This window comes from Pleurodeles waltl, chromosome 9, assembly GCF_031143425.1.
Source record: "Pleurodeles waltl isolate 20211129_DDA chromosome 9, aPleWal1.hap1.20221129, whole genome shotgun sequence".
NCBI classification, from domain to species: Eukaryota; Metazoa; Chordata; class Amphibia; order Caudata; family Salamandridae; genus Pleurodeles; species Pleurodeles waltl.
In genome coordinates, this window is record NC_090448.1 from 357,068,735 (window position 1) to 357,140,823 (window position 72,089).

A 72,089-nucleotide genomic window follows, 5' to 3' on the forward strand; every position below is an offset into this window, starting at 1 on the left:
TCAGTCTTAGCTCAGAAGCCAAGACTATCCTTTTCTCTTCTAAGGCCATCCTCAGCTTCTCTAACTCCAACTGGTGAGCCCTCTCCTCCTGTCTGTCCTGCAACTCTTCAGGAGTCAGAACTCTGGAAGACACACTGCCACCTATCCTGGAGAGCCTCCCTCCAGGCGTAACAGGTACATCCACTATGTCCTTATGGACCTTTCTGCACCTCCTCACCCTCATCCACCTCCTATGTGTGCCCTCCAGCCTCCTTGGCTGCCTTTTGCAGTTCCTCCTTCCCGGTGGAGTTCCTGTGGGGCAGGCAAGATCCTTACAAAACCGTTTCAGTTGAGCAACTGTGTAACTCTCCAGCTTCTCCAAATCAAAAACATCCTTTGTAGACACAGATGCTGCATCCCCAGATTGAGGTATGTTGGTAATGTTTCACTTCAAATGCAAAGTTCCAAAATCAAAAGAGGTCTCCAAAAATATGGAAGCAGGAAAAAGTCCAAAAAGAGAAAAAGCAAAATCACAAAGACAGGTAGTATGTGGTCACATAATGGTCTGCACTGAAAACAGTAGCGCACACTTAATCACTGTATGTCAACTGCAAATACAAGTCCAATCGCCAACCGCTGATCACCAATATTAGAAATGGGGTCTTTGGTTTGCAGTCAGGTTTTTCCCTGTCCAAGCAAGGACCATCACTCTGGTCAGGGTAAAGGAGAATCACCCTCAGCTAACCCCCGCTCACCCCCATGGTAGCTTGGCACGAGCAGGCAGGCTTAACTTCAGAGTGCCAGGTGTAAATTATTTGTATCAAAACACACTGGGGGTCATTCCGACTCCCGCCGGCGGCGGTAACTGCACGCCCGGCGGGAGCCGCCGAATGACCGCACCGCGGTCAAATGACCGCGGCGGCCATTCTGGCTTTCCCGCTGGGCTGGCGGGCGACCGCCAGAACGCCGCCCGCCGGCCCAGCGGGAAAGCGCCTTCAACGAGGAAGCTGGCTCCGAATGGAGCCGGCGGAGTTGAAGGCGTGCGACGGGTGCAGTGGCACCCGTCGCGATTTTCAGTGTCTGCTTGGCAGACACTGAAAATCAATGTGGGGCCCTGTTAGGGGGCCCCTGCAGTGCCCATGCCATTGGCATGGGCACTGCAGGGGCCCCCAGGGGCCCCACAACACCCGTTACCGCCATCCTGTTCCTGGCAGTGAAAACCGCCAGGAACAGGATGGCGGTAAGGGGGTCGGAATCCCCATGGCAGCGCTGCAAGCAGCGCCGCCGTGGAGGATTCCCTGGGGCAGCGGGAAACTGGCGGGACACCGCCGGTTTCCCGTTTCTGACCGCGGCGGTGAATGCCCATGGAAGCACCGCCAGCCTGTTGGCGGTGCTTCCGCGGTCGTTGGCCCTGGCGGTCGGTGACCGCCAGGGTCAGAATGACCCCCACAGTATCTTAATGAAAACACTACGAAATGACACAACACAAGTTTAGAAAAATAGAAAATATGTATCTAAACAAAGCAAGACCAAAACAACAAAAATGCAACATACACAAGTCAAGTTATTAATTAAAAAGCAAAAACAGTCTTAAATCCTTGAGAAAACAGGTAAAACACGGTTAACATTGAAAAGAACCTGGGTAGTGACAAAATAACACGCACAGGTGAAGTTGCTTTAAAAAAGATAAGCGTTGCGATGATTTCTCACCCGAAAGCGAGAACGTGCGTCATTTCTCCTTTTACGGTCGGGTCAGCGTGCATTGTTTTTCCTCCCGGCAGGGGAGCGATACGTGGATCAGGGCAGCACTCGGGTCCAGGCAGGCATTGCATCATTTTTCCAAGCCCAGCAAGGTTTGCGTCAAAAATCCTGCTGCACGGTATCATTTAAATCGCGCAATATGGGTTGCAACTTTAACACCCTCTGTCAGCTGGTGGTGCACGTCGTTCTTCCAGCTCCGTGCATTAATTTTCCAGCCGCGATGCCTGTGGAGCGTCGATTTTTGCCACAAAGCTGGCGGCGTGTAATTTTCAGCCATGTCTCGGAAGGTGCATTGATATTTCACCCGCACGTGGTCTGTGCGTGGATTTTCAGTCTTGGTCTGACATCTTCACCTTCCAAGGCCCCAGGAACTCGATAGGGTACCACTTGGCAGGGCAGAAGTCTCAGCAGAGAGTCCAGGTGCTGATAGGGGAAGTCTTTGATGGCCCTGAGACTTCAACAACATGAGGCAAGCTCAGGACTAGACTTTAGAGATTTCTTTACAAGCAGAAAGGCACACAAAGTGCAGACTTTGTCCTCTTGCACAGGCAGAAGCAGCAACTGCAGGATAACTCCACAAAGCACAGTCTCCGGCAGGGCAGCACTTATCCTCAACTCTTCAGCTCTTCTCCAGGCAGAGTTTCATCTTGATGTCCAGAAGTGATCTAAAGTCTGTGGTTTTGGGTGCTCTTCTTATGCCCATTTTGGACTTCGAAGTAGGCTTACTTCAAAGGAAAGTCTCTCTTGTTTTTGAAATCCTGCCTTGCCCAGGCCAGGTCCCAGACACACACCAGGGGGTTGAAGACAGCATTGTGTGAGGACAGGCACAACCTTTTCAGTTGTTAGTGACCACTCCTCTCCTCCCTCCTAGCACAGATGGCTCATCAGGATATGCAGGCAATCTTAAAACCAACTTTATTAAAAAATTTATTTTTAAATTGTGAGCCCAGAGACCCCGAACTCCACATGTCTATCTGCTCCCAAAGGGAATCTATGCTTTAATCATTTTTAAAGGTAGCCTCCAGGCCTTGCAGCAGTGAAAAATGAATTTGGCAGTATTTCACTGTTAGGACATGGAAAACACATAAGTACTTGTTCCACCTTTTACAAACACTGTATACTGCCCATGAGGCTACCAAGGGCCTACCTTAGGTGTGTCTTAAATGTATAAAAAGGGAAGGTTTAGGCCAGGCAAGTGGGTACACTTGCCAAGTCAAATTGGCAGTTTAAAACTGCAAACACAGACACTGCAGTGCCAGGTCTGAGCCATGATTACAGGGATACTCATGTGGGTGGCACAACCAGTGCTGCAGGCCCACTAGTAGCATTTGATTTACAGGCCCTGGGCACCTCTAGTGCACTGTACTAGGGACTTACCAATAAACCATATATGCCAATCATGGAAAGCCAATCACCAATGCAATTTAACAGAGAGCATATGCACTTTAGCACTGGTTAGCAGTGGTAAAGTGCTCAGAGTTCTAAAGCCAACACAAACAGGTCAGAAAAAATAGGAGGCAGGAGGCAAAAAGATTGGGGATGACTCTGCATAAGGAAAAGAGTCCAACAATATATATACATATGACAATACAACACAGGGCAAGTTCATACACTATAAAGTTCTGTTGGGTGTTACAACACGTTGTAGAGATCAACCGCATTGTAATGCCAATGGAGTAAAGGCATTCTTTAATACATCCAACACTGCCGGGATTGTACATTTTTAAGGCTGTAGGTTCTGGATTCATCAGCACCTTCCAGAATGTATTTGGAGTTATACTTTCAGCCATTCACTCACTTCTTTCAAGTGTTTTTGAGGGATTCCTGAGAGCCGTGGCAATAATTGGTGGTATCCTGCATGTTGATATTTCTGAATTACAACGGCTGCACCATCTCAACTAAGAGAAATGATGGAGGTCCCACCAACCAACTGTTCTGTGAACTCATGATGCAGTACTTTGAAACATTGATACTGGAGGAGCTTGACAAGAATTGGTCATTGTCATTTTGATCATTTCTCAACTGTGTGCAGCCTATCTTCTGCTGCCGATTGTGCCCTTTCGAATGAGCACTAGAAGTATGTCTTGCTTTTCAACATGTACTTTCTGTGGACATGAATCTGGTGGTGTTTTCGATGAGGGTTCATTGCCAGAGGTATCCTATGAGATGGGGGTTGTTATGTGAAACCTTCTGTGAGCCACCCTTTGTGGATATAGTGACTACTGACGCCTCAACATCTGGCACTGCCCAGAATGCTGCCCCCTTGGCCAGAACCATGGCTGAGGCCACGGATCATGTATGTTCTTTCTACCTTTTCACTGGCCGGCTGGTGGTTTTATAGTCTGCCGAAGTGAAGTCTATCTTTGTTGCTATCTCTACTGATGTGCTTGGTGACCGCCATTGGGGTCCCAATGAGTTTTGAAATGGAATATTTTAAATTGACTTGTTAAATTTTGCCCTTGTGCTTGGCCCTAGTCTGCTTGTCAGCTTTGGCATTTTTTTTATCTCTCTTATGTCTATGTTTAGCATGCTTTTAGTGTAGTTTGTCCTTGCTTCATTTTAAGTTGTGTACGCTGCACTCCTGTACCGACAATGGGGAGGGTGCTGTGGGTTCTCCTTAGTACCTAGGCTGGACATCCTTATTTTATTTTTAGGCCCATAGTCTGTGCCTCTAAATACACATGCACATTTTATTCATTTGATTCCTTTTAATATTTTGGAGCACAGCTAGCTTTTCAGCTCATTGTTTTTATATTTTGATCCGTTGCCTTTTCTGATAAGGCATAGTTGTTCATGTTGCACATTTTATAAGCACCTTTGCATGCATTTCACTCTGTGCATGATATTCTAACTAGTATTGCCTCTTCAGGAGTTAGAAAGACAACCCTTGGCTCCAGGCATATTATCACATGAAGTCTGTTCTTAGAACATAGATCTATTTGTTATATAAACACCATTTAGGCCTTAGGAGAGAGTAGAGGGCTTTCCAGTCATGGCCATCAGACAACATATATTATTTCATTGAAAGCTTAGTTGATCCTGGCTCTGACTCTTCAGCCAGCTGGGAGGATTGCCAGCAGAAAACAGGCAGGCCCTTGTCCGTTTTTCAGGTATGGGGTTGGGACTCTTCCCATAGACAGGGATTGGCAGAAGAACTAACACTAGTATGCTCTCAGAGTTTAGACCTTAGGGTTTTAGGTTGGCATCATAAGGTTTTTAGTATCATACCAAGATGGTGGGATTGCTCATTTTCTTCACTTTAATAGTAGCGATGATCACTGTATTATGTATCATCTGCCTAATCATTGTGGCTGACGTGTCTTTTAATCTAATGCAATTGGTTCAACACATATATTGAAACCTATTTTGCATTTGTGAGACTACGTGTCACTGAGATGAAGCTTATGAACTGTTCACCACGACTTCCCTGAGGAGTCAGAGCATCGTGTTCTAGGCTGCTACAAATGACCTTTGCTTCCTAGGGTTGGGTGAGGTGCTGCTAGCTAGCCAAAGTAGTCAGGCCCACAGCTTCCAGACAATGTGGGACTGACTCAGTCACCCACACTCATTGATGCTGCCACCCTAAAGTATGCAGTCTTAGCCCCAAGATAAGAGTCCTAGAACAGGAGAACTAGGAACTGTGGTATTAGGACCAGGCTGGCGAGGATCAGAGGAACGAGGGCAACTGGAGCCACAAGGCCTCATGTCACCAGTTCACAAGGTTTGTGACCACAAACACACTTATCGTTATGTACAAAACCCATTTTATTAGTCAGAAGTTTCTTTAGACTAGTAAAAGGACTTTTGCAATCATTTCTGAATTGCAAATAGGAGAGTTCATGAAAGGGGTGTCCTCCCTCCCGTTTCTAATTCTGAAAGTAATTTATTGATAGTTTGTGACTGCAACTGCTGTTGCAAATGATTGATGAGTTAACGACCCCAGAGTTAGGGTGGTAACGAATGTGCAAAGGGGAAGGGGTCCCATAGGACTGAATGTTGGCAGCCTCCTGGGAGAGGGGATAGGGGGAAGAAGTTTTCCATAAATAGCTGGCCTAACAGTGAAGAATCTCTACTATTCAGACAGTAACCACATAAACAGTGAGGTTTACTGCTATTTGCATGGCTGCCAGCTGAACAGCATAAAATCTCTAGTATTTAACCAGATAGATGTTTAAGTTTTCCGGCTAATTACATGGCCTCCAGCTGACTTTTTACTATTGAATAAGTGGTCGGGTAAATTGCAAAAATGTTCTACTAATTGCATGGCCCCCACCCAAACAGTTCAGAATCTATACTGTTTAGCCATTAGCTGTGTAAATAGTGAAGTTTGTCTGCTAGCTGCATGGCCAAAAAGTGTAAAATCTCTACTATTTAGCCAGCGTCAGGGTAAATGATAACATTTTGCTTCTATTTGTGCAGCCACCAGTCGATCAGTGCAGAATCACTAATAATTAGGCAGACGCCTGGTAAACAGCAAAATTTTTCTTCTTGCACAGCTGTTGACCAAACAATGCATAATCTCTTTTATTTAGCCAGGGGCCGGGTAAATAGTGAAATTTCACTGCTATTTTAAAGGTCTTTGGCCAAAAAGTAAATAATGTCTTCAACTCCACTAACTGCTGAGTAAATAATAGTAGTTGCCGGGTAAATTACCGCAACCCCACAAATTTGCAGTATGCCTTTTTCCATGGTGAGATTGCTCTGCAAGCGTATTCAGAATGGGAGTCTGTATAGACCCTGTGGTTAAGGGTAGGAGCACATTACTTTCTATTTACCAAATGTACACAGTATTTGTGCTGTACATAGCTTTATACTATTCGTTCTCCCCTGTATCGAACTGTTATTTTTCAGATGCATTACTCATGATTTTTCTTGTTGAGACTGAGAACTGATCAAAAGTGGGCAAGCATGATGGAAACAAACTGTATTCTCTGACTCATTTAGAGTGCAGCATTATCAGCAACCTGGAATCAATATTACCAACCATTGTGTTAACTCCCTAGTTTCTTCACAGATATACTATAAATGGCATTGGCCAACAAATGAATAATCAAAGCAAAACATAAAAAGCATATAGAAAGACCGGCAGCAACATTCTTACTACATGTAAATTTAGAGGTACTTCTGCATAGACCTGCATCTGGAGGTAATACAGAGAAGTAATCTTACTACTGTTATTCAGTCTTACTTTAAGACTTTGCCCCAGACCTCTAGACAAGCCGATAGGCATGGGCAAGAAGACTGAGGAATAGATGCAGTAGTTTGAATCCCGGCTGTACATTGTAGGAATGCTCATTGAAGTCATGAATCTGAATATTAAAACCCATTGTACATGCCCAATGATGTAGTGGTACATTCATACAATGCCTTTATTATAGAGAGGGAGACCCAACCATATTTTACTTTGTTTTTTGACAGGAAGTTCCACAAGAATTGTAGATGATATTGAATTATTGGTAAAATTCACACGCTGCAATTCTCTAGGGACCAGAGTTGCAGGTGATTCTTGTGTTTGCTGTAATATTTTATTTAAAGCATTGAACATGTGGAATATATTAAAATACTTTGTTAATTCTGAGCGTGCATATTGTAGACTTTTAAAAGTTTGCCTGCAACCAAATACCCATGCTGTTTCACTCATGCATCAAAATGGAATCCTTGAGAAATTTACAATAGAAGTCTCACACTTAATCAGTTAGTCCACAGAAGTGATTATTCGTAAATAGCTGAGTACACCACTTTTCAATCCACTTGCAAAGCATAATTAGGTTACATCTGCTCTGCCGGTGAACCAGAGAAGCAGGATGATTTGAGGAATTTTCTGCAGGCTGAAATATTTTATTTTCCCTAACAAAACATGGCCCACAGAGAAAAACAGGAACCACTATTTATTTGCAGTTTGCAGTTCGTCTCAGGATTACTGTCTGTCTTCCTTCCTGCTTTTCATCTGTGGCAAGTGGAAGCTGGTCGCTACGTTTTGCACATTAGCAATTCAGTCCACTTCTGCATACTGCAAAACGAAAAACAACTGACCGCCCTAGGGTTGATGAACTTTTTATTCAGATTTCACAGAGATATATTTATTGTCTATGGAAGGCATTAGACTTTCACAATATTGTATGTGTACTTCTGTAAAGAAAGAGATGTGTCACAAATAATGTGCTATATTTTGATGAATGTCCCTTAAACACCTATGAGAAGAAAGACGATGATAGAAACCAAAGTGAGATGATCTATGTGTTATCACATTCCTTTACAAACGTCCTCAAAGAGGATATTTTCACAGACTTTTGAAATAGTTGATGCCAAGATCAAGCTCAAATAAATCACGTATAAAGTTAATTTTGTGACCAAATAGTGCACAATTAGACAATTGAGTCCTTTAATAAGGACGTCTTCCAAGTGGAATATGTGTTGATTGAGAAGATGTTTCTTCCTCATCTGATTTCATTACTAGATCCTCACAGGAGTTTTCGCCAGCCAATGCAGTGTTAAATTTGGAAACCTGCGGAATTTAAAACAAGAAGCATAAATATATTTTTGATTTTTCTGGGACAAACACAGGTTAGTTTAATCATATACTTAATTATATAGTAGAAATATAAGCAAGGCACTGCAAAACTCAGTTAATATGTTTTCATTACATGCCTAAAACTAATTTGAAACATGGCACAAAATGAAATGGGAGATTGTGTTATTATGTCAGATTGTTTTGTGCTTTTAGATGAACGTCTGCATCTTTAACGTCAGAATAATCAATACTATGATGTGATTGGTTGAATCATAACCGCATCAGAGATAATTATCTTCCCAGTCATGCTGGACTTTGGCCTAGAAATAAGGAGAGTGGCTACACGTAAGAGCTTTTTATCACTTTCGGAAATTCAGCCACTAATCCAACACATGAACCAGGACAACTATAGCAAATACATGGAAGCAAAGACGAGATTGCACACCAATTCAAATAACAAGAAAAGTGTTACTAAACTTCCTCCTGATTGCAGGTTAATGCTTTTAGGAGTGTTTTTAATGATATTTTATATAAAATCTTCTAGACTATAAATATTTCCAGCCAACACGCAGTTAATCAAATGGGCCACTTGTCCCATAACTTCAGGTAAACACTGAGCCCACGAGTTTCATTGCCCTTTGGACACTATGTGAGACATCATTCCATGTAGAATTTGTTTGAGCTAAATCCAATCCTTATGTTTACAACATATATTAAACCTACATTTCATTAATATCTCTTTTTTTGGAACATATTTTATTGGTGTTCAGTGAAGAATTACATGACGGCCATCGTGACTGACAGTATCACAGAGGCGTATACAATGCAATACAGTGACCACATAACTTAAAAACAGAAGAACAAAAGAAAAATAATTGGCCCATACTATCCCTCCCCCACCTCCATGACACAATGTGTGACAAAACAATATCTACTACAACTTGTATAGAGATAAGCACTTATATGCTTACTGGATCGCTACATGCCCCCAGAATGTTCAAACCTCTGCATCTATGGAGTGTTGCGGTTGACGGACTGGTGGCAGGACACTCCTCCATAATCATCACATCTTTGCCATATTTTAGGATGTTTCCGGGAACATCCCTGTGCCTTATATATTACTATCTCCATCCCCATGCAATTGTCCATTCTCTTTTCAGGACCATCAGGAATGGGAGGCTGCGGACTTCCACTCCCTAGCAATATCATGTTTGGCGAGCGTCAGGCCCATGCGAAGAAGAAGAGATTTTTATCTGTTACTCCCAATATCTACCATAAGGTGAAGGAGGGCTACCTTTGGGTCTCAAGGGAGTGCACTCCTTGCCATAATCTATGAAGCGCTGGGCAACTCCACACTGTGTGGATAAAGTCAAGATTTGAATTTTCAAAAGAGTCTTAATCCTTAGAAAACAGTGACAATGCCGTTGTTACACCAAGTACCTGGTTAGCATAAAAAGTAGAGCTGCACCGGCGAGCGTGCGTCGGAAAAGTAAGCAATGCGTCGATTCCTTACTCGCACATGAGGCCTTGAATCTTCTCCTTCTCCAGTCGGGTCAGCGATGCGTTGTTTTTCTCCCACAAGAGAGAGATTTGTCGATTTCTGGATGGGGTACCTCGGACCCGCACAGAGTCAGGTTGACTTTGACGCCCAGGGACGATGCGTGAAAAATCTGGTTTGCCCGGTATCAGGAAACCGCACTGCATTGGTTTTGCATCGTTATCAGCCTTTGTTAGCGGGTGTTTCACATGATTTCTCCAGCTGCGTTGCGTCGATCTTCCCGCAGCGATGCAGGTGGAGCGTTAATTTCAGCCACAAAGCCGGCGGCGCATCGCTTTTCAGCCGCGTCACGGAAGGTGCATTGTAAATGTCCCCCACGGCGGTCTGTGTGTGGATTTTCAGTTCTTGGCTGCCAGCTTCACCTCTCAAGGGCCCAAGGACTGGATAGGGCACCACTTGCAGGGAAGGAGTCTCAGTAGAGAGTCCAGGTGCTGGTAGGGGAAGTCTTTGATGACCCTGAGACTTCAACAACAGGAGGCAAGCTCAGTTAAAGCCCTTGGAGATTCTTTACAAGCAGGAATGCAAAAAATACAGTCTTTGTCCCCTTTCACAGGCAGAAGCAGCAACTACAGGATAGCCCAACCAAGCACAGTCACAGGCAGCACTTCTCCTCAGCTCCTCAGCTCTTCTTCTTGGCAGATGTTCATCTTGAATCCAGAAGTGATCTGATTTTCAGGGGTTTAGCTGCCCTTCTTTTACCGCTTTCTCACTTTGAAGTAGGCCTACTTCAAAGAGAAGTCTCTGTTGTTTTCAAGATCCTGCCTTGCCCAGGCCAGGCCCCAGACAAACACCAGGGGTTGGAGACTGCATTGTGTGAGGGCAGGCACAGCCCTTTCAGGTGTAAGTGATCACTGATCCCCTCCCCTCCCCTCTGCCCAGATGGCTCATCAGGATATGGAGGCAACACTACAGCACCGTTTGTGTCACTGTCTAGAGGAGAGGTGCAAACAGTCAACCTGTCAAACTGACCCAGACAGGGAATCCACAAACAAACAGAATCACAGAATGGTTTAAGCAAGAAAAGGCCTACTTTCTAAAATTGGCATTTTCAAACACACAATCTAAAAACAAACTTTACTAAAATATGTATTTTTAAATTGTGAGTTCAGAGACCCTAAACTCCAAATTGCAATCTGCTCCCAAAGGGAACCTGAACTTTAATAATATTTAAAGGCAGCCCAAATGTTAACCTATGAGAGAGATAGGCCTTGTGGCAGTGAAACCCGAATTTGGCAATATTTCACTGTTAGGACATGTAAAACACATAAGTACATGTTCCACCTTTTACAAACACTGTATCCTGCCCATGAGGCTACCTAGGGCCTACCTTAGGGGTGTCTTAAATGTATAAAAAGGGAAGGTTCAGGCCAGGCAAGTGGGTACACTTGCCAAGTCGAATTGACAGTTTAAAACTGCACATACGGAAAATGCAGTGCCAGGTCTGAACCATGTTTACAGGGCTACTCATGTGGGTGGCAGAACCAGTGATGCAGACCCACTAGTAGCATTTGATTTACAGGCCATGGGCACCTCAGGGACTTACTAGTAAAACAGATATGCCAATCATGGAAAGTCAATTGCACATACATTTTACATAGGGGCATTTGCACTTAAGCACTGAATAGCAGTGGTAAAGTACCCAGAGTAACGAAAACAGCAAAAACAGAGTCCAGCATACATCAAAAACCTAGGAAACAGAGGTAAAAAGTTAGGGGAGACCACACCAAGGATGCCAAGTATAACACTGTGGAAGCATGATACCTCACCAGAGCGGTGTTAGTTCCGTCAGTCTGCCCCAACATTTCATTTGGGGGAGAGATGACTGCCACAGTCTTAGGACTGTCTCTGTGGCCAGGGGTAGATCTGTGTTTCAACCTCCACTGTAAATAAATTGTGCTATTTGGGTGGGACTCATTATCCATCTTTCCAATGCATATGCTGGGTTATCCAATATGTCATACCATCAATCACTGATTATTAGGAGATGGGATGCTAAATAGTATGATTCTACATCTGCCGTTGCAATATCACTGCAGTATGTCGACTGAAAACATTTACTGAGTGGCACACGGGGGTCCCACGATCCCACAGGAATGCACTGAGGGTGGAGTTCAACTTACGAAACCATTGTCTTGGTATTGGATATGGAAAGTTCTGCAATTGGTAGAGAAATTTGGGCCCGTATTTATACTTTTTTAGCGCCACATTTGTGCCACTTTTTGACGCCAAAGTGACGTAAACTTACAAAATACAATTGTATTTTGTAAGTTTGCGCTGCTTTTACGTAAAAAAATTATGCAAATGTGGCGCTAAAAAAGTATAAATATGGGCCTTGGTGAGTTAGACCATTTTGAAAATCACCGACCGTCCAACCAAGGACAGAGGGAGTAGGGAAGAGATCTTAATATCTTCCTTAAGATATGGACCAGGCGATCGTCGTGTGGCGGGATAAGTAAACAGCTTGGTACCAAAATTGGCCTGGCGCAGACCCAATGCCCATTTTAGGTCTAGTGGTTCTTAACTCAGCGTATAAATTATGGATTTGGCAGGATTGACATATAGGTCTGAGGTCTTTCCAAACAGTCCAATATCTGCAACAGTCTGGGACCCATCTTATTGGGCGATGTAAGTAAGAAAAGATCATCTGCATATAATGCAATTCTGTTGGATAGTCCATCTCACCATTCAAATCCCCTAACTGGTGCATCCATCCGCAACCACACCATGTGCAATTCCATTACTAGGGCAAATAGTAGGGGGCACAAAGGTCAACCTTGCTGTGTTCCCCTCTCTACTGGAAAGGAGGCCATCCGGCACCCACCACCCTCACTGAAACCGTCATGTCCGTATCAATAGTCAGATATAGGAAATAAACTGTGGGCCGAAGTTAAGGCACTGGAGGACAATAAATAAGTATTCCCAGCTGACAGAGTCAAAGGCCTTGTCAATGTCAGTCAGAAAAAGCATCATGGGTTCCCTCAGTTTGTCTGCCATTGCCATTGCATTACAGGTGCAGCGGATATTGTGTTGGGTTGCCTGGTGATGCATGAAGCCCAGTTGGTCTGGGTGTATGATGTCTGGCATATGTGGAACTAACCTGTTTTGATCAATATCTTAACCTCTAAGTTAAGGAGAGAGATCGGGCAGTATGAGGCAATGTCATCTGAGGGTGATCTGGTTTAGGGAAGACCACAACCTCTGCATGGCACCAGTCTATTGACATAATTGCTCTCTCTGAGGCTGATAACACCGCTACTAGGGGAGAATCTTGGAGTTTAGGCATGAATGCCTTATAGAACTCACAAGGAAACCTGTTTGGCCCGTGGAACTTGCCCTTCTTCATATTGGACACTGCTGTGGCAAGTTCCTCTTCAGTCAGTTTTGCATCTAGTAAGGTGCGTGCCGGGGCAGATCGAGCTGTAAGGGTGAGATACCCTACAAACTTTGCAATCTGTGAATTAGATATCATTTTGCGCCTTGCATAAAGTCTTTCTAAGTGTGTAGTAAAGCTGCGGGCTATCTCCTCTGTGTCTGTGAGTAGGGTGCCTGATGTGTTTTTTATCAATGGGAGGGTTGATGTCTTGGGTAGGCCCTTGCATAATCTATGGAGTATCTGGCTAGACTTGTCCTCCAATTGGTAAATCCAGTCCTGTGATGCCCACCAGGCCAGCCGTGCCTCATCCATCAGAGCCTAGAGATGCCATTGCTGCACTAGACTAAACTGTCCACGCACTTGGTGACCATTATCTTGATGATCATGGGCATCTAAGTTTAAGAATTCCGTCTCAGGATCTAAAAACTGTTGTGCTGCCTGTCGCAGAGTGCCCATGCTGTAGCCAATATCAACCTCCCTTAGTGACTTCATAGCCTCCTATAACACCTGGGGGGACTGACCCAAACCTATGTTATGCGCAATGTATCCATCTATGAAATCTTTCATATGTCTGCATTAGTCTGGACATTGAAGATGCAATTGTGATAGTCACCAGCAAAATGTGTTGATGTTGCGGGTTGCCTTGTTGGTCTAAGGCCACTGGGGAGTGATCTGATAAGCCTCTAGGGAGGACTGTAATGGTAATCACCTTATGAGTGTATGTTTGGGGGATCAAAAAAGTAATCTAGACAAGAATAGTAACCATGGACTGTTGAAAAGTATGTATATCCCAGAGAGTAGTATGATGTGTTCTTCAGACATCCAAGAGTTCTAGGGCTAAAATAAAGGAGGAAAGGGGTGTTGGACCCTCCTCCAGTGGTGGACTCTGTGGGCACCATCTATCTAATCTCAGGGTCACAACAACATTCCAATCCCTGCCCACCTTTTCCAACCCACCTGGTAATTTACACCACATCCGTGTCAGCACCTCGATGAAAGACTGTCCCAGGGAGGTGGGACGTATATACTGAGTAATGTGATTGGTTCTCCATAGAGTGACCCCACTACTGACATGTATTTACCATATTGGACTGTCCGGAGATTGGAGCGTTCAAATGGTACCGTCTGCCTGATTAAAATTCCTTTACCCTTGCAGCCCCTGTGGACTCTAGTAGCATACCTGTGTATATCTCCAACGTGTCTGGCAAGGGACTTTGTTCCCACAAAAATTGTTCTTCTGAAGCAAGGGGATTTCAGCGCAAATGCTTTTAGCCTGTCGCAGGAAGGCACATCTCTTGATTTTGTCAAGGAGACCGTTTACGTTCCAGGACACTGAGAGGTGGTGATCCAGGGGGGGTGCCTTATGGGTGGTGCTCATATTTGGGTGCTGCTGTAGTGTTCATAGACTGTGTGTGGGAGGGGTGGGTATCCAGTGAGTTAAGAAAACAGAATGGATATGCAATCCAACATAGCAATAACAACAGCAACATTGATGAAGAGAACCATATTACTACCAGGATAAGAACACAATAACCATTCCCTTGAACCAATAACATCCACCAACCCACACTACAGAACCTGGAAGTATCTGTCGCAGAAATGGCCCTTGATAGACCCTAACAAGGGGTCTACCCAAACAACTCCAATTAATCCCTCCCTCGAAGATAAATAAATTAAATAAAGTGACAAGGTCTCTTATACAATTCAGTGCATATATATATATATATATATATATATATATATATATACGTGAAAGGCTTTGAAGGCTATTGATGGCAAAATATCAGACAGTAGAGTCAGCGCCGGAGGTCCGAGGCATGGGAAACCCACTATCAACTATCTCCGGATACGCCTCTTGCCTTGGCTGCCACCAGAAAGAGCTGGACTTATGTTGTTGGGCAACTTTAGTGTTAGTGGCCTCAGACCGGTTGTCTCCTTGAGATGAGTTGGATTCCAGCCCTGGCAGAGTATGAGGTTTTGATATCGATCTGCTTTTCAGTCCACTATAATACCTCCACTGGGGTATTGAAGAGAAGAATCTGTTATTGGTACAGAACTTTAACTTTTTCTGGATATTGAAGCATATAACAAACATTCAACTCACTGAGGAGTTGCTTGGTGGTCTGGAAGGACTGACGCTGTTTCGGTGCCAGTCTAGTGTAATCCGGGAAGATCATAATTGTATGAGATTGGTATATTATCTTTTCTTGAAGCCGGGCATGTTTCAGAATAGCGTCTCTGTCCATGTAATTCAAATGCTTTGATATGACTGGCCATGCCTTGCCCCCTGTTGAGGTCGGCAAAGAAGAGCTTGGTGGATCCTTACAATAATAACAGGAGATGGTCCATGAGGTCAACCATCCCCGGATCCAGTTATTTAGGAAGCTCTCCATCAAGGCCCCCTCACAACCTTCTGGGAAACCAACAAAGTGCTGATTATTGTGACATGTTCTTCCTTCTGCACCCTCTATGCGAGCTGCAAGTTCCTTGGTTATGGAGGTAATGTTAGATATTATTTGTTTTAAGGAGGTGACTGTGATTTCTACATCTGACACTCTAGATTCAGACTCAGTGATCCATTCCACAGCATTTCAGAGATCTTGTCTAGGTTGTGTAACTTCAGAGCCGACTGCCCCTATCTTGGCATCCAGGGCATCACATGACTGAGTTATAGCCGGCAGGAGTGTCGCATTGTCTGGACCCACCTCTGTGGGGGCAGCTGGTCCCAGTTGTGATGAGGATCCACCTTGCTGTGTATGTTTATCTAATGTACCTTTTTTAGCATTGGGTGGCACTTGTCTTTCGTCATGATGTATGTGGGAGACAGTTTTGTCGTCAGGTCTATTTACTTCTGACTGTGTTGCCGAAGTGACAAACCCTCATTTGCGAGGCAGCATGAGCAGGCGGATCACCACTCTAAACATTTTAACTGGTATACTGCATACTTAGTCAGAATCAACTGGGAAAGCACGAGCCAAGTCTAAAATGAAATGGGGCCTGTCCCGGCCGCAAGCAGCACCGAAAACTGGTTTGGCCGTCTCTGCAGCTGGTGCACCACACCAACAATGTCCCCCTAATAGGTAACAATGGTGGTCATCCTATGGGTGTTGTCGATGGGGGGGAGGGTAACAGTGTGCTCCCACTTCTGGTTTAGGACTTTGTTGACAATAAGGACTATACCCACCGTTCACAGCCCAGCTGTTGAAGTCTGGACTCTAGTCTCTCAACATGTATCTCCCACTGCACCCGGTTCCACTTGTTGGCTGTGGGACTGAACTTGGCTTTGTGTCTGACAGCCGATCAAGGAAGGATGGAGGTTTGGTGTCTCAGGATATATTTATTTGTATCCCTTTACTAGTGGTGATCCATCCAATGGTCTGCTTAGGCAGGGCGCTTCTCTGTTACAGGAAATCTAAAGGGGTGGGTGCAGCATTTTAGTCACATGTGGGATTTAGCTCGATCTCTGTAGATCAAGTGGTCCTGCTAATAGGGCTTTGTGCTTCTTTCTGGACCCCGACTTGCTCCACTTGCCCAAACAGGAGCCCGGATGTGGATCTGTGGCAGTTGGGTGACTTGTTGACAAGTCACAATCGTCAAGCAAGCAGTAATGAATCGAGGTCATGCTGCACAGGAGAGGGCCCCTCACCCAGAGCATCCTGATTGACACTGTTATCCCCCCACTTGTTGGCCCCCCACAGTAGTACCTGCAGGTCTTTGTGCCATGCTTCAGACTGTTACTGCATCGTTCATTTTGAGGCTCCTGTATATTGGACTGCTTCTTCCTCACTATGCCTCCTTAGTTGGTAGCTGTACACAACTTGGGCCCCAGTCGCCACTGGATCCAGCTCTCACTCTCTCTGTGGGTGAGGGCCAACAAGGACCTTCTGGATTTCCTCCTCCACCTTTTGGTCGTCACTACCGGGAGGCCCCATGTCTTCTCGGAGACCATCTGCACTGCTCTGTGTATGCGATTCCTGCCTTCAGCTCAGCCCCATTCTCTGCCACCAATCACCCTTGGGAACTCCGGTGGTCCGCAGGGGTTGCCTGCTCTGGTCCATTTAATCTGCATCAGGATCTTTGCTGGGGGCCCAGCAACTGCAAGTAACGCTCACTGCAACTAGACCCCAACTCCACCAGTCTCACCTTCTCCTCATTGTGGCCTCGCCAGCGCCTGGAGTGGCAAAAACTACCACAGCGGGGTTGTCTGCTCTGGTACATTTAATCTGCATCAGGATCTTTGCTGGGGGCTCAGCAACTGCAAGTCACGCTCACGGCAACTAGACCCCAACTCCACCAGTCTCACCTTCTCCACATTGCGGCCTCGTCCGCTCCTGGAGTGGCGAAAACTACCTCACAGGCTGATTGTTACAGTTAACACAATAAACTTAGCGAGCACTCAGCATTTTAATCAAATGTGGCCTTAGGATGATTGCGGATGGTTGGTAGCTGCACGAAGCCATATCAAAGTGCGGCTGCCATGTTTGACATACAAGCTACTCCCCTCATTTAAATCTACTAACTTTGATAAAACATATGTGTGTATGTGTGTTTGCGTGTGTGTGAATGTGTGTGCATGTCTCAGTTGTCTTTTTCCAACTATGTGGCAGTACCAAGCTGTTTGATGCTTTCTAAGCAGTTCTGATGGAAAGATATTGGAGCTATGTAGCAATTAATTGGAAGGCAAGCGAGTTTCTGGTTGCTCTAATCCCAGAGTTCTCCTTTTCACTTTGGGTTTCGCATTGGTTCATTTATCAATGAATGGAGCTTAGTGGAAACAGTGTATGCAGCTTGACCAGTTGTTGCCAGGCCTTGTTTTCCAGCTAGAAAGCCTGGGGACATCCATAGTGCCTCGACTGAATTTAAAAAACAAACTTGTGGGTTTTGTTGCCCTAACTTTAGCACTGGAGCCTTCAAACCAGTATTAATAGTAGACACATTTAATCAGTAGTTGGAATTCTACTGTATTTTTGAAAGAGGCCCCATGCATCAATCAAGGAAAACAGAAAGAGATGACTGCAGATCCAGCATTTCTATCAAGTTGATGAGACATTTCAGAAGTCTTATAATGGCAGAGGAATGTAGTGCAAGATATGACTGGTATCAAGGAACAGAAGTCCTAAACCCACTGCTAAATTTGTACAGGTTTTTATAGCTTGTCGTTTCTGGCACTTCTTTTATGGAGACTGGAACTTATTTTATTTTCAGACTTTCATTCAGAGCAAAACTGTGAATTTCTTACAAACAATGTTTCTTCTTATAGGACCATCACACATCTCAGTAGAAAGTTTGAGGCTATCACACAAGAGGTCTCTGGTGTTCTCCTTGTATTCCTCTTTATATGGAGAAACAATACCTCTTGTTTAAGTTAGCACCACTTTCTGAATGTAACCTACCAATCAAGGAAATATATTTAGCACTCCAAGGATAGATTTGGATGGGCAGGGCATGCTATGCTCATACTTCTGAAAGTGGTTAGACCACATTATTTCTAAATCAAGATTATCTCATTTTGATGACTTATTTTTTTAAAAACATTTTTAAACTGTTTTTCAAAAATGTGAACACCAATGTGAATAGCTAAAACTTTGCAATGTCAGTTGCGTAAGCTATGTAACACAATGAAAGTTTTAGGCTGCTCAATTCCCATAGGCATTTTTATCCAAGATGATATTGGTGTTCGCAGTCTTTGGACTGAGGTCTGGAAATGCATAGGTGTTGGTCACATGTCCAATTAGGTCCTCCAGGGAGGTCTCTAGTTAAGAGCAGTGTGCACTTCTGATAATGTTTACACCTTTGCTAAATTACAGATTAACTTCCTATAACAAAAAAAGTTATTGTAAATTGATAAAAATACTGATAAATGAACAGAAAAATCGTCTCTCACTCAATCATTTAAAAGTACATGGCTATTAGGTCTTTCCTATACATAGCCAAACTCAGGCCAGAACCTTAGACAAATGCGTCCCTTTATAAAGATATAGGGGGTCATTCTGACCTCGGCGGTAAAAGGCGCTTACCGCCGGTCAGAAGGCCGCCATAACACCACCGCAGCCGCAGTAAACCGCCACGGTCATTCTGACCCGCAACCTGCAAACCGGCAAAAACCCGACAACCACAAAAGTCCGCCACACCAAAGGTCAGCGAAAAAATGGCGATGACCAAACCTCCACCGTCACGCCAACAGAAATACGCCCATACCATTCCGACCCACAAATCCACGTGGCGGTCTTTCAAACGCGGTATTCCATTGGCGGTACACACCGCCGCGCTCAAAATACACACACACATAGAAAACTCAGCCACATTGGTCAGTTTGAAACACGCACACCTGACACACATACTAACACCACTCCCACACACCCAACACAATATAAAACACACACACACATCACCCACAAACCCCTACGACCCGAAATTATTGACGAAGGCTAGAGAGAGAGCACAGAATAGACAATCCCACGACACAGAGGCACACAACACCATCACCCACACAGATTCCACGCACCAAACACCGCACACCACCACACGCACCACACTCATCACCACAAACGCCACCCCACACCTCATCCACACCACCCCATGGCACCCCAAAGACACCCCAGGTTCACTGACGCCGAACTGAGGGTCATGGTGGAGGAAATAGTCCGTGTAGAGCCCCAGCTTTTCGGGGCACAGGTGCAGCACACCACAATTGCCAGGAAGATGGAGCTATGGCAAAGGATAGTGGACAGGGTCAACGCGGTGGGACAGCATCCACGCAATCGGGAGGACATCAGGAAGCGCTGGAACGACCTACGGGGGAAGGTGCGTTCCATGGTATCAAGGCACAACGTTGCGGTGCAGAAGACTGGCGGCGGACCCCCACCTACTCCCCCCGAATTTACAGCATGGGAGGAGGAAGTCTTGCACATCCTGCATCCTGAGGGCCTCGCAGGAGTAGGCGGAGGAATGGACTCTGGTAAGTCAAAACTTCACTACTGCTTCCCACCCCCACCCCACCTACATGCAAATCATACCCCCACCCCCATCACACCAACTCCTAGCAAAAGGCTCACCCTCACAACCCACCCATCCCAACACCAAGCCCTGCATGCGACCACATAGCATGGACACCCATCACCAAAAGCATGCCCACTGCACACACACATCACCCCCACAAGCCACCCTCACAAAAGCCCCCACAAGGGAATGCCTGCTCTTGGGTACACGGACACCCACCCATCACACGAAATGCCACACACAGAAGCAATAACCATACCTTTATACCCCTGCAGGACCCGAACGCCACCACACCGCCACGGAGGGTCCAGAGATGTCCATCCCACCCCCAGAAGAGGCCCCCAGCGATGACAGCAGCTCTGTCTCCCTGGACCCAGATGACCAGCCCGGCCCATCGGGGACCTCTGGACAGTTGGTTCCCCACAGACAGCCACAGGCTACACCAGACCCAAACCCCTCTGGGAACACCAGCACAGCTCCCACCCAGCGGGCCCATGCCTCTGTCTCCAGGACACGTCAATCAGCGGTGTGTCCACCACTACAGGGCACCCAGGTTGACCCACCACCCCAACAACAACAGGGACCTGGGGGCAGTGGTAGTGGGCACACCGTCCAGGGGACAGAGGCCCAGGAACACAGGGGAACTGGGAGGGCTGCTGTGCGACAGGGGGGGGACAGGCCCAGGGAACCGACTCTCCAAGAGGCCCTCTCCTCCATCATGGGAGCTTACCACCACTCCCAGGAGACGATGGCGACGGTACTGGCCCGGTTCCAGGAGATCCAGGCACTGCAGGAGGAACGGTACATGGGGTTCCGAGAGGAACTGAGGAACATCGGTTCCGCAATGGGGACCATCGTTGTGGCCCTTACCCAGATAGTCTCCACATTGCGGGACCATGTGGCACCCCAAAGGGCCCCTGTCACTAGCCCAGGCCAGGAACAGCCTACCACCTCCGCCGGCGCAAGTGGACAGGAGGCCCCCACACAACAACAGGCCACCAGAACCCCACCTCCTGCAGAAGAAGAACCACCCCGCAAGCGGAACCTGAGATCTCACAAGAAGACAGAGTAGGATTGCAAGACCCCCGCCAGCCTAAGATACCCCCTGATGTCATCCCACTGTCTCACATTGTCACCCTGTCCAACCTTGAAGTGCCCCTGCTCCATCCTTCCACAGGCATATGGACAATGCACCTGTGCGATTGAGAACTGGACTCTGCCATGGACATTACTCCACCCCCACCCATCACCCTTTTACAATCATGTACCTATAGGTAGCACTTAAAATAAATCACTTATTGCACTTCAAATAACAGGAGTCTGCTTGTATTCTTAACAAATGTTTTACACATAACGGTGCAATAATGTCCAGTTACTTTGTGATGACAACATACCAATTTCAATAAGCTTTAGTCCATGGGCAAACAAAGCTGAAGTCAGGCAGTGGGTCATACAGCTCGGAAAAGGGAAGGGAAAGTCACAAATCAGTTAAAAGGAACTGGGGGGAAACACAGACAGTGGAGACGCATGAGGCCTTAAGTAAATGTAAAATGGCGTGGGTGATTCTTACCTGTGTGCTACTGAAAATATTGTTGTATGACTGTATCCCTGTTGTCCGTGTCGTCCACGTTGTCTTCCTCCTCTTCACTCTCCACAGGCTCCACAGCTGCTACAACACCACCATCTGGACCATCCTCCTGCAGAAAAGGCACCAGGCGTCGCAAAGCAAGATTGTGAAGCATACAGCAGGCCACGATGATATGGCACACCTTCTTCGGTGAGTACATTAGGGATCCACCTGTCATATGGAGGCACCTGAACCTGGCCTTCAGGACCCCGAAGGTCCTTTCTATTATCCTCCTAGTTCGCCCATGGGCCTCATTGTACCGTTCCTCTGCCCTGGTCCGGGGATTCCTCACTGGGGTCAGTAGCCACGACAGGTTGGGGTAACCAGAGTCACCAATTAGCCACACACAGTGTCTCTGTAGCTGTTGCATCACATAAGGGATGCTGCTATTCCGCATGACATACGCGTCATGCACTGACCCAGGGAACTTGGCATTTACATGGGAGATGTACTGGTCAGCCAAACAGACCACCTGGACATTCATCGAATGATAACTTTTTCTGTTTCTGTACACCTGCTCACTTTCTTTGGGGGGAACCAAAGCCACATGGGTCCCATCAATGACACCAATGATGTTGGGGATATGTCCAAGGGCATAGAAATCACCCTTCACTGTAGCCAATTCGCCCACCTCAGGGAAAATAATGTAGCTCTGCATGTATTTCATCAGGGCAGACAACACTCTGGACAAAACCTTCGAAAACATAGGCTGAGACATCCAAGATGATATGGCCACTGTTGTCTGAAAAGACCCACTTGCCAAAAAATGCAGTACTGACAGAACCTGCACCAGAGGGGGAATCCCTGTGGGTTGGCGGATGGGGGACATCAGGTCTGGCTCCAGCTGGGCACATAGTTCATGTATAGTTGCTCTGTCAAGCCTGTATGTAAGTATGATATGTCGTTCTTCCATTGTCGACAGGTCCACCAGCGGTCGGTACATGGGAGGATTCATCCTTCTCCTCGCAAGTCCCAGCGGACGGTGCCTAGAAAGGACAACATGGAGCACAGAGTCAAGCAACCCACAGGTTCGTTCACACAGCTTGCACAGTACACGAATCGCTATGCATTGAAAGGCTTGTATGAGTGGCAATGCAAGGCCTAGGCCTGTGTGACGCAGTAGAAATCATGCCATGTGGGCCCTTGAAATGGCGGCTGCCTGACCTGTGAAGTGTGACAGTGTGATGTGAGGTCACTGCGCTGGCGTGGCACACCGTGGCGGTAGGCGGTCGAAGACCGCGGCGCAAAGCAGCATTGGTTAACATTGAACCCTATGGGTCTCAGGAGCCAATGACGATGTGCGCCGGCGGTCGCGGTACGCACCGCCGCGGTACGCACCGCCGCGGGCGTGACTGCCATTTTCTAACTGCTTAATCACTCGAGACCTGATCATCCACAGGAGAGGACCTATACTGCAATGCTGCTGTGACCTCGGTCTGGGAGATACAATGGCTGCTGCGACTGGGGAAAGGGCCCCTGCCTTCACTTCCGAAGAATTGGAGAAACTTGTTGATGGGGTCCTCCCCCAGTATGCGCTACTCTACGGTCCTCCAGACCAACAGGTTAGTACACAGGGTGCACGTTGAACGGGCTATGCCTGTGTTGAGTGGGGTGTATGTAAGATGGTGGGGAGGGGAGCAAATGAGGAGTGCAACGCACGAAAGATGAGAGCATGTGCCACATGGCAAGGTTGGGGAGGGGGGGCCACTCACATTGACCAGGCAGAAAACTGATGCTATTTCCTTTACCACCCTGTACATGTCATATAGGTCAGCGCCCATCAGAAGATCGACATTTGGCATGCCATCGCCAAGGACGTCCAGGCCCTGGGGGTCCACAACAGACGGGGCACCCATTGCCGAAAGAGGTGGGAGGACATCCGCAGCGGGACCAGAAAGACCGCCGAGTCTCTGCTGGGGATGGCCTCCCAACGTAGGAGGGGTGCCAGCCACCAATTGACCCCCCTGATGTCCCGGATCCTGGCGGTGGCCTACCCCGATTTGGATGGGCACGTGAGGACATCACAGCAGACACAAGGGGGTGAGTATCAGCACATTCTGCTATCTTTGCGCGCAGTGAAGGTGTCTGGGTGGGGGAGGAGGGCTGTGGCTATCTCTAGGCCAGGGCGCATTCTGTAGGCTAGGCCCCTCCGTTAGACACGGCCCTGTGCCCCCGCCCCCCACCTCTGTAGGGTGCCAAGTACAGCTATCCATGGTCCGGCCTCACCCATGTGTGCATTTGTCGTCCATAGACCTGTAGGCCTAGTCACAATAACTGAGTAGTGTACCCCGATTGCGCGGCCTAGTGCAGGGGGCTTCTGTGTCTGTCCTCTCCGACAACGGTGTTGCCAATGCATGCACTCAATCTGTCTTCATTTCTCCCCCCCCCCCCATTTTCTTTGTCTTCCTGTTCATGTGGGCATTAGCATCATCAGGCGGAGGAGAAGTGGCATCGGCACACGAGGGAGCTGCATCTCACATGGCCCCCGAGGGCCATACAACAGATTCCGAGTAAACCAGTGAGACGGAGGGCGAGTGGAGCTCCACAACGGGGACCCGTGGAGACATCAGCGACACCGACACGTCCTCGGAAGGGAGCTCCCTAGCGGTGGCGGCAACATCCGTGCCCACCGCCACAACAGGTACAGCCGCCACCCAGCGCACCAGCCCCGCCCTCCCAGCAGCCCCTCAGCCTTCGCTCCGTGCCCGCTCGCCCAGGAAGACGGGCATCTCCTTCGCCCCAGGCACCTCAGGCCCTGCCCCAGTTACCCCTGCTGCCCTCAGTGAGGAGGTCATTGACCTCCTCAGGACACTCATTGTTGGGCAGTCTACCCTTTAGAATGCCATCCAGGGTGTAGAAAGGGAGGTGCATCGGAGCAATGCATACCTGGAGGGCATTCATTCGGGTCAGGCTGCCCATCAGCGATCGTTCAACGCTCTGGCCTCAGCACTGACGGCAGCCATTGTCCCTGTCTCCAGCCTCCCTCTTCTGACTCCCTCCACCCAGTCCCAGTCTCCTGTTCCTCTGCCTATCCCATCCACACCATCAGACCAGCCTGCACACACCTCTACACCCAAGGGCAGCTCATCCAGACATAAGCACCACAGATCCCACAAGCATTCACCCAAGCAACATCCAGATGCAGACATGCCAACAGTCACTACCACCTCTGTGTCCCCCACCTCCTCATCTCCCTCCTCCCTCCCTGTGACGTCTCCACTCACACCTGCATGCACACCACCATCAGCCAGTACTTCCATCACCAGCACACCCTCCATTACAGTCCGCACACGTGCAGTCACCACCCCCACTGCCATTTACACGTCCCCTGTGTCCTCTCCCAGTGTGTCTGTCACCCCCTCTTCCAAAACACACAAACGCAGGCAACCACCCACCCAACAGCCATCCACCTCACGACAGCCTCCGTCACAAGCACCTGCACCCAAAGACAGCACACTTGACTCTCCTACAACCACATCCTCTTCCTCCACTCCCATACCCACTACAACTACCCGTTCCTGTCCTTCCCAAGTCCTTTTCCTTTCCAACCTTGAGCTCGTTCCAATCACTGACCCACCCCCTCCATCTGGTAAGAGTAAAAAAAGCACCTCAGCCACCACCAGCCCTGCATCTACTGTGACCATAGTGCAGGGCTATTGGAGTCCACCAGCTCCTAGGGCAGGAACATCGTCCAGCAGCAAGGGGACAGCCAGCCCACCCCCTGGGAAGAGGACAAAAAAAAAGAAGGCCCGGCGCGACAAGCCTGAGACGGTTGCCACCAAGGACAGTAGCCTTGCCCCGTCACCTGCCACATCATCAAAGGGAGGCAAGGGCCACAGAGCTTCAGCGAAGGAGGGCAAGGGCAGCAGGGCGGAGAAGTCAGGCAGCAGGGGAGCTGCCCAGGAGGGCCCCACCAGCCCCATTCCGGTTGTGACGGATGACACCCACGGGCCCAGGACTCCATCACAGGAGGGCCCCGCGACCGCAAGGTCGGATGGCGACTGAGCGGGGAGTCTTGGCAAGGTCTGGCTCCCTAGAAACACAGGACAAGCACCGCTGAACAGGGCCCCGCCGGGAGAGGCACCGCTGAACAGGGGCCCGCCGTGTCAAGAACCGCTGAACAGGGGCCCGCCGTGACAAGAACCGCTGAACAGGGCCCCGCTGGGAGAGGCACCGCTGAACAGGGGCCCGCCGTGACAAGAACCGCTGAACAGGGGCCCGCTGTGTCAAGAACCGCTGAACAGGGGCCCGCCGTGTCAAGAACCGCTGAACAGGGGCCCGCCGTGTCAAGAACCGCTGAACAGGGGCCCACCGTGTCAAGAACTGCTGAACAGGGGCCCGCCGTGTCAAGAACCGCTGAACAGGGGCCCGCCGTGTCAAGAACCGCTGAACAGGGGCCCGCCGTGTCAAGAACCGCTGAACAGGGGCCCGCCGTGTCAAGAACCGCTGAACAGGGGCCCACCGTGACAAGGACCGCTGAACAGGGCCCCGCCGGGAGAGGCACCGCTGAACAGGGGCCCGCCGTGTCAAGACCCGCTGAACAGGGGCCCGCTGTGACAAGAACCGCTGAACAGGGGCCCGCCGTGTCAAGAACCGCTGAACAGGGGCCCGCCGTGACAAGAATCGCTGAACAGGGCCCCGCCGGGAGAGGCACCGCTGAACAGGGGCCCGCCGTGACAAGAACCGCTGAACAGGGGCCCGCCGTGTCAAGAACCGCTGAACAGGGGCCCGCCGTGTCAAGAACTGCTGAACAGGGGCCCGCTGTGTCAAGAACCGCTGAACAGGGGCCCGCCGTATCAAGAACCGCTGAACAGGGGCCCGCCGTGACAAGAACCGCTGAACAGGGCCCCGCCGGGAGAGGCACCGCTGAACAGGGGCCTGCCATGACAAGAACCGCTGAACAGGGGCCCGCCGTGTCAAGAACCGTGAACAGGGGCCCGCTGTGTCAAGACCCGCTGAACAGGGGCCCGCCGGGAGAGGCACCGCTGAACAGGGGCCCGCCGTGACAAGAACCGCTGAACAGGGGCCCGCCGTGTCAAGAACCGCTGAACAGGGGCCTGCCGTGTCAAGAACCGCTGAACAGGGGCCCGCCGTGTCAAGAACCGCTGAACAGGGGCCCGCCGTGTCAAGAACCGCTGAACAGGGGCCCGCCGTGTCAGGAACCGCTGAACAGGGGCCCGCCGTGTCAAGAACCGCTGAACAGGGGCCCGCCGTGACAAGAACCGCTCTGCTGGGCCCTTCATCTCAAGCACCGCTCCGCTGGGCCCTTCATCTCAAGCACCGCTCCGCTGGGCCCTGCCATCTCTGCACCGCTCCGCTGGGCCCTTCATCTCAAGCACCGCTCCACTGGGCCCTGCCGTCTCTGCACCGCTCCGCTGGGCCCTTCATCTCAAGCACCACTCCGCTGGGCCCGCCGTCTCTGCACCGCTCCGCTGGGCCCTTCCTGTCAAGCACCGCTCCGCTGGGCCCTGCCGTCTCTGCACCGCTCCGCTGGGCCCTTCATCTCAAGCACCGCTCCGCTGGGCCCTGCCGTCTCTGCACCGCTCCGCTGGGCCCTTCATCTCAAGCACCGCTCCGCTGGGCCCTGCCGTCTCTGCACCGCTCCGCTGGGCCCCGCCGTCTCTGCACCGCTCCGCTGGGCCCTTCCTGTCAAGCACCGCTCCGCTGGGCCCTGCCGTCTCTGCACCGCTCCGCTGGGCCCTTCATCTCAAGCACCGCTCCGCTGGGCCCTGCCGTCTCTGCACCGCTCTGCTGGGCCCTTGATCTCAAGCACCGCTCCGCTGGGCCCCGCTGTCTCTGCACCGCTCCGCTGGGCCCCGCCATATCTGCACCGCTCCGCTGGGCCCTTCCTGTCAAGCACCGCTCCGCTGGGCCCTGCCGTCTCTGCACCGCTCCGCTGGGCCCTTCAGCTCAAGCACCGCTCCGCTGGGCCCTTCCTTTCAAGCACCGCTCCGCTGGGCAACTCCGTCTCAAGCATTGCTGGCCCATTGACAGTGCCGGTTCTGTGTCGAGCAGGGCTTCACGAAGCACTCTGGGCACCATGCCTCCTCCATTAACAGTGGAGTCGGTAATCCATCTGATGGACTGTGGCTTGGCACTTCCCAGGATGGAACAGTGGGCAAGCCACCCACTTGTGAGACTTGAGAGACTGTGGCTTTGCACTCCCCAGGATGGCACAGTGGGCACCCCACCCACTGTAGAGACTTGAGAGACTGTGGCTTTGCACTCCCCAGGATGGCACAGTGGGCAACCCACCCACTGTAGAGACTTGTGAGACTGTGGCTTTGCACTCCCCAGGATGGCACAGTGGGCAAGCCACCCACTGTAGAGACTTGTGAGACTGTGGCTTTGCACTCCCCAGGATGGGACAGTGGGCATGGAGGTCCCTCGTGGATCTGGCGTCGTGGACTCATGTGGCTGAGGTGCCCCCCCTTCCCTTCCCCCTGAGGTGCCTGTAGTTTTATCATCTGATGCCCCAGCAGTGTTCTCTCCAATGGTATCTGGTCTCCTGTGTGGGCTTTGCCCATGTGTTAGTGCACATTGGCCCACGGACTATGGAACTTTGTCAGAATGTGCAGGACTTATTGCCTATGTATATATTTTTGACTATGTTCATTCCTTATTTTGTATCATTCATATAGCATATTTCCGATACCTTCAGTGGAGCTATTTATACATATATTTGATAGATCATTTTAATTGTGTCTTTGCATGGGTTTGGGGGGGGTCACTCTGGGGTGTAGGTGGTTGTGGGTGAGGGTGGGTGTGTCGCTTATGTGTGTGCCCGTAATCTTTTCTCCTCCCCCCTCCCCTGTGTCGTAGGTGCAGTACTCACCGTTGTCGTCTGCGCCGGCGTTCATACTCCTGGTAGATGAGCAGGTAGACAATAGCTGGTAGGATGTTTAATTCGGGTTCCATGCTGTCCTCCTTCCTCGTGGAGTGTGTAGAGGTGAGCGTTTTCCCGTTCGTAGTCTGTTTCCGCCGTGTTTTTATCGGCGGGGCTCCCGCCCCGGAAAAGGTGGCGGATTGGCGAGTTGTGATAGGGTGGGCGGTACATTTTCTGCCGCCTGCCTGTTGGCGGTGACCGCCGCGCTGTTTGTCTGTCCCGCCGTGGCGGTCGGAGTGTTAAAGTGGCGGCCTGTGTTGGCGGTTCCCGTCTGCCTGTTGGCGGGTTGGCCGCCGCTTTATCACCGACCGCCAGGGTCGGAATGACCCCCATAGCGTACTGGACCATAAGTATTAGAATCTGTGGGATTCCTAAGATTGCCACCTTCTAAGCAAACATTATCTTTGGGTACATAACCGTACCTTTTCAAAGGACATGAAGGACCAATCGTGCACACTTTGTCTCCCTGAAGACCAAATACTCTTTTATGAGTCTTGTTTTGAATCATTCTGGATTTTTTGCAAATACAATGCTCCTTTTTCAATTATATAAAAATTTCAACTTCAACATTCTGAGCCAACCTAATCTGAATCATTACTTGTGGGCTCCATCGATGTGCCAAGGCACACAACAAATTCTCCAAGATATTTAAAGGCAACATGTGTGACACCGCCATACTGAATGGTGTAGCCATCTGGTCCCAAAGTGTTTCCTAAAGCACAAAAACATATTCCACCTTGCACAAAAGACATGTACAGTTCACCAAATCAGTATATATATCCATGAGAGATATGTAATGGTGGCTCTATAAGTTGTTGCTCTTTTGCAAGTCATCCATAAATGTCCCATTTCTAATTAATCCTACATACTTAACTGTATTCATGCCCTTGTTTGTCATCTATGTATTATATTTGTAGTGTAGTTCCATTTTAAAGGTCACCATTCTCTTCTGGTATGTATATTTCGTTTTTACCTCTAAAGGATTCCTTTGAATTTGCCTTATTTATGTCAGTTGGTCTTTTGTTTGTTTCTATTTTTTCAATAGGGGTAGGTTGACTATATGGGACTCTTCTTGTGGATATAGACCGGTTGACAGCACAAGAGTGTAGAATTTTCAATAGTAATACGGCTACAGGTACAAACCTCTAATCTGTACTAACATGACAGGTAATCTAAAAGCCCCTCTTGGAAAAAAATGATGTTGTTATTGAAAAGAGGGTAATAGTACATACCCAAACATACCAAAATTACAGACTGTCAGCTTTTGATGACTGATGGATGATGATTTTATTTTCAAATTTCACCTGATTTTACAGACTTTGAATAGGTAGCCATAACAGCAAGGTACAGATGTGTGAGTCAAATCATTTTGGACCTGATTTATATTTAGGAAATATTTATACTCTATTGCAATGGTGAGGAGTTATACATACCACCAAGATAATTCTCAGCTCACCAAATTTATATTCAGTCTGACCTCAGTTTTTATCACGGTGGAGACCACTCCGTCTCTGCCATGATTGAACCAATTCAACAGTCCTGTGGCGTGAGGGTGGTCGGAGGCAGATCTGTAATTTGATGGGTAGAAATAGAATTCAGGGGCATATTTATACTCCGTTTGCGCCGAATTAGCGTCGTTTTTTTCGACGCAAATTCGGCGCAAACCTAACGCCATATTTATACTTTGGCGTTAGACGCGTCTAGCGCCAAAGTATGAGGAAAGAGCGTCATTTTTTTGAGTGAACGCCTTCCTTGCGTTAATGAGATGCAAGGTAGGCGTTCCCGTCTAAAAAAATGACTGCGACGCAAATGCGTCGTATTTATACTCCCGGGCAAAAATCACGCCCGGGAGTGGGAGGGCCAAAAAACCCCGCATTTGCGCCGGATTTTAGCGCCTGGGTCAGGGCAGGCGTTAAGGGACCTGTGGGCTCAAAATGAGCCCACAGCTGCCCTCCCATGCCCCCAGGGACCCCCCCTGCCACCCTTGCCCACCCCAGGAGGACACCCAAGGATGTAGGGACCCACCCCAGGGACATTCAGGTAAGTTCAGGTAAGTATAATTTTTTTTTTAAAATATTTTTTTGTGGCATAGGGGGGCCTGATTTGTGCCCCCCTACATGCCTCAATGCCCAATGACCATGCCCAGGGGACATAAGTCCCCTGGGCATGGCCATTGGGCAAGGGGGCATGACTCCTGTCTTTACTAAGACAGGAGTCATGTAAATGGTGTCTGGGCGTCGTTAAAAATGGCGCAAATCGGGTGGAGGCGATTTTTTGCGTCAGCCTGACTTGCACCATTTTTAAGACGCCCTAGCGCCATTTTTCCCAACGCCGGCGCTGCCTGGTGTACGTGGTTTTTTTCCACGCACACCAGGCAGCGCCGGTCTGCTTGCGCCGCCTAACGCCATTCAATAAATACGGCGCCCGCATGGCGCTTCAGAATGGCGTTAGCCGGCGCAAAACTTTTTGACGCTAAACTGCGTTAGCGCAGTTTAGCGTCAAAAAGTATAAATACGGGCCTCAGTTTTCACTGCCCATTATCCCCAGGAAAAACCTGGTGGCAAGGGGCAGTGAAAACTGTTATAAGGTCCCCTTGCCATGGGAGAGGGCAGCATTGTCCAGCTTCAGGATTTTCTTTTTGTAAATACAATAGGAAAACTGGTGCAATCAAACAGCGAAACGACAACCAGCTTATCAGTTATAAATCTGGTGGGCGACACATTCACTAGGGCAAAGGAGTAATTTTTCCATCATCGTGGTGAAACAATGGGCTGTCCACCAATATATAAATCAGGACCTTGGTTAGTTATCACACCTGAATCTTGCTTAACATGCTTCAGATGGGGTGGGTGTAACTCACAGAGTTGTACTCCATGGAATTATGTAGAGTCACATAAAAACTCTGCTAGATTCTGCAAGGTTTCTGCCCGCCCCTTTTGTTTTTCATTTATCTTGTTTTGCAGCTCTTGACCCTGTTTTATGGCAACTGTTTTGTGAATTTTAAGCAAAGGCGCAGTACATGAAGCAGGCTGTGGCATTGCCAGTGGTTTAGATCAAAAGCTGAGAACCGCCACAGAAATGACAGCCCCTGAGACCTCCTTCTATGTGGAAGGTTCCCTCATTGTACCCCCCTTTGCTTCTTTGTCATCACAGAAGGGGGCACTGTCACCACACCCTTTTCCTGTCACACTGGCCAAGTCTTCCATTTCTGTGCTAAAAGTGGAGCTTAACCCCTTCTCAACCACGTCTGAGCTTGAAGCAATTGACAGCACAAAACAAGATAAACAGTCTTGTATCAACAATTTATACCGAACAAAAACATTTGAAAATACTTGTTCATCAGGAGGGTAAGTCATGCAAGATAGGAAGAAGTATTATTTCCGATACCTCTCTTCATGGCCCGAAAATAAGTTCTTAGCTTGTTTGGGCAGCTGTTTTTACCCCGTGCTAACAACAGGGATTTTGTAGATAAACACACAGGGGGTCATTCCAATGTTGGCGGGCGGCGGAGGCCGCCCGCCAGAATTCCCCCCTCCGAAATACCGCGCCGCGGTCAAAAGACCGCGGCGGGTATTACAAGTTTTCCCCTGGGCTGGCGGGCGGTTGTTGAAAAACCGCCCGCCAGCCCAGGGGAAAACGACCTTCCCACGAGGATGCCGGCTCGTAATCGAGTGGCACCCGTCGCGTATTTCAGTGGCTTTCCCGCCATGAACAGGATGGCGGTAGGGGGGGTCGGAATCCTCATGGCTGCGGAGCGCGCTCCGCAGCCATGGAGGATTCACACGAGCAGCGGAAAGTCGGCGGGAGACCGCTGACTTTCCGCTTCTGACCGCGGCTGAACCGCCGCGGTCAGAATGCTCGTTGGAGCACCGCCTGCCTGTTGGCGGTGCTCCCGTGGTCGGTGGCCCTGGCGGCCACCGGCCGCCAGGGTCAGAATGACCCTCACAGTATTTCCCAGAAATTTAATGGAGGGTTTAATTTTCTTCAGACAATATAGCAGCATCCAAAAACATTGGTTTCAAAAACATTAATTAATCACAGACCTTTAACCTTTTTATAAATTATAGCCTCAAAGTTCTGAAGTGTAGGGGATGCTGAAAAGACTCTTGCCAACAAAACACACCCTTAAAAAAGCCTTTATGAGCAGTGAAGTCTAGCTAGATGTACTTTGAGCAAACAAGCCAAATCCACACACTCTGCTAACAAGAGGTGGGATCAGGGACAGCTTCTCCACTAGGGAGGAGGAGCGTCGGTCCCAAGCCAGCAGCAGCAGCAGCTGCAAAACCTTTTCAAGAAAATGATAATAAACTGTGTTTATTATCGTTTTCTTGAAAAGCAGCGGGGCAATGGGGGTGATGAACACTTGATGGGAGTGCACATAGCACTCCCAGCAGAGCGCATGTGTGTCTGGCCAGCCATCTCGGTCTTGCCAAACACGCATGCGCAGTAGGCTCTCTCCAACCCGACACTGTGTTGCTGGGCTGGAGGGAGCCTGCACAGGCTCCCAGTGTGCCTGGCAGTGCCCTGGCTGGGCGCTCCCAGCCAATCCTGATGGTGTTTTGAGAAGCGTCAGGATTGGCCGCAGGGCAGGCTGGGAGTCTGTGCCTGCAGTGAGATGGAGGAAAGCAGAGCGGATGGGGCGGCGAAGCGCAAGGAAAAGGTACGTTTTATTTTAATGTTATTTTTTTGGCCCCCCCCCACCTTTCCTGCCGTGCGCCGCCCCGCCCCTTTTTCCTCCCACGAGCCGTGCATGGGTGGGATAATGTTGCATAGCACTAGAGACAAAATTATCAATAGTTTTAAAGCAGATTTTCTTTCAGACTTATTGTTCAAATTAAAATAACGAATTGCACAATAACTTTTAGAAATAGGGTCTTATTAACAAGAGCTCTCACATGCACACAAAAGACTGCAAATCTTGTTTTGAGTCCTAAACTGGGTGCATATTTTACAGGCGACCAGTATCAGTCTGATTAGGTTTTGGGTTTAACTTCAAATCCTCTCTCCATCCAAAAACAATACATGTATTCTTACAATCCTAAATCCGAATCTTAAAGTACTGCCCTGATTGAAAAAACATACAATCTATGAAACAGGTGCAGTTGCTGAATAATTTTGCGAACATGTTTATTTGTAAAACTTTAAATTAGCCTTTAGAAATCTGCTACTAGCTGGATTATTTGTTTCCCTAATTCTGGTCTTTGCAATGATGTGTATATTGGAGGGAAGCCCTCCTGCGGAGACGTGCTTTCCTCTCAGGCACAGCAATCACTGTCTCAGAGGTCAAGGCATTGGCTCCTCGGAGGAGGGGGAGGGTAGGGGCCTGCTAAAGCAACTGCTGAACTGATTTGCATATTGTCTGCAGGCTGACAGTAATCACCAGTCACCTGCTTGGGCTCCCTTGGACCCTTATCAGGAAAGTCAGAGCAAACATTGCACCAGATCACAGAATATGGAAACAAAGTAAAAGACTCATTGAGCTTCTAAGCCCGCTGCATCTGTGCATGAAGCCGTTCCCTGTAGGACCCATGTGGTGGGTGCCAGTAAACTCTGCCAAGCGGTGGTCGGTGGAGTTTTTCTCAAACTCAACGCTCCAAGCAGAGCACTGAGTGGCAAAACTCCAAGACCTTGGCCAGTGGAGTTTACAGCCCACCTCTACTTTCTTTTGCATCCTGGTAAATGCTGTGCATGGTAACACTTCCATTAAACAATCTTTTGTTTTCACCATGGTTTGTGCAGCCAGCCAGTGGCAATGTGACCTGAAAAGACTGCTTACCAGCAGTTTCAGCACATCTAACTGTATAAGTTACTGTCTACTAATGGACAACTATCCTGAAACATGAGGTTATATCTAGAGCTACTTAGCAAAGGCTGCACCACCCATGGTGAAACATTTGATTGTTTAATGGAAGTGTATGCATAATTCTACAAATACACACATATATCTTTTTGAAATGTAGCAACACCTTTCCAGCAGTCACACTACATTTCTTCATTCATACCTTGTTCAAATATCAAACAATATCAATTTCCCATTCTAACCTGGGGTGTCAGGGTCAAGTTTGGAGAGTCGCAGCTGCTAATTGGTGCACAGGGCAAATATGAAGGTCCTGGGGCTCTGGTTACAAATACCTGCATGATGAAAAAAGTAAAGTGAAGATGTAAGAGTGTGGCTAAAATTTCTAGAGGAATGAAAGAATAGTAGTGTGATTTTTTTCTGACTTAAGAATAAAGTCATGGAAGTTCATTATTCATACAATGAAAATGTAATGTAAAATGTATGTTCTTTTTTACCCAATTCTTTTTTTGGACCGTAACGGCTAATAAATTAACATTCAATAAATAAAATATAATGGAAGAAGCATTTTATTGAAGATTAGACTATTCTAAATTAATGTATCCTAGCACCATACTAGAAATGGAGTGGGTACCTTAATGTTTTGCCGCTGTCTTGGTTGGACCACAAGGGTATTTTCACCACTCATGTAAGGCGTCTTTGTCATAATTTCTTTGTTGCCTGTCCCACTCCATTGCTTTAAATCCTGTTGAATGAAAATAGATCAAAACATATATTTTATCTTGGGAATAATATCCTATAGAAGTATACATTGGCTCTGATTTGGAGGAGGATGGTAATGGGATACCTCTGATGTATTCACCATAGACAGTCTGCAGGTTCACCTGAGAAGTATAGCCAAACAACAGATTTAACTGGTCCCACACAAATCATAGGACTGTTCAATACCATTAAACTTCAAATTGGGCCGCTTGAGCCTCACTCAGACTGCGATGATCAAGTACAATTGCTTGAAACTCAGTAAAAATTTAATCATTTCTATCATTATAATCCCATCAGAGATTCCTAGATCGGCAATTACCAGTCATGGATGTGCAAAGCTGCTGACCATGTGATCCATGAAGCTAAAGACCAATATATCTGCATCCTGCCAGCAAGTAGACTCAGTACCAACAAGATGTCAGGAAAGTGTGATCAGTATGTTCTGTGTTTCAACTTTATTCACTCAGTTTCACTTTTGGGACACAGTTCCTGGTTTAGGCACTAGCTACCAGAAGTATTTTAAGAGATACGATTGGATAATACCATGGTCTAAAGTTATGATACATTTCACAGGAGATGTACTCCATGTACTCACACCATAAATCTGATGTCCTAGAAATGGGGGGGCATAACAAGTTAAATACTGCATGCTAAAATCATATATCATGGATAACCTCACCACTGACATAAGACATTTCCAGTAAATACATGGCGAATCATAGACTTTCCCGAATCACGTTAAATTATGGAAGTCACATGTTGTTCATTATGCAAATATCAGAATCTTATAATACTAACCTGAAGCATCATGAGCATCAACCTGTGGCCATGGCTAGTTCTGGGGGCACAGTCAAAATTTGATGGAAAACGGACTGAAATGGAAGTCCAGGGTGCACTTTCAAAATTTGAGGAACAGTAGATTGACTTCTCCAAGGGTCCCACTGTTTTCTAAATGTAAAAAAAGAGGAAAAAGCTCAGTTAAAGATGGGTCTCACTGCACTCTGGAGCTCGTTTCTGCTTTCTGTGTATTGTGGAAAGTGGCATCATCAATTCCGACTAATCATGATCAATAGATTTATTACAGGATGTGATTGATCCTGTCAATCTGCAGTACATTATACTCATCTCTGGTGGCGGCAACAGAGGAATCATAATCAGCAGTAGCAATAGCAGCAAATGTAAGTGCTTCATGCATTTTGCATTTGACACGTCTTCAACTGTGATGGAATAAACTAAACATTCTGCATCATAATTTTCACAGTATATTTCATCCTTCTGAATGATACGGAAGATTAAACAGTAAAGGACTCCTTTAGAGGTCCTCAGTTGAACTGCCAGTTTGTAAATTAGTGGATCAAACATTCTGCCTCCATTATAGTAACAGCTATCTCAGTTGGAAAACCTATGTCATGGGAATTCTGCCTCCCCTCTCCATCAAGGTGAAATTGTCATCACCAATGTGATGATAAAAAATGTACCCCATAACTAGAGGTACATTTTCTGTACCAACATTAAAATATTAAAATATCCTGATTATGCAGGGTGGTATATTTTGAGGATTTTCTATGCCAGTTAAAGAACATTTATATGGCAGAATTGAATCATAAACTATTGTACACTCAATACATTTCCAGCAAAACTATCAAAGTGGTTTAACCTAAAACAAAACAACCTGTTTGGCATCCTATTGTGCCTTCCAAACGTTTCACTGAAGGAGCTGATAAGGCAGGAGTCCAGCTTATCAAAGCAGTGTTTGACATTGGATGGAAGCCTTCTTTATGCCTGACACAGTATAGGGAGTGCAGATCAGGATTCCCTCCCTGATGGGGTCAATTCAGTGTGAGTTTTCAAGACCTTCAACTTTCTGCACCTTAGTATGGCATACTTATTTAGTACTATCATTAACCAGGTTACTCTTAGTGCTGTATGGGAGTTGGGCCTAAATAATGCTGCTTTCAAATACTTATTAACAAAGCACATAGCAATTTTGTCACAGAGGATTGATCTGAAAGAGTTTTCTCATAAGAAATGTGCCAGTCTATTAAGTGAATTAATGTAGGAAATTGGGTTATTAATTGGAATGGATGTTAGTCCACCTCAAAGAATAAGACCACAAACCTAATAGGGTAAAACACAATTTGATATTTGCATCTGGTCTCAACCCTCTGGTAGATATGGGACAGAGCAAATAGGCTTAACTTAGTAAAATAAGTAAAGTATTTAATAGCAGCAAACCAATTAAAAGGTCAAAACAAAACTCACACAATCACCGAGCAGTAGTCAATCTTCACAGTAGATCAGGATATAGGCATGATTTCAAACCAACCATGATGGAGTATGGTTCATATGCACTAAGCGGGTCATCCTGGTCAAATATGTTACCTTCTGACTTAGGCCTTCATTACCATTGAAGGTACGGTAAGGTACGTTTTTATTGTTTCTATCTATTTAAAGCCATAACAATATAAGCCTTGCTACGTTTCCAGCTTCACCCAGCCGCTGCGTCCCCTGCGGCCCCTCCCGCCTCCCCCTCCACCTCACCATTCCACTCCCTTTGTCTCTCCTTGCACCGTTCCGCTCCCTTTGTCTCTCCTTGCTCCGTTTCCAGCTTCACCCAGCCGCTGCGTACCCAGGCCCGCCTCCCACCTCCCCCCTCCACCTCACCGTTCCGGTCCCTTTGTCTTGCCTTGCTCCGTTCCGCTCTCTTTGTCTCTCCTTGCTCCGTTTCCAGCTTCACCCAGCCGCTGCATCCCCTGCAGCCCCTCCTGCCTCCCCCCTCCTCCTCTTCTCCTCTCATCCGTTTCTTTCTTTTTCCTGCCGCTGCCATCCCCTGCGGCCCCAGCCCCAAGCCTTCCCATTCGTCCAGCCCTCCCTTCTCCCAGCTGCCACTCCCTCCCTCCCCCCATTTATGGAAGCCGCGGCGCGGTAACGAGGAGCAACCCGTTACCCTGCATTAGCAAGCAGGTCGCTCCCCGCTCCGCTGTCCAGCGCCACCACCTCACCGTTCCGCTCCCTTTGTCTCCCCTTGCTCCGTTTCCAGCTTTACCCAGCCGCTGCGTCCCCTGCGGCCCGACCTCCCGCCTCCCCCCTCCACCTCACTGTTCCGCTCCCTTTGTCTCTCCTTGCTCCGTTCCGCTCCCTTTGTCTCTCCTTGCTCTGTTTCCAGCTTCAACCAGCCACTGCGTCCCCTGCGGCCCCTCCCGCCTCCCCCTCTACCTCACTGTTCCGCTCCCTTTGTCTCTCCTTGCTCCGTTCCGCTCCCTTTGTCTCTCCTTACTCCGTTTCCAGCTTCACCCAGCCGCTATGTCCCCTGCGCCCCCTCCCGCCTCCCCCTCCTCCTCTCCTCCATTTCTTTCTTTTTCCCGCCACTGCCATCCCCTGCGGCCCCACCCCCCAGCCTTCCCATTCGTCCAGCCCTCCCTCCTTCCAGCTGCCACTCCCTCCCGCCCCCCATTTATGGAAGCCGCGGCCCAGACGCGCAGATGGCACGCCGAAGGCGCGCCAAAGGCAAGCCTGTCTGCCCCGTCCGCGCCAAGACCGCACCCAGTGCCTGTCCCCCTGGCCCTCGAAGACAAGCCTACTCCCCTCTCATCCTCCACTCACTCAACCCAGGCCCTCGTCCCACCTGCACCCTTTCCAGCCCCACACACACACTCATGGCCCCTTCACTTGCCACACCTCTCATTTTTCCTGCTCCTCCTCCCTCACACCACACACAAACCACAGCGACCTCCCCGACTACACACACAACACCCCCAACGCAACACACACCTGCTCTGCCCCCACCCCCACCAAACAGCCCCGCAGCACACCACCCCACAACTAGAACACACCCCGCAACAACACCCTCGCGCACCACACCAACGCCACCCACCACAACCGCCTCAACTGCCTGCTCCTCAACACCCGCTCCCTTCACAAACATGCCATAGAAATCTGGGACCTCATCACATCACACTCACCCGACCTCGCCTTCCTCACGGAAATCTGGACCAACCCCTCCCCGGAACCCGACATAGCCATCGCCACCTCCAAGGGATACAAACTCCAATGCAAAGACCGCCTCAACAGGCCAGGGGTGGTATCGCCATCCTACACAGGGACACCATCAAAGTCACCACCAGCTCCCAAGACACTACTGACAAACACAGAACACATGCACTTCCTAATCCACATTAACAACAACTCCACCCTCAGAGGTACACCAATCTACAGACCACCAGGACCACACCCCGCCTTCTGCGAAACCATCGCCGACACCATCAGCTCGCACGCCCTCACCACAGACTACATCCACCTCTGTGATTTCAACTTTCACTTGGAGAACCTACAAGACCACAACTCATCATCCCTCATAGACAACCTCACCAAACTCGGACTCAAACAACTAGTCACTGCACCCACCCATTCAGCGGGACACACGCTCGACGTAATTTTCACCTCAAGCCAACACATAGCCTACACCCACACCACCGAACTCCTCTGGACTGACCACCACTGCGTCCACTTCTCCTTCGCCAAACCCCCCACACACCACCATCAACACACCACACCCTACCGCATGTGGGACAAGATCCCCACAGAACGCCTGAACTCCCGACTGGCTCACAACCCCCCCCACACCAACGACCCAAACGCAGGAGCACACAACCTCAATAAATGGATCACTACCTGCACAGACACACTAGCCCCCCTCAGAAAACACATTGCCACCCACAACATCAAGAACGTCCCATGGTTCACCCCTAAACTCCAAGACTCCAAGCGCAAATGCCGCCAAGCGGAGAAAATATGGCGACAAGAACCCTCCACAACCAACTTCTCCACCCTCAAAGCCACCATTCGCACCCATCACCAACTCATACGCACCGCCAAAAGAGACCACTACAAGACACGCCTAAACAACAACTCTCAAAACACCAAAGAACTTGTCACCATCATTAATGAACTAGCCAAACCCAAAGCCAGCAACATAGACCCTTTACACACACAGCTCCTATGTGACGCCCTCTCCAACCACTTCCAGCACAAAATCCTGGACATCCACAACAGCTTCATACCACACACACCCACCACACACACCCCTCACTCACCCAACTCAACCCCCACTCATGATTCCCCCACCACACTCTCCACCTGGGCCCCCACCACACACGAAGAAACCAAAAAAAAACATGAACCCCATCTGCTCCGGATCCCCCTCCGACCCTTGCCCACATCGCATCTACAACAAAGCCAGCCCAACCATCGCCCCCATACTCCGTGACATAATCAACTCCTCCTTCGACGCCGCCACCTACCCAGACCCCTGGAAGCACGCGGAAATCACTGCTCTCCTAAAAAAAAACAAAGCCAACCCAGAGATCCTCTCCAACTATCGCCCCATCTCCCTCCTCCCCTTCCCCGCCAAGGTTAGCGAGAAACTAGTCAACACCCACCTATCCCACTACATCAAAGAAAACAACACTCTTGACCCCTCTTGAATCCGGATTCCACAAGAACCACAGCACAGAAACTGCCCTCATCGCATGCACTGACGACATTAGGACCAAAGTCGGCAAAGGTGAGACCGTCGCACTCATCCTTCTAGACCTCTCCGCAGCCTTTGACACTGTCTGCCACCACACACTCCGCACACGCCTCCACAACATAGGAATTCGCCACAAAGCCTTAGACTGGCTCACCTCCTTCCTCGCTGACCGGACCCAGAGAGTCCGTCTCCCACCTTTCCACTCCACCACCACCAAGATCATCTGCGGAGTCCCCAAAGGGTCCTCTCTCAGCCCCACACTCTTCAACATTTATATGATCCCCCTAGTCAACATCCTCCGATCACACGGAATCACTATCCTCTCCTACGCAGATGACACCCAACTCCTCCTCTCCCTCAGCCGCAACCCCACCACCGCCAAAACCAACCTACACGCAGCTCTCCTCGACACCGCCAACTGGATGACAACTAACCACCTCAAGCTTAACTCCAACAAAACCGAGATCATCATCTTCGGCTCCAACAAAACCATATAGGTTGACTCCTGTTGGCCCACCACCCTAGGTCCCGCACCCACCCCCACAAACCACGCACGCAACCTCAGCATCGTCCTGGACCCCTCCCTCTCCATGACACAGCTGATCAATGCTCTTACCTCCTCCTGCTTCCTCACACTCCACACTCTAAAAAAATCCTTCAAATGGATTCCCCCAGAAACCAGGAAGACAGTCACCCAAGCACTCATCAGCAGCAGACTAGACTACGGTAATGCCCTCTACGCTGGCACCACACTCAAACTCACACGCAAACTCCCGAGAATCCAGAACATAGCCGCGCGCCTCGTCCTTGGCCTCCCCCGCCACGAACGAATCTCACCACACCTCAAAACCCTTCATTGGCTCCCCATAAACAAGAGAATCACATTCAAGATCCTCATCCATGCACACAAATCCCTCCACAACAACGGCCCGACATACCTCAACGAAAGAGTGAACTTTCACACTCCGATCAGCCAACCTCGCCCTAGCTACAGTTCCAATGCACCACCACAGGAGGCAGGCCCTTCTCCTACCTCGCCCCCAGAACCTGGAACTCCCTCCCCACCCACCTCCGCAAAACCAAAGACCTCCTGCTCTTCAGAAAGAACCTCAAAACATGGCTGTTCGAGCAGTGACCATCCTGCCCCCCCCACCAAGCGCCTGGAGACCCTCAGCGCACTATATAAATTTTTTTGTTTGTTTGTATAACAGAATTAGAAGAAAACAGTTAAAACCAAGTAAAGTCAGATAATATATCAGTTTATCAGTTCATGCTTACAGCTATTAATTTAGTACATCATATACATGCTAATCTTTCAAGTCAGTTCTAAAATTCTTATACAAAGTAGACTTCTGATATATAGGGCTCCATTTTGCCTAATCCATATACTTTGAGATAATAATAAAAAGTTTGGCAAGATTGCTACATAAGAGATTTATGAGGTTTTGGTAGGTAGCATCATGTGGCCGTTTGTATGCAGGTTTCTTTGGCAGGCTCATTGTGGTGAGAGCTGGTGTTACTAGCAGCAAGACATGACAAACATCAGGGTAGGCTATGCTATGAATCACATGGGTGGTGACTCAAGATTGCAAGCCATGCCGCAAAGGTCAGATCATGCACGGCCTACCACTGCCTGCTCCAAACAGCCAAAAGTGTAAGGCTGAAGGGTGTCCCCACTAACCCTAGCTTAGACGTAACAATAGTCTGCAGGGCAATACATAAAGTGCAAATAGAAGTGTCATTGGGAATAAGGAGAATGGTAATGGCGATCAATAGATAAAGAGCGTTTGTGCAACCTTTTCGGTCTAGTGATGCTGGCTCGATTATTGAAGTGTGCACTGTGCTGTCAGATGGCCAGCCAAATCGAATTCCCGCTACTCATGGCAGCCTGAAGGAACAGAATCTTAAGCTGATTAGTGACATATACATGCAATTTCATTGGGCTTCAAGAGCCAGTAAGATTGCCCTTAAGTTCCTAAACTGCATTTTTGCTGGAAAAAAAGTCCTGTCATACCTAGCCTCCACAAAACCTAGTCAAAATGTAGCGGGAAGGCTAGTGGCTAGTTATTAAACAGCACAGTACAGTCTCCCAGTCTGAGGAAGCTAATACTTAAACCTGCTGATGACATGTTCTTAATAGAATTGGTAGGTGACAAGTGTGAAGGGGAATACGGTCAGAATCAAGGGAGTCACAGCCCATGAATAAAGTGCAGAGAGCAATCACATCGGGCAGTGAAGTCCGATAATAAGAGACAGATAAATGACAAGCCCTATGCAAGTTCATTTAACTTGTGAAGAAGGACTAGTTAATAAAGTGCATTTTACAATACCGTTTGGCCCATTCACTACGAGTGAAGGGCAAAATTCAAATTCCTGTGAAAACACTTGTTTGCACAGGGATTGGAATTATGACTTGTGTGATAATTATGACAAACTCATACGTTTCCGTTGGTAAATTCTGGTAGATCAGCCTATCGAAATTTATCAGGGAAAAGGTCTGGAAAAAACGTAAAATATGTATAGTTTAGTAAGCTAAATCCCGATTCAGAATGTTCTGCACCGTTTTCGTTTTAAAAACTCATAATAGTAGGTATTCGACACACAATCTCAATACCTCGCCCTGGATAATATTATTTACCACATGCAGTGAATACCCCACCCTTTTCCAACACACTTGTAATATGGCCTTAGTCTCTGAAATAGATGCTGAAATCCTATACCGGGGATAGGTTACAGGCTGTATCTACTAAATTCCTCTCAAAGCCAGATACCCATTGGAGGAGGTCCCACTGAAGTCATTAGGTCTCGCAAGGAAAGCTCAAAGTGGGAGAAATTTTAATTTCACATCAACTGAAGTTCTCTCATCGGGCTGATGTTTTTTGTCCCTTTGTCTGGTCAATATTTTCACCATCGGACTTAGCCTTTTTTTTATGATGCTCTAAATCATTCGGTGGGGCATGCCAGGAGCTGTACCTCGCAAAGTCCTTTAGAAATTGGCCACTTTTGTCTCAAGGTCCCACTGAAGATCAGAAAATATTGGTAGGCCAAACATTTTCAAAGTCTAAACTTTTCAGAATTTCTGATGAAGCTTCTCTTTGACAGTTCTAAGGCTCCTAGGACTCCGGGAATAGCAGAGCACTTATGGCACAGAATGCACCCCAGTAAAGGCCACCAGTAGGGTCCAACCAATGTACAGTTGCTAATAGTGAGTGGGTCTCTTTGGGAAAAACGACTCTCACAGCTTGTTGTATCCTTGTAGCCATAGGGACGGCCAGCCTGCTGACCCTTAGAGTCCACGTTTTAGTTCTGGGTGCAAATGGGAACAGGTCCAGCTCTTCATCTGGTCTCAAACAGCAAGTCTAGTCCAGCAGGTCCAAATGCTGGTCTGATGAGTGGTGCACTTTTGTATGATTCACTAGCCTGTCTTTGGGGGTAAAATGATATTCTCTTCCATCAACCCTCTCTTTAAACTTAACCATAAATAAGCAGGCATCACCCTGGTTTCTTTCAAGATAATGAAATACCTTTGCCCTCTACTGCTGCCCTTCCTGAGCTGGTGTGTGTCACACACCTCACACCCAGGCCTTCCTGCCAGAATGCATAAACCATTGATCTGTTCTTGGAACAGTTTTCACCCCTCATTACAGAGAAGCACTGAAAGCTCAGCAGCTTGAAGGCTAATGCTAATTAGCCCAAGAGGTTTAGGTAGACGAAGTCTAACTTTTTAAAACTCACTTTTCATAAATATGTATTTGAAATCTGACCACTACTGACCTGGATTTTAAATAAACATGAAAAATAGTAGTAGAGCAATTTGAGTAGCTTGCCCCAAACCAATGTTTGCAGAGTTATGATTTTATTCTGAAATTATGTTTTTCTGATAAGACAGCTAAAGACCTTCAAAGTGAAAATAGCTTTTGGGTGGTGGGGGGATAAGTCCCTGTAGGTACATGTCAACACTAAATTAAAGCTGCAGTAGTCACACTACACATGTAGTTCTGTAGCCATCTTTTCTTTGTCAACTTAGTGTGTAGCACATGTGCTGCAGTCTGCAGATCACATTAACATTTTCCATGCCATTAAAGTGATTCTTGCACCATATACTATGGCCTTATTTGAAAGTTAAATAGGCCAGTTAAGAGTTAGCCAACTTTACCATGTGTTCAAGGTCAGAACACATACTGTGACTAGGCAGTATGCTCTGCTGTGCAGAATATAAAAAAAAACCTTAGCATTCAACAAAAGATTGGGATGACTATGCAAAAAGAGTCACTTTCTCACACATCAGAATTACATTATTTGAGATAAGGTTCTTTTTTGCTAAGAGAGAGTCGGCAATCATGGAGATCGTCCTTCAGCAGGTTGGTTGCAAATTTTGCAGCTACATGAAATATACTCTTATACATGTTCTCTGTGGTTTCCAAGAGTTTTTAATAATTTTACAATGTCTTTAAAGCTCTCATTTCTTAGGTCTGGGCATAAACAGTTGCTTCTCTGGGAAGTTCAATTGTTTGATTGGAGTGATATAAAGTAATTAAGTGGTTTGGTAAAATATACAAGTCAGCTGTCATGGTTAAAACAGAAGATTGTTTAATGGAAGTAAGTGTTACCATGCACTGCATATTCCAGAATGCATCAGAGTAAACTGGACGCTAAGATAAGATGTCAAGGCAGTGTGGTCCCACCATGTTTTTTGTTTGATAAGGCTCCCTTGTGCTGGTTGAGCTGATGAGCTCCAAGTGATTCACCTGTGATCAAGGAGTGGTACTGTGACCTGAAAAGGCTGTTGAACATAATTTCCAGCACTTCCAACTGTACGTCTCTACTGATGAAGGATAATTACCTTGAAACATGAGCTTATGTCTATAGATACTTAGCACTTGTTCCAGAAATATGGCAGAAAATAAAGATTGTTTAATTGAAATAAATGGTACCATGCACTACATTTAGCAGAATGTACCTGAGTGAACTGTGTGCTGAGATGTCAAGGCAATGTGCTGCTACCCTGTTTTTGTATGTTAAGACTCCCTGGAACTGGTTGAGCTGACGAGCCCTGAATGATGCACCTGTGTCAAAAAGGAGTAGCACAATGACTGAAAAGGCTGCTGAGCAGCATTTTCAGCACCTCTAACTGTATGCATTACTCTTTACTGATAACAGACAATTATCCTGAAACATGAGCTTATCTTTAACGATACTCAGCACTGAGAAATGGAGCAAATCCTCAAATAAATAATGCGTAATCATAAGGTTGCACATAATTCTTCATACATATATGCATCTTTCTGCAATGTAGCAATGCCTTTGCAGCAGTCACACTAGGGGGGTCATTATGACATTGGCGGTAAATTCCACTTGCCGCCATGCTGACTGCCGCAAACATAACGCCGCCGCCGTGGGTTTCCACCAACTATATTATGACACACACATACCAATCTGTCATTATATAGCCACACACACAAGTCTGCCACCCCAAAGGTCAGTGATAAACTGGCGTTATCCAAACACACATCATTACGCCAACAGAACAACGCCCACATTATGACCCACGAATCACTGCAATGGGCATTCAATGGCAGTAAACCATTGGCGGTACAAACCGATGTGCTCAAAATACACACATACAAAACAACATCACATTGGAAAATTAAAACTACACACACCTGACACCCATACACACACCACACCCACACACCCACACCCCTGTACAACACACACTCACATTATTCACAGCCCTTTACGACTACAAACCATTGCCAACAGAGAGAGAGACAGCAAGAGCACCCACACAACCAGAGCCACATACCACCATCACGTATAAACCACCCACACACCTCACAACACACACTCCAACCCATCACCCTAAACACCCTCACCCACACCACTCACACCACACCCATGCCACCACCACAACACCCCAGGTTCTCTGAGGAGGAGCTAAGGGTCATGGTGGAGGAAATCATCTGGGCAGAGCCACAGCTATTTGGATCACAGGTGCAGCAGATATCCGTTGCTAGGAAGATGGAGCTATGGCAGAGGATCGTGGACAGGGTCAACGCCATGGGAGAGCACCACAGAACAAGGGATGATATCAGGAAGAGGTGGAATGACCTACGGGGGAAGGTGCGCTCCATTGCAGCAAGACACCAGGTCGCAGTAAAGAGGTCTGGCGGTGGACCCCCACCTCCTCCCCTACAACTAACAACATAGGAGGAGCAAGTCTTGGCAATCATGCATCCTGAGGGCCTGGCCAGAGTAGGAGGGGGACTGGACTCTGGTAAGTCAACTCTATTACTATCACCCCACTACCTGCCTGCCCTCACATAGCCCAACCCTCACCCTCAATCCGATCACTCCACCACCTCCAACACACCCCACCATCACAACCAACTCATCCTAGTGCCAAACCCTGCATGCAACACCATTGTAGGGACACCCCTCACAGACCTGCATGGACACCTATCACCACAGCATGCACACTAGAGAGAATCACCTAGCCCACCAAATAACAACTCACACAAGGCAAAGCAGCCAGGGCAATAACAAGCATAGAGGGCAAGAACCCCATGCACAATATGTCACACGCAGAAACAATAACACTGCATTTACATTCCCACAGGTAACCCAGCCAATGTCACCATCGAAAAGGTGCCAGCAACATCCAGCCCCCCCCCCCAGAAGAGGCCCACAGTGATGACAGCAGCTCTGGGTGCCTGGATCTGGATGACCAACCTGGCCCATCAGGGACCTCCGGACAGTCGGTTACCCGGTTACCCAGGCACACTCTCACACCACCACAGAGCCTCCCCCCACAGAAAACACCACCACAACACCCACCCTGCAGGTCCATACCTCTGTCCCCAGGACACGTCAATCAGCAGTGTGTCCACCACTACAGGGACCCCAGGCCACCGCACAAACACAGGATAATCAGGTAGCTGGGGTTTGTAGCAGTGTGCACACAGTTCAGGGCACAGAGGCATAGGACAACAGGGAAGCTGGGAGGACTGCTGTGCGACGGGGGAGGACAGGCCCAGGGAACTGACCCTCCAGGAGGCACTCACTGCGATCCTGGGAGCATACCAACATTCCCAGGATACACTGGGAGAGATTCTAGACAAGTTGCAGGAGAGCATGCGGCTGCAGGAGGGACAGTACCTGGGGATCAGGGAGGACTTGAAGGCCATCAACACCACCCTGGTCTCCATTGCAGGGGTGCTGGCAGTCATGGCCAACAGTATAACGGAGGCAGTGACACACCACCGGGCACCTGACACTAGCCAAACCACTGAACAGCCCTCCACCTCCGCTAGTGCTAGTGGACAGGAGGCCCCACCACAGGACCAACAGGCCACCAGCGCCCCTCCCCCTGCAGAAGGAGAACCACCTTGCAAACGTTCCTTGTGATCCATGCAGAAGCCAGAGACTATTGCCAAGACCCCCACTAGGAAATAAGACTTTCCTGATTGTAACCCTTGTGTCCCACTCTGTCAAGCTGTCCACCTTGAACTGCCATTGCTCCCCTTCCTATGTCCCCTTGGACAATGCACCTGTGATACAAATAGACTCTAACCTGGACTTTCCTCCATCATCACCCCAGCCCATTGCACTACCCCCTCTTCTTCAGAGCACTGCAATAAACACACTTTGGGAAAATACAATTATGATGTATGTCAAATGTTTTCAAAATGTATTTGTTTAACCATGTTCAAACATTGCAATTCAACTGTACAGTAATGTTTACATTGGAAAGACCTGTAGTTGGCTGCACGGAACACACCAGGAGCAATAGTGGGGAACCAACATCTGCAAAAAGAGATGCCAAAGGGTACAGTGAGTGTGCACAGAAGTAGGAATACACAGCCTGCCAGTAACAATGTCACACATCAAATTGTCAATTATGTGTGTATTAACACTGTCTTACTTGTGTCTCATTGGAAGTATTGATGAATAATTGCACTTCTGTTGTCCTCATCCTCAGGCTCTGCCTCCTCATCTTCACTGTCCACAGGATCCGCTGCTGCCACACGGCCATCTCCAGCCTCCTTCTCCGGCAGAAAAGGCACCTGGCGATTCAAGGCAAGGTTGTGCAACATACAGCATGCCACGATGATCTGGCAGACCTTCTTGGGTGAGTAGCACAGGGATCCATCTGTTAGATGGAGGCAATAAAACCTGGAGGCCAAAGGTCCTCTCTATAATCCTTCTTGTTCGCCCATGTGTCTCATTGTAACGTTCCTCTGCCCTTGTCCTGGCATTCCTCACAGGGGTCACTAGCCATGAGAGTTTGGGGTAACCAGAGTCACCTGCAAATATCGAGGGACAACTGTTAGCCACACACTCACCCTTAGGGCCCACACCATACCCATACAACAACATCCACTGGGTGGGAACCAGGGCTCACCTATTAGCCACACCCTGTGCCTCTGGAGTTGAGCCATCACATTTGGGATGTTGCTAGTCCTCAGGATAAAGGCATAATGCACAGACACAGGATATTTTGCATTGACGTCGGAGATGTACTTGTCCGCCAGGCACACCACCTGGACATTCATGGAGTGAAAACTCTTTCAATTTCTGACCACCTGTTCATTTCTCCGGGGGGGGGGGGACAAATGCAATATGTGTTCCATCGATTGCCCCAATGATGTTGGTGTTATGTCCCATTGCATAGAAGTCAGCTTTCACTGTGGCCAAATCCTCCACCTGGGGGAAAATGATGTAGCTGCACTTGTGTTTAATCAGGGCAGACAACACTCTGGTCAGCACTATTGAGAACATTAGCTGTGACATTCCTGCTGCCAAGCCCACTGTAACTTGGAAAGAGCCAGGAAATGGAGCACTGATAGGACTTGCACAAGAGGGGGGATCCCGGTGGGGTGACGGATAGCAGATATTAGGTCAAGCTCCAATTGGGCACACAGCTCTGTGATTGTGGCCCTGTCAAGTCTATAGGTGATGATAATGTGCCTGTCCTCCATTGTTGCCAAGTCCACCAGGGGTCTGTACACGTGGGGATGTCTCCATCTCCTATTCATCTGCAGCGGATGCAATCTAAAGAGTGAGCAGATGGTCATTATTTCTACAGTCCTAACACTACATTGATTGTAACATTATTTTGTTGGAGATGTCGAAATAGTGCATTTGTGTACTGTGACGCAGTTAGGATCCATGGCCTGCACCCCCCCTGAAATGGCGTCCGCCTCTCCTGTATGGACGGACAGGTGGAAATTAGGTAATTCCGCTGATGTTGTGTGTCATTGCGGGAGGCGGTCGAGAACCGACGTGCACCTCCTCATTGGTTATCATTGGGCCCTATGGGGTACAGTGGCCAATGGTGATGTATGCCGGCGTGACGGTACGCACTGCCACAGATGTGACTGCCATTTTCTATCTGTGTACTCACTTGCTACCTGCCCTTCAACAGGAGAGGACCTACACTACCTGTTCTTCTGTGACCTGTGTCTGGAACCGACCATGGCTTGTGTTACTGGGTGCCCCTAGGCCAGGTCTGGCATTGCAGAGTAGGTCCCATGTTGGGCAAGATTCTGATGTGAAAGTCCTCCAACCAAGCTAGTAGGCATTCACTACAGGGCAGGGGTGTGTGGGTCTCAGGTATGCTGGAATTTGCTTTAGATGTTCCCATCCGTGGGCTGGTGACTAGCATTGTGACTGGTAGTACATTGCCTCATGCTTAGGGCTGTTCTCTGTGTGTGTTGTGTACGCCAACGGTGGTGTTGGTGCAGCCATTGACCAAGTCTATCCTTTGTTTCTTCACCTCCTTATTTGTTTTGTCACCCTGTCCTTATGTGCAATAGCATCATCTGGCGGAGGAGCAGAGGCAATGGCAACGGAGGGAGCTGCATCCCACAGGACCCAGGAAGCCGAATCCACCGACCGTGAGGGCACCAGTGGGACAGAGGGTGAGCGGAGCACCACGGCGGAGACTGGCGGGGACAGTTCGGACACGGATACCCCCTCCAATGGAAGCTCCCTGGTGTGGCGGATACCTCTGTGCCCATCCCAGCCACAGGTACATCCGCCACCACCGTACCAGCAGCGCCCTCCCAGCAGCCCCTCATCGAGTTTCCCGTGCCCGCTCACCCAGGATGGTGGACATCTCCTTCGCCCCAGGCACCTCAGGCCCTGCCCCAGTCAGCCCTGCTGCCCTGAGTGAGGAGGATATTGACCTCCTGAGATCCACCCCTATTGGGCAGTCAACCATTGTGAATGCCATCCAGATGCTGGCAGCCCAATGGAACCGTCCAATGCATTTCTGGAGGGCATTCACACTGGCTTGGCAGCCCATGAGAGATCAAGCCAGGCTCTAGCCTCCTCTCTGATGGCAGCCATTGTCCCTGTTTCCACCCTCCCCCTCCAACCTCCTGTTCCTAATCCCATTCCCCTCAACCGCAACCTATCCCAAGCACACAGGTAGATGAGCATGCACCCAGGAAAACACACAAGAGTGGACATGGCAAACACAAGCACCACACTTCATCCCACATGCACTCACACAAACACCATCCAGATTCAGAGATACCAACATCAACTGCCTCCACTGTGTCCCCCTCCTCCTCGCCGTCCACCTCCCTCCCAGTTGCATCTACACTCACACCTGGATGCACTACATCATCATCCATTACCACCATCACCAGCACACTTATCAGTACACACCCCTCACTGGCAGTCACCACCCCCACATCCATGCACATGTCCTCTGTGTCCTCTTCCACTGTGCCTGTGCCCCCTTCTCCCAAAGTACACAAAAGCAAGCACTCTGACACCCAACAGCCATCCACGTCACAACAGCATCCAGCCCATGCACATGCACCCAAACACAGCAGACTGACACCTCCTACCACCACTCCCTCTTCCTCCTCTCCCAAACTATCTCCCTCTGCCCACCCCAATGTCCCTGAGAAGCTTTCCCTCCCCAACATTGATATCTTCCCTACCCCTCCCCTTGTCCCTCACGTCAAACCAGGGTGGTCAAAATCCAGCCAAGCACCTCAGCCACCCAGTCCACGGACACAGTAGTGTCACCAGCTACTCCAGGTGGGAAAGGATCCAGGCCACCAGCCAGCCAGACGGAAAAGGGTGCCTGCCCCAAGTGCATCAAGGAAGGGCAAGGAGTCAGCTCCAGCTGCAGGAAAAAAGGGCAAGGAGTCATCCCCAGCTGCAGGAAGGAAGGGCAAGGACAAAACCCCAGCTGCAGGAAGAAAGGGCAAGGAGGCAGCCCCAGCTGAAGGAAGGGAGGGCAACGGCCTGCACCAGCAGGCAGTAGAGACAAGGGGCCTGGTCCTGGGACCAGTCGGAGCCTCCACCACCAACCATGGTGCAGCAGTCCAAGGCTGCAAGGGATGGGCTGGAGCCTCCTCCACCACTGCCAGCACCGCCACCAGCAGCAGCAGCCCCAGTGGGCAGCCGTCCGGGGCTGCAAGGGATGGGCTGGAGCCTCCCCCCACCACTGCAAACGATGCCATCAGCACCACCAGCACCAGCCCCAGTGGGAAGCCATCTGTGGCTGCAGGGGCTGGGCGGGAGCCTCTCCCCACCACTGCAAGCACCACCACCAGCACCACAACCAGCAGCAGCAGCCCTAGAGGGCATCCATTTGAGGCTGCAGGGGATGGGCTGGATCCTCCCCACACCACTACAAGCACTGCCACCAGCACCACCACCAGCAGCAGCAGCCCCAGTAGGCAGCCGTCCGACGCCGCAGGGGATAGGCTGGAGCCTCCCCCCACCACTGCAAGCACCCCCACTGCCACCAGCAACAGCAGCCCCAGTGGGAAGCCATCCGAGGCTGCAGGGGATGGGCCGGAGCCCTCCCCCACAACTGCCAGCACCGTCATCAGCACCACCAGCACCAGTAGCATCAGTGGGCAGCCATCCGAGGCTGCAGGGGATGGGCTGGAGCCTCCCCCACCACTGCAAGCACCGCCACCAGCAGCAGCAGCCCCAGTGGGCAGCCGTCCGAGGCTTCAGGGAATGGGGTGGAGCCTCCCCCACCACTGCCAGCACCGCCACCAGCACCGCCATCAGCCCTGCCACCAGCAGCAGCAGCCCCAATGGGCAGCCATCCGAGGCTGCAGGGGATGAGCTGGAGCCTCCCCCACCACTGCCAGCTCCACCAGCAGCACCACCACTGCCACCACTGAGCAGCCGTCACCGCTGGCCGACAGTGTGTAGTCCTGCATCCATGGGCTGTTGTGTGGCCTGGCATCTGCAAATCCTGTGGGTATGACACCCAGGTGAGAGACTGTGACTTAGCACCCATGATCTGCATCACAGGACATGATGCCCCCTCCAGAACCAGTGGAGAAGCCATCCACTAACCCCATCCTCTCCAGGATGATGCTCACTGGGCACGATGCCCACTCCAGAGCCAGTGGGCAAGTCACCCACTCGAGAGACTGTGGTCTTGCACTGCCCAGGACCAAGCACAGGGCATGTTGCCCCCTCCAGGACCAGTAGTGTTGTATCATCTTCAGCCTGAGGTCCCCCCCCATTTCCTGTCCCCCTGAGGTGCCGGGCTGTTTTCGACCTGATTCCCCTGCAGTGTTCTATCCATGTTGTTGCGTGAGTGAGGTGGGGCTTCAGACTTTGTGATGTGGCCCTTTGGTCCATGAACATTGAGGACTGGGCAGTGTCCCTTCATTTGTTGATATGTACTTTTTGATTCACGTATTCCTACTATATTTATCTTATTACACTCTTTTTACTCTATTGTAGTTGTCCTTGCATTATTCCTGAGGGGTACGGGGTGATATGTAATGTTACTGCATCTGCTTGCGTGTATGGTGTTGGGGGTGTTGCGTGTTGCGTGTGTGCGTCACTCTCTTTTCCCTCCTACCTTCCCCTGTGTGCTAGGCGGCAGTACTCACGTGGTCGTCTTCGCCGGTGTTGGTGTTCGTAATGGAGCAGAATGAAGATGAGCATGGGGAATACATGGTGGTGTGGTTCTTCCTTGAGACTCCAGAGGTGAGTCGCTTCACTTCTGAGCAGTGTTTCCGGCAGGCTTTTGATGTCGCTAGTACAGCCCAGGAAAGGTTGGTGGATTGGTGTGTCATTATACAGAGGGCAGAACATTGTCTTCTGTCTAGCTGTAGGCGGTTACCGCTGTGGTGCCTGTTGATTTCGCCCTGGCGGTCGGTGTGTTAAAGTGGCTGTCTGTCTGAGCGGGTTCCTATGTGGTCATAATTTCATAGTTATTACCGCCGCCCTGTTGGCGGTATTACCGCCACTATATCACTGACCGCCAGTGTTGTAAGGAGGGCCTATATCACTTGGTCCACAATTTCTCCAAAGACCAAAAAATACAAATTTCCCTTTCTAACCTGGGTGCCAGGGTAAAGAATTGATAGTTAAAGCTGCTACTCTGTGCACAGGACAAATATGACGGTCTTTTCAATCTATTTGCCAATAACTGAATAATGGAAATGGTAAACTGAAGTTGTAAGAGATTGGCTAAAATGTATTTAGGAATGAAAGATTAGTAGTGCGATTTTTTCACTGATATCAGCTTAAAGTTGTGGAAATAGAAATGTAACATAAAATGTTTGCTATTTTCAGCCAAATGTTTATTTGGACTGTAAGGTCTAATAAATTAATGTTTAATAAATAAAAAATAAAATGGAAATAGCATTTCATTGAGGTCAAAGACTATGCGGGTCATTACAACCCTGGCGGTCTTTGACGGCCAGGGCTGTTTTGGAGGAAGCACCGCCAACACGCTGGCGGTGCTTCCAGGGGAATTACGAGCGCGGCGGGAGCACAGCAGACAGTGAAAAGCACAACGGGTGCAACTGCACCCGTCGCACAGCCGCAACACCGCCGGCTCCATTAGAAGCCGGCTCCTGTGTTGTGTCCGAGATCCCCGCCGGGCCAGCGGGGATCTCAAAATCGACCCCACGGGAGTACGGCCACATTGACAGCCGCCCGGCGGTTCAACCTTGGCGGGGGGCCTCTGCCGCCCACCAATGTTGTAATGAGGGCCAATATATTCCTGCACCCAACTAAACGTAGAGTGTGTACCTTAATGTTTTGCTGCTGTCTTGGTTTCACAGCAAAGGCATTTCCACCCATCATGTAGAGCATCATACTCAGCATTTCGTTGTTCCTTGTGCCACTCCATTGCTTTAAATCCTGTTGAATGAAAACAGACCAATCATATATTTTATTTTCGGAACAGTATACTATATGAGAACAAAACATTGTTTCTTATATGGAGTTGGATGGTAATGGGACACCTAGGGTGTATCAACCATGAAATTCTGCACAGTCACTAGAGAAGTCTCCTCTAACATAACATTTAACTGGTCCCACACAAATGACAAGTCCGCTCAATACTACACAATTTCAAATTGGGCCATTTGGGCCTCACTTAGATCACAATGTGAAGTACAAGCTTGTGAAAGGCGGTAAAAATCTAAACACCTTTATCATTATAATCCCATCAGAGATTCCTAGAACAGCAATTACCAGTGTTGGTCACAAATGTGAAAAGCTGCTGGCCACTTGATCCATGAAGCCATAGACAGAATTATCTGCATCCTGCCAGCAAGTAGACTGAGTACCAACAACATGTCAGAAAAGTGAGATCCGCATATTCTGTGTTTCTGCTTTATTTACACAATTTCACTGTTTGTCATAATTGCAGGTTCTGCCACAAGAGCCCAGATTTAATTAAAGAGATAAGATGGGATAATACCAAGTTATAAGAGTATGCTAAATTTAATTGGAGATGTACTCCATGTACTCACACCATCATCCTAAATAATGGGGTACATCACAAGCTAAATACTGCATGCTAACATCATATATCATGGATCACTGTTGACATAAGAAATTTCCAGTAAATATAAGGAGAACTAGAGCCTTTCCAGAATCATGCCAGATCATGGGAATCATGTGCTGTTCATTGCACAAATGGCAGAATCTTATAATACTAACCTGAAGCATCAGAGGCATAATTCTGTGATCTTCACTAGTTCCGGGGGCACAGACAAAATCTGATGGAAAGCTGATTGAAAGGGAAGTCCAGGGTGCACTGTCAAAATCTGAGGAACAGTAGATTGTGTTCTCCAAGTGTCCCATTGTTTGCTAAAAGAAAAAAAGTAAAAGTCTCAGCTAAAGATGAGTGCTGCTGCACTATGGAGATCATTTCTATTTTCCATGGGTTGTAGTTATTGGCATCTGATTGATGCTGTCAGTGTGCAGTATATTATACTCATCACTGGTAGTGAAAAGAAGAAATCATAATTAGCAACGGCAATGGCAGCAAATATAAGCATGTAGTGCACCGTGCATGGTGCATTTGACATGTGTCTTCAACTGTGATGGAATAAACTAAATATTCTGCATCATAATTTTCACAGTACATCTCTTCCTGCCAGTTTGTCTAATTAGTGGATCAAACATTTCTGCTTCCAGCATGGTGAGAGCTATCTTAATTGAAAAAGCTCTGTCATGGCAGTTCCCTATTGTCTCTCCCGCAAGGTCATAATATCATCACTGATGTGGTAAAATAAAATGTACCTCACAACTAGGGGTAGATTTCCTGTTCCCACATAAAAAATATCCTGGAAATGCAACCCAGTATATTTTGAGGATTTTCTGACCCAGACAATGATAGTTTACATGGCAGGATTGAATCATAAGATGTGGTGCACTCAATAAATTTAAAAAAACCTATTAAAGTGGCTTGACTTTAAACAAAACAACCTTTTCAGGATCTTGTTTTGCTTCCAACACTTTACACTGCAGAAGATGATAATGCTAGAGTCCTACTTATCAAAGCAGTCTGTGACATTGGATGTCAGCTTTCTTTGTACCTGGTACGGTATCAGGAGTGTAGGTCAGGATCAGGATTCCTTGACTGGGTCAATTTAGGGTGAGTTCTCAAGATCTTCAACTTTCTGCACCTTAGTATGGCATTCTTATTTAACACAACCGCTTAAACAAGTTGATCTTAATGTTATCTGGGAAACGGGCCTATATAATACTGTTTTTAAACACTTTTTGGCAAAGTGCCTAGGAAGTTTGTTGTTTAAAATTAATCTGAATTTGTTTTCTCACAAGAAATGTGCAAGTCTTTTACTTGATGCACATGGAGAGAATACAACTCAAAATATTGTTCAGATCTTCCCCTTAAGAATTAATGTAAGAATGTGGGTTATTATTTGGGATGTGAAAAAGAATAAGGCCACAAACCTTTCAGAGTAAAACACAGTTTAATGATTTAAACCTTGACTCAACCCTCTTCTAGCTATGAGACAGAGAAAAGAGGCTTAGCTTAGGAAAACCTGTAAAGCCTTCCATAGTAAAAAAACAATTAAAAAGTCAGAACACAACTCATGCAAGCACCAATCAATAGTCACTGTTCACAGTAGATCAGGACATCGGCATGATTCCAGGCCAACCATGATGGAGCACGGTTTGTGTGTAGTAAAGCAGGTCATCCTGGTCAAAGATGTCACCTTCTGACTTGGGCTCTCATGTTGAGTTACAGGCTAAGTTCCTATCCCAGTGCAAACAAATTTGCACAGGGATTGGAATTATAAGTTGTTGGATAATTACCACAACCTTGCAGATCAACTTGCTGAAAATTATCAATGGAAAAGGCCTGGAAAAGGCAAAATATGAAGAATTTGGTGTGTTAAATCCCAGTGCAAACATGCATAGGGATTGGAATTATGAGTTGTGTGATTGCTAAAACACCCTTGCAGATCAGCCTGTCAAAATTTATCAGGGAAAAAGGCCTATGGAAGAGGCATAAAATACAGAATTTGGTGTGTTAAAACCTGATTCTGCATGTTATGCATCATTTTCCTTTTAGCAACTCATAATAGTAGGTATTTAACACATATTCTAAGTTTTCTTTCTTGGCTGATACCTTTTGCACCTTTGCCTGCTTAATAATTGTACCATGGGATTTAGCTTTTTCATGGACCTCAAATTTCTTCAGCAAGTAACACCTGGAGCTGTATCACAAAAAATCCTTTGAAGATGGCCACTTTTGCTGCAAGGTCTCCTTGAAAATTTGTTAGTCTGGGTAGGCCAAAACTTTTCAATGCCTAAAGTTTTCAGAATTTCAGGCGAATCTTCTCTTGCACACTGCTACGACTCATATATATAAATATTCCTTTTTTCATAAAGGCAATTATTTGACAGGACAATAGATCGGGCAGAAGTCGCAGAATTTGACTCCACAGAATTTAGCTGAGTTACATGATACCTATGTGTGATGCTGCCGAGTTCCACCAACAGACGGTGTTAGAACTTGCTGCTCTTGGCGTGGTTTCCCTGTACTTTTTGCTTTGACCTCCTCTTTTCACACCCATTGCTGTAATTCGTTTTTGCTGGTTTTGATACGCTGGGCCCTTTACCACTGCTAACCAGTGTTAAAGTGCAAGTGCTCTCTGTCTAAAAGATATTGGTAGTTGGTTTTCCATGATTTTCTGGTAAGTCACTAGTAAAGTGCCCTATGGGTGCTCTGGGCCTGTAACTCTAATGCTACTATTGGGCCTGTAGCACTGATTGTACCATCTATGTGAGTAGGGCTGTAAATATGTCTCTGCCATTGCAGTGTCTGTATGTGCCGTCTTGAACTGCCAATTCGACCTGGCAAGTTTACCCACTTGCCAAGCCCAAACTGTACTTAATACTCCATGTTCGTCACCCCTGAGGTAGGCCCTAGTCAGTCCCATGTGCAAGACACAGTGTATTTAAAAGTTCAGATATGTACTGGTGTGTTTTACATGTCCTGATAGTGAAATACTGCCAAATTCAGTTTCCTCTATTTCAAGGCCTATCTTTCCCATAGGTTAACATTAGAACTGCCTTTAAATGTATTTTAAGTGCAGTTTCTCATTGCGAGCAGATAGAGATTTGGAGTTTGGTGTCTCAGAACTCACACTTTAAAAGTTCATCTTTGGTAGAGTTGGTTCTTAGATTGTCTGTTTGAAAACACCACTTTTAGAAAGTGGGCATTTTCTTGCTTGACCATTCTATGCCTATACCTGCCTGTGTAATCCACATCTGGGCCAGACTGACAGTTGGGCTATTTGTGAATTCACTCTAGACAGTGAAACAAAGGGGCCTGAGGTGTGTCTTCCTGATGAGTGTTCCTGGGCTAGAGTGGGGAGGAAGGAGCTGAGACCTGCCCCTGAAAGGGTTGTGCCTGTCCTCACACAATGCAGGCTCCAACCTCCTGGAGTGTGTGTGGGGCCAGGCTTGGGCAAGTCAGGATCTTGTGAACAACCAAGACTTTTCCTTGAAGTTTGCCTTCTTCAAAGACAGAAATAAGTATAAGTAGTGGACCCAAAACCCCAGGTAGGCAGATTGCGTCTGGAAAAAGAGGAATCTCTCTCAAAGAGAAGAGCTTGATGCTTTCTGAGGATCTGACACTCCGTCTGTTGCTTTGATGTGCTGGCCGAATGCTGCTGCTGCTGCCTCAAGAGGGAAAGGACAGGACTTTGCTTTCTGAAATCCTGCTTGTGAAGTATCTCCAAGGACTTGGACTGACCTTGCCTCCTGTCAAGAAGTCTCAGGGACATCAAAGACTTCACTTGCCAGCACCTGGGTTGAGGACCCTGATTTGCCAAAATGTCTCAATGCAGTTCCTGGGCCATTGGAAGTGTGTTATGGTGTGAAATCAAGAATTCCAGGCACCCCGACTCCAGACAACTCCAGGCTGCTGGGAATGGGCTGGAGCCTCCCCCCGCCACTACAAGCACTGCCACCAGCACCACCACCAGCAGCAGCAGCCCCAGTGGGCAGCCGTCTGACGCTGCAGGGGATAGGCTGGAGCCTCCCTCCACCACTGCAAGAACCGCCACCAGCACCGCCTCCAGCACTGCCACCAGCAGCATCAGTCGCAGTGGGCAGCCGTCCGAGGCTGCAGGGGATGGGCTGGAGCCTCCCCCACCACTGCAAGCACCGCCACCAGCACCGCCGCCAGCAGCAGCAGCCCCAGTGGGCAGCCATCCGAGGCTACAGGGGATGGGCTGGAGCCTCCCCCACCACTGCCAGCTCCAGCAGCAGCAGCACCACTGCCACCACTGAGCCACCGTCACCGTCGGCGGACAGTGTGTAGTCATGTGTCCATGGGCTGTTGTGAGGCCTGGCCCCTGCAAATCCTGTGGGTATGACACCCAGGTGAGAGACTGTGACCTTGCACTCCCCATGATCTGCATCACAGGGCAAAATGCCTCCTCTAGAACCAGTGGGGAAGCCATCCACTCCCCCCATCCACCCCAGGATGAAGCTCACTGGGAACGATGCCACCTCTAGTGCCAGTGGGCAAGTCACCCACTCGAGAGTCTGTGGTCTTGCACCCCCCAGGACCAAGCACAGGGCATGTTGCCCCCTCCAGAACCAGTGGAAAAGCTATCCATTCACCCCATCCTACCCAGGATGATGCTCACTGGGCACAATGCCCCCTCCAGAGCCAGTGGGCAAGTCACCTACTTGAGAGACTGTGGCCTTGCACTCCTCAGGACCAAGCACAGGGCATGTTGCTCCTTCCAGAGCCAGTGGCGTTGTACCATCTTCTGGCTGAGGTCTCCCCCATTCCCTGTCCCACTGAGGTGCCTGGCTGTTTTTGACCTGATGTCCCTGCAGTGTTCTCTCCATGTTGTTGCAGGAGTGAGGTGGGGCCCTGGACTTTGTGATGTGGCCCTGTGGCCCACGAACATTGAGGACTGGTCAGTGTCCCTTGATTTGTGGATATGTATATATATTTTTTTATTTGAATCATGTATTCTTACTATATTTATCTTATTACACTCTTTTTATTCTATTGTAGTTGTCCGTGCATTATTCCTGAGGGGTACGGGGTGAATATGTAATGTTACTGCATCTACTTGTGTGTATGGTGTTGGGGGTGAGGGTGTTGCATGTTGCGTGTGTGTGTCACTCACTTTTTCCTCCCACCCTCCCCTGTGTGCTAGGTGTGAGGGCCTATATCACTTGGTCCATAATTTCTCCAAAGTCCCAAAAATACAAATTTCCCTTTCTAACCTGGGGTGCCAGGGTAAAGAATTGATAGTTACAGCTGCTACTCGGTGCACAGGACAAATATGACAGTCTTTTCAATCTATTTGCCAATAACTGAATAATGGAAATAGTAAACTGAAGTTGTAAGAGATTGGCTAAAATGTATTTAGGAATGAAAGATGAGTAGTGCGATTTTTTCACTGATATCAGCTTAAAGTTGTGTAAATAGAAATGTAACATAAAACGTTTGCTATTTTCATGCAAATGTTTATTTGGACTGTAAGGTCTAATAAATTAATGTTCAATAAATAAAATAAAATGGAAATAGCATTTCATTGAGATCAAAGACTATGGGGGTCATTACAACCCTGACGGTCTTTGACGGCCAGGGCTGTTTTGGAGGAAGCACCGCCAACAGGCTGGCGGTGCTTCCTGGGGAATTACGACCGCGGCGGGAGCATAGCAGACAGTGAAAAGCTCAACGGGTACAACTGCACCCGTCGCACAGCCGCAACACCGCCGGCTCCATTAGAAGCCGGCTCCCGTGTTGTGCCGGAGATCCCCGCTGGGCCTGCGGGAGGAAACCAGGTTTCCGCCCGCCGGGCCAGCGGGGATCTCAAAATCGACCCCACGGGAGTGCGCCCACATTGACAGCCGCCCTGCGGTTCAACCTTGGCGGGGGCCTCTGCCGCCCGCCAAGGTTGTAATGAGGGCCAATATATTCCTGCACCCAACTAAAGGTAGAGTGTGTACCTTAATGTTTTGCTGCTGTCTTGGTTTCACAGCAAAGGCATTTCCACCCATCATGTAGAGCATCATACTCAGCATTTCGTTGTTCCTTGTGCCACTCCATTGCTTTAAATCATGTTGAATGAAAACAGACCAGACATATATTTTATTTTCGGAACAGTATCCTATATGAGAACAATACATTGTTTCTTATATGGAGATGGATGGTAATGGGACACCTAGGGTGTATCAACCATGAAATTCTGCACAGCCACTAGAGAAATCTCCTCTAACATAACATTTAACTGGTCCCACACAAATGACAAGTCCGCTCAATACTACACAACTTCAAATTGGGCCATTTGGGCCTCACTTAGATCACAATGTTGAAGTACAAGCTTGTGAAAGGCGGTAAAAATCTAAACACCTTTATCATTATAATCCCATCAGAGATTCCTAGAACAGCAATTACCAGTATTGGTCACAAATGTGAAAAGCTGCTGGCCACTTGATCCATGAAGCCATAGACAGAATTATCTGCATCCTGCCAGCAAGTAGACTGAGTACCAACAACATGTCAGAAAAGTGTGATCCGCATATTCTGTGTTTCTGCTTTATTCACACAATTTCACTGTTTCTCATAATTGCAGGTTCTGCCACAAGATCCCAGATTTAATTAAAGAGATAAGATGGGATAATACCAAGGTATAAGAGTATGCTAAATTTAATTGGAGATGTACTCCATGTACTCACACCATCATCCTAAATAATGGGGTACATCACAAGCTAAATACTGCATGCTAACGTCATATATCATGGATCACTATTGACATAAGAAATTTCCAGTAAATATAATGAGAACTAGAGCCTTTCCAGAATCATGCCAGATCATGGGAATCATGTGCTGTTCATTGCACAAATGGCAGAATCTTATAATACTAACCTGAAGCATCAGAGGCATAAATCTGTGGCCATGACTAGTTCCGGGGGCACAGACAAAATCTGATGGAAAGCTGATTGAAAGGGAAGTCCAGGGTGCACTGTCAAAATCTGAGGAACAGTAGATTGTGTTCTCCAAGTGTCCCATTGTTTGCTAAAAGAAAAAAAGAAAAAGTCTCAGCTAAAGATGAGTGCTGCTGCACTATGGAGATCATTTCTATTTTCCATGGGTGTGGAAATTGGCATCTTATTGATGCTGTCAGTGTGCAGTATATTATACTCATCACTGGTAGTGAAAAGAAGAAATCATAATTAGCAACGGCAATGGCAGCAAATATAAGCATGTAGTGCACCGTGCATGGTGCATTTGACATGTGTCTTCAACTGTGATGGAATAAACTAAATATTCTGCATCATAATTTTCACAGTACATCTCTTCCTGCCAGTTTGTCTAATTAGTGGATCAAACATTTCTGCTTCCAGCATGGTGAGAGCTATCTTAATTGAAAAAGCTCTGTCATGGCAGTTCCCCATTGTCTCTCCCGCAAGGTCATAATATCATCACTGATGTGGTAAAATAAAAAGTACCTCACAACTAGAGGTAGATTTCCTGTTCCCACATTAAAAATATCCTGGAAATGCACCCCAGTATATTTTGAGGATTTTCTGACCCAGACAATGATAGTTTACATGGCAGGATTGAATCATAAGATGTGGTGCACTCAATATATTTAAAGAAAAATATCAAAGTGGCTTGACTTAAAACAAAACAACCTTTTCAGGATCTTGTTTTACCTCCCACACTTAACACTGCAGAAAATGATAATGCTAGAGTCCTACTTATCAAAGCAGTCTGTGACATTGGATGTCAGCTTTCTTTGTACCTGGTACGGTATCAGGAGTGTAGGTCAGGATCAGGATTCCCTGACAGGGTCAATTTAGGGTGAGTTCTCAAGATCTTCAACTTTCTGCACCTTAGTATGGCATTCTTATTTAACACAACCACTTAAACAAGTTGATCTTAATGTTATCTGGGAAACGGGCCTATATAATACTGTTTTTAAATACCTTTTGGCAAAATGCCTAGGAAGTTTGTTGTTTAAAATTAATCTGAATTTGTTTTCTCACAAGAAATGTGCAAGTCTTTACTTGATGCACATGGAGAGAATACAACTGAAAATATTGTTCAGATCTTCCCTTAAGAATTAATGTAAGAATGTGGGTTATTATTTGGGATTTGAAAAAGAATAAGGCCACAAACCTTTCAGAGTAAAACACAGTTTAATGATTTAAACCTTGACTCAACCCTCTTGTAGCTATGAGACAGAGAAAAGAGGCTTAGCTTAGGAAAACCTGTAAAGCCTTCCATAGTAACAAACCAATTAAAAAGTCAGAACACAACTCATGCAAGCACCAATCAATAGTCACTGTTCACAGTAGATCAGGACATCGGCATGATTCCAGGCCAACCATGATGGAGCACGGTTTGTGTGTAGTAAAGCAGGTCATCCTGGTCAAAGATGTCACCTTCGGACTTGGGCTCTCATGTTGAGTTACAGGCTAAGTTCCTATCCCAGTGCAAACACATTTGCACAGGGATTGGAATTATGAGTTGTAGGATAATTACCACAACCTTGCAGATCAACTTGCTGAAAATTATCAAGGGAAAAGACCTGGAAAAGGCAAAATATGAAGAATTTAGTGTGTTAAATCCTAGTGCAAACATGCATAGGGATTGGAATTATGAGTTGTGTGATTCCTAAAACACCCTTGTAGATCAGCCTGTCAAAATTTATCAGGGAAAAAGGCCTATGGTAGAGGCATAAAATACAGATTTTGGTGTGTTAAAACCTGATTCTGCATGTAATGCATCATTTTACTTTTAGCAACTCATAATAGTAGGTATTTAACACATATTCTAAGTGTTCTTTCTTGGCTGATACCTTTTGCACCTTTGTCTGCTTAATAATTGTACCATTGGATTTAGCTTTTTCATGGAGCTCAAATTTCTTCAGCAGGTAACGCCTGGAGCTGTATCACAAAAAATCCTTTGAAGATGGCCACTTTTGCTGCAAGGCCTCCTTGAAAATTTGTAAGTCTGGGTAGGGCAAAAATTTTCAAAGCCTAAAGTTTTCAGAATTTCAGGCGAATCTTCTCTTGCACACTGCTACGACTCATATATATAAATATTCCTTTTTTCATAAAGGCAATTATTTGACAGGACAATAGGGGCGGGCAGAAGTCGCCGAATTTGACTCCACAGAATTTAGCTGAGTTACATAATACCTATGTATGATGCTGCCGAGTTCCACGAACAGACAGTGTTAGAACTGGCTGCTCTTGGTGTGGTTTCCCTGTACTTTTTGCTTTGACCTCCTCTTTTCACACGCATTGCTGTAATTCGTTTTTGCTGGTTTTGATACGCTGGGCACTTTACCACTGCTGACCAGTGTTAAAGTGCAAGTGCTCTCTGTCAAAAAGATATTGGTAGTTGGTTTTCCATGATTTTCTGGTAAGTCACTAGTAAAGTGCCCTATGGGTGCTCTGGGCCTGTAACTCTAATGCTACTAGTGGGCCTGTAGCATTGATTGTACCATCTATATGAGTAGGGCTGTAAATGTGTCTCTGCCATTGCAGTGTCTGTATGTGCCGTCTTGAATTGCCAATTCGACCTGGCAAGTTTACCCACTTGCCAAGCCCAAACTGTACTTAATACTCCATGTTAGTCACCCCTGAGATAGGCCCTAGTCAGTCCCATGTGCAAGACACAGTGTATTTAAAAGTTCAGATATGTACTGGTGTGTTTTACATGTCCTGATAGTGAAATACTGCCAAATTCAGTTTCCGCTATTTCAAGGCCTATCTTTCCCATAGGTTAACATTGGAACTGCCTTTAAATGTATTTTAAGTGCAGTTTCTCATTGGGAGCAGATAGAGATTTGGAGTTTGGTATCTCTGAACTCACAGTTTAAAAGTACATCTTTGGTAGAGTTGGTTTTTAGATTGTCTGTTTGAAAACACCACTTTTAGAAAGTGGGCATTTTCTTGCTTAACCATTCTATGCCTATACCTGCCTGTGTAATCCACGTCTGGGCCAGACTGACAGTTGGGCTGTTTGTGAATTCACTCTAGACAGTGACACAAAGGGACCTGAAGTGTATCTTCCTGATGAGTGTTCCTGGGCTAGAGTGGGGAGGAAGGAGCTGAGACCTGCCCCTGAAAGGGTTGTGCCTGTACTCACACAATGCAGGCTCCAACCTCCTGGAGAGTGTGGGGGGCCAGGCTTGGGCAAGTCAGGATCTTGTGAACAACAGAGACTTTTCTTTGAAGTTTGCCTTCTTCAAAGACAGAAATAAGTATAAGTAGTGGACCCAAAACCCCAGGTTGGCAGATTGGGTCAGGAAAAAGAGGAATCTCTCTCAAAGAGAAGAGCTTGATGCTTTCTGAGGATCTGACACTCCGCCTGTTGCTTTGATGTGCTGGCCAGCTGCTGCTGCTGCTGCCTCAAGAGGGAAAGGACAAGACTTTGCTTTCTGAAATCCTGCTTGTGAAGTATCTCCAAGGACTTGGACTGACCTTGCCTCCTGTCAAGAAGTCTCAGGGACATCAAAGACTTCACTTGCCAGCACCTGGGTACTCCTGCTGAGGACACTGATTTGCCAAAACGTCTCAATGCAGTTCCTGGGCCCTTGGAAGTGTGTTATGGTGTGAAATCAAGAAGTCCAGGCACCCCAACTCCAGACAACTCCAGGCTGCTGGGAATGGGCTGGAGCCTCCCCCACCACTACAAGCACTGCCACCAGCACCACCACCAGCAGCAGCAGCCCCAGTGGGCAGCCGTCCGACGCTGCAGGGGATAGGCTGGAACCTCCCTCCACCACTGGAAACACCGCCACCAGCACCGCCTCTAGCACTGCCACCAGCAGCATCAGTCCCAGTGGGCAGCCGTCCGAGGCCGCAGGGGATGGGCTGGAGCCTCCCCCACCACTGTAAGCACCGCCACCAGCACCGCCGCCAGGAGCAGCAGCCCCAGTGGGCAGCCATCCGAGGCTGCTGGGGATGGGCTGGAGCCTCCCCCACCACTGCCAGCTCCAGCAGCAGCACCACCACTGCCACCACTGAGCTACCGTCACCGTCGGCGGACAGTGTGTAATCATGTGTCCATGGGCTGTTGTGAGGCCTGGCCCCTGCAAATCCTGTGGGTATGACACCCAGGTGAGAGACTGTGACCTTGCACTCCCCATGATCTGCATCACAGGGCAAAATGCCTCCTCCAGAACCAGTGGAGAAGCCATCCACTCACCCCATCCTCCCCAGGATGAAGTTCACTGGGCACGATGCCACCTCTAGTGCCAGTGGGCAAGTCACCCACTCGAGAGTTTGTGGTCTTGCACCCCCCCAGGACCAAGCACAGGGCATGTTGCCCCCTCCAGAACCAGTGGAAAAGCCATCCATTCACCCCATCCTCCCCAGGATGATGCTCACTGGGCACAATGCCCCCTCCAGAGCCAATGGGCAAGTCACCCACTTGAGAGACTGTGGCCTTGCACTCCTCAGGACCAAGCACAGGGCATGTTGCCCCTTCCAGAGCCAGTGGGCAAGTCATTCTCTCTAGAGACAGTGGCCTTGCACTTCCCAGGACCAAGCACAGGGCCTGTTGCACCTCCAGGACCAGTGGCGTTGTACCATCTTCTGGCTGAGGTCTCCCCCATGCCCCGTCCCATGCCCCGTCCCACTGAGGAGCCCTGCTGTTTTCGACCTGATGTCCCTGCAGTGTTCTCTCCATGTTGTTGCAGGAGTGAGGTGGGGCCCTGGACTTTGTGATGTGGCCCTGTGGCCCACGAACATTGAGATCTGGGCAGTGTCCCTTGATTTGTGGATATGTATATATTTTTTTATTTGATTCATGTAGTCTTACTATATTTATCTTATTACACTCTTTTTATTCTATTGTAGTTGTCCTTGCATTATTCCTGAGGGGTACTGGGTGAATATGTAATGTTACTGCATCTACTTGTGTGTATGGTGTTGGGGGTGGGGGTGTTGCATGTTACGTGTGTGTGTCACTCACTTTTTCCTCCCACCCTCCCCTGTGTGCTAGGTGTGAGGGCCTATATTACTTGGTCCATAATTTCTCCAAAGACCAAAAAATACAAATTTCCCTTTCTAACCTGGGGTGCCAGGGTCAAGAATTGATAGTTACAGCTGCTACTCGGTGCACAGGACAAATATGACAGTCTTTTCAATCTATTTGCCAATAACTGAATAATGGAAATAGTAAACTGAAGTTGTAAGAGATTGGCTAAAATGTATTTAGGAATGAAAGATGAGTAGTGCGATTTTTTCACTGATATCAGCTTAAAGTTGTAGAAATAGAAATGTAACATAAAATGTTTGCTATTTTCATGCAGATGTTTATTTGGACTGTAAGGTCTAATAAATTAATGTTCAATAAATAAAATAAAATGGAAATAGCATTTCATTGAGATCAAAGACTATGGGGGTCATTACAACCCTGACGGTCTTTGACGGCCAGGGCTGTTATGGAGGAAGCAACGCCAACAGGCTGGCGGTGCTTCCTGGGGAATTACGATCGCGGAGGGAGCATAGCAGACAGTGAAAAGCTCAACAGCTGCAACTGCACCCATCGCACAGCCACAACACCGCCGGCTCCATTAGAAGCCGGCTCCCGTGTTGTGTCCGAGATCCCCGCTGGACCGGAGGGCGGAAACCAGGTTTCCGCTCACCGGGCCAGCGGGGATCTCAAAATCGACCCCACGGGAGTGCGCCCACATTGACAGCCGCACGGCGGTTCAACCTTGGCGGGGGGCTTCTGCCGCCCGCCAAGGTTGTAATGAGGGCCAATATATTCCTGCACCCAACTAAAGGTAGAGTGTGTACCTTAATGTTTTGCTGCTGTCTTGGATTCACAGCAAAGGCATTTCCAACCCTCATGTAGAGCATCATACTCAGTATTTCGTTGTTCCTTGTGCCACTCCATTGCTTTAAATCCTGTTGAATGAAAACAGACCAGACATATATTTTATTTTCAGAACAGTATACTATATGAGAACAATACATTGTTTCTTATATGGAGATGGATGGTAATGGGACACCTATGGTGTATCAACCATGAAATTCTGCACAGTCACAAGAGAAGTCTCCTCTAACATAACATTTAACTGGTCCCACACAAATGACAAGTCCGCTCAATACTACACAACTTCAAATTGGGCCATTTGGGCCTCACTTAGATCACAATGTTGAAGTACAAGCTTGTGAAAGGCGGTAAAAATCTAAACACCTTTATCATTATAATCCCATCAGAGATTCCTAGAACAGCAATTACCAGTGTTGGTCACAAATGTGAAAAGCCGCTAGCCACTTGATCCATGAAGCTATAGACAGAATTATCTGCATCCTGCCAGCAAGTAGACTGAGTACCAACAACATGTCAGAAAAGTGTGATCCGCATATTCTGTGTTTCTGCTTTATTCACACAATTTCACTGTTTGTCATAATTGCAGGTTCTGCCACAAGATCCCAGATTTAATTAAAGAGATAAGATGGGATAATACCAAGGTATAAGAGTATGCTATATTTAATTGGAGATGTACTCTATGTACTCACACCATCATCCTAAATAATGGGGTACATCACAAGCTAAATACTGCATGCTAACGTCATATATCATGGATCACTATTGACATAAGAAATTTCCAGTAAATATAATGAGAACTAGAGCCTTTCCAGAATCATGCTGGATCATGGGAATCATGTGCTGTTCATTGCACAAATGGCAGAATCTTATAATACTAACCTGAAGCATCAGAGGCATAAATCTGTGGCCATGACTAGTTCCGGGGGCACAGACAAAATCTGATGTAAAGCTGATTGAAAGGGAAGTCCAGGGTGCACTGTCAAAATCTGAGGAACAGTAGATTGTGTTCTCCAAGTGTCCCATTGTTTGATAAAAGAAAAAAAGTAAAAGTCTCAGCTAAAGATGAGTGCTGCTGCACTATGGAGATCATTTCTATTTTCCATGGGTTGTGGAAATTGGCATCTGATTGATGCTGTCAGTGTGCAGTATATTATACTCATCACTGGTAGTGAAATGAAGAAATCATAATTAGCAACGGCAATGGCAGCAAATATAAGCATGTAGTGCACAGTGCATGTTGCATTTGACATGTGTCTTCAACTGTGATGGAATAAACTAAATATTCTGCATCATAATTTTCACAGTACATCTCTTCCTGCCAATTTGTCTAATTAGTGGATCAAACATTTCTGCTTCCAGCATGGTGAGAGATATCTTAATTGAAAAAGCTCTGTCATGGCAGTTCCCCATTGTCTCTCCTGCAAGGTCATAATATCATCACTGATGTGGTAAAATAAAATGTACCTCACAACTAGAGGTAGATTTCCTGTTCCCACATTAATTAAAAATATCCTGGAAATGCAACCCAGTATATTTTGAGGATTTTCTGACCCAGACAATGATAGTTTACATAGCAGGATTGAATCATAAGATATGGTGCACTCAATAAATTTAAAGAAAACTATCAAAGTGGCTTGACTTAAAACAAAACAACCTTTTCAGGATCTTGTTTTACCTCCCACACTTTACACTGCAGAAGATGATAATGCTAGAGTCCTACTTATCAAAGCAGTCTGTGACATTGGATGTCAGCTTTCTTTGTACCTGGTACAGTATCAGGAGTGTAGGTCAGGATCAGGATTCCCTGACAGGGTCAATTTAGGGTGAGTTCTCAAGATCTTCAACTTTCTGCACCTTAGTATGGCATTCTTATTTAACACAACCACTTAAACAAGTTGATCTTAATGTTATCTGGGAAACGGGCCTATATAATACTGTTTTTAAATACCTTTTGGCAAAGTGCCTAGGAAGTTTGTTGTTTAAAATTAATCTGAATTTGTTTTCTCACAAGAAATGTGCAAGTCTTTTACTTGATGCACATGGAGAGAATACAACTCAAAATATTGTTCAGGTCTTCCCCTTAAGAATGAATGTAAGAATGTGGGTTATTATTTGGGATTTGAAAAAGAATAAGGCCACAAACCTTTCAGAGTAAAACACAGTTTAATGATTTAAACCTTGACTCAACCCTCTTGTAACTATGAGACAGAGAAAAGAGGCTTAGCTTAGGAAAACCTGTAAAGCCTTCCATAGTAACAAACCAATTAAAACGTCAGAACACAACTCATGCAAGCACCAATCAACAGTCACTGTTCACAGTAGATCAGGACATCGGCATGATTCCAGGCCAACCATGATGGAGCACGGTTTGTGTGTAGTAAAGCAGGTCATCCTGGTCAAAGATGTCAACTTCTGACTTGGGCTCCCATGTTGAGTTACAGGCTAAATTCCTATCCCAGTGCAAACACATTTGCACAGGGATTGGAATTATGAGTTGTAGGATAATTACCACAACCTTGCAGATCAACTTGCTGAAAATTATCAAGGGAAAAGGCCTGGAAAAGGCAAAATATGAAGAATTTGGTGTGTTAAATCCCAGTGCAAACATGCATAAGGATTGGAATTATGAGTTGTGTGATTCCTAAAACACCCTTGCAGATCAGCCTGTCAAAATTTATCAGGGAAAAAGGCCTATGGAAGAGGCATAAAATACAGAATTTGGTGTGTTAAAACCTGATTCTGCATGTTATGCATCATTTTCCTTTTAGCACCTCATAATAGTAGGCATTAAACACATATTCTAAGTTTTCTTTCTTGGCTGATACCTTTTGCACCTTTGTCTGCTTAATAATTGTACCATTGGATTTAGCTTTTTCATGGTGCTCAAATTTCTTCAGCAAGTAACGCCTGGAGCTGTATCACAAAAAATCCTTTGAAGATGGCCACTTTTGCTGCCAGGTCTCCTTGAAAATTTGTAAGTCTGGGTAGGCCAAACATTTTCAAAGCTTAAAGTTTTCAGAATTTCAGGCGAATCTTCTCTTGCACACTGCTACGACTCATATATATAAATATTCCTTTTTTCAAAAAGGCATTTATTTGACAGGATAATAGGGGCGGGCAGAAGTCGCAGAATTTGACTCCACCGAATTTAGCTGAGTTACATAATACCTATGTGTGATGCTGCCGAGTTCAACCAACAGACAGTGTTAGAACTGGATGCTCTTGTCGTGGTTTCCCTGTACTTTTTGCTTTGACCTCCTCTTTTCACACCCATTGCTGTAATTCGTTTTTGCTGGTTTTGATACGCTGGGCACTTTACCACTGCTAACCAGTGTTAAAGTGCAAGTGCTCTCTGTTTAAAAGATATTGGTAGTTGGTTTTCCATGATTTTCTGGTAAGTCACTAGTAAAGTGCCCTATGGGTGCTCTGGGCCTGTAACTCTAATGCTACTAGTGGGCCTGTAGCACTTATTGTACCATCTATATGAGTAGGGCTGTAAATATGTCTCTGCCATTGCAGTGTCTGTATGTGCCGTCTTGAACTGCCAATTCGACCTGGCAAGTTTACCCACTTGCCAAGCCCAAACTGTACTTAATACTCCATGTTAGTCACTCCTGAGGTAGGCCCTAGTCAGTCCCATGTGCAAGACACAGTGTATTTAAAAGTTCACATATGTACTGGTGTGTTTTACAT